At 39.4% G+C, this 72,089-nt stretch overlaps 2 protein-coding genes across 2 annotated transcripts; both read left to right on the top strand.

The window, feature by feature from the left end:
- The first annotated feature begins 30,310 nt into the window (after window positions 1-30,310).
- On the top strand, window positions 30,311-45,694 carry LOC107813275 (uncharacterized). Its single transcript, XM_075254216.1, has 15 exons — window positions 30,311-30,688; window positions 33,511-33,638; window positions 33,870-34,002; window positions 37,660-37,816; window positions 37,901-37,979; window positions 38,238-38,278; window positions 38,417-38,533; window positions 38,670-38,750; window positions 41,974-42,036; window positions 42,165-42,216; window positions 43,369-43,443; window positions 44,610-44,657; window positions 44,856-44,891; window positions 44,967-45,041; window positions 45,361-45,694. Exons 1-15 carry the CDS (start codon window positions 30,529-30,531, stop codon window positions 45,433-45,435), a joined length of 1,320 nt encoding a protein of 439 aa, XP_075110317.1. The 5' UTR covers window positions 30,311-30,528; the 3' UTR covers window positions 45,436-45,694.
- Window positions 45,695-47,177: 1,483 nt separating this feature from the next.
- LOC107813274 (F-box protein At3g07870-like) lies at window positions 47,178-48,386 on the top strand. Its single transcript, XM_016638521.2, has one exon. The coding sequence runs from the start codon at window positions 47,178-47,180 to the stop codon at window positions 48,384-48,386; it is 1,209 nt and encodes a 402-aa protein (XP_016494007.2).
- Window positions 48,387-72,089: the final 23,703 nt, after the last annotated feature.

Here is a 72,089-nt window from a genome sequence, read left to right as displayed (position 1 = left end):
TATAGGAGTCGGAATGGAATTTCAAGAGTTTAACTAGTTCCGTGGTGTCATTTGGGACGTGTGTGCAAAATTTCAGGTCATTCGGACGTGGTTTGGTTGGGTTTTTAGATCAAAAGCGGAATATAGAAGTTTTTGGAAAATTAGGCTTGAATCCGATGTGTTTTGGTCGATTTGATGTTGTTTAAGGTGCTTTGAAGATTGGTACAAGTTTGAATAGGGTTTTGGGATATGTTGGTGCCCTTGGTTGAGGTCCTGGGGGCCTCGGGGTGGTTACGGATGGTTGACGGGGAGTTGAGATGTTGTTGAAGCTGCACAAATTTTCTGCTTCTGGTATTTCCACACCTGCGGATTGGGGACCGCAGGTGCGATCTCGCAGATGCAGGGAAAGAAACTGTAGAAGCGGAATTAAGCCGGGAGCCAAGAAACCGTAGAAGCAGTTAATGGACCGCACCTGCGATGGCGCAGGTGCGGCTTATGCATCGTAGATGCGGATTGGGGCTGAGTTAATGAAAAACCGCAAATGCGGTACCGCAAAAGCGGTGGACTGGTCGCAGATGCGAAAATCCCTGGACCAGAGGGTATATATTGTCTTCTTCGCGAAATTTTGCTAAGTTTATCATTTTGGAATACGGGAAAGAGGCTAAGGCATAGGATTTCGAGAGGAATCAAAGGGTATCAGTTGGGTAAGTTCCCTAAGCTTAATTACTTGGGTTTAAGATCACTTTTTCATTGTTTAATCATGGTTTTAGTGGAGATTAAGGAAGAAAAATTGGGGGTTAGGGCTTGAGATTAGAGACCTTTAAATGGGGATTTGAGGGGTCATTTGGACCCCGATTTCAGTGTTCTTGATATGTATAGACTCGTGGGAGGATAAGAATTCCGTTGATGTGATTTTTATCGAGTTTCGAGACGTGGGCCCAGGGATCGGATTTGCTTGTTTTTGCTTGGGCTTCGTTCCCTTAGCATATTTTGACGCCGTGACTCTAATTTTGGATAGATTCGATGCGAGTGGAGGCCAATTCGAGGGGCAAAGGCGTCACAGAGTAGTATATTTACCTGTTTGAGGTAAGTAACCATTATAAATTTGGAACTGAGGGTACAAAACCCCGGTATTTGACTTGTTTTGATAAATGCGGTGACGCACATGCTAGGTGACGAGTGTGTGGGCGTGCGCCGATAGGGATTGTGACTTGGTACATCCCGTAGCGACTATTGAGCCGCGTACTTGATTTGAAACCTTATGATATTTCGTACTTTAGTCATCTATATTGTATTATGGGTTGTATGCCATGTTTGGGGCCTTGTACCGACCTGTTGATACCCTTAGGGGTATTTTTACTGTTTTTCCTCACTTTATTTGTTGAAAGCATATCCTCAGTCATGTTTTACCTGTTTAAAAGTTTAAAACTGGTTTTATCACTCCACTTCTAATTGTGAGGACTGTTTGGGCTGAGTTCCCTAAGTTCTATTGTTGTGCCCGAGAGGCTGTGAAGTTAATGACTAAGAGAGGTTGAGAACTTAATAGTGAGGATATTATATGTATATATTATGGATCGGACTGCACGCTGCAGCAATACTTATATGAATCGGGCTGCACGCCGCAGCGACATATATATTTGATCGGGCTGCATGCCACAATGATATATATATTGGATCGAGCTGCACGCCGTAATGATATGACGCTTGGGCTGTAGGAGCCCCTCCGGAGTTTGTACACCCCCAGTGAGCGTAGTCGACTATAAATTATGGATCGGGTTGCACGCCGCAGCGGTTACTATGATTTTTATTACTATGAGATATTAATGAGCCTGAGTGCTAAGAGCAAGTATTGGGTGACGAGAGTTGAGTCACGAGTGACTGAGAGGCCATATTCTGAGTGATACCTTGCCCGAGGGGCCCAGTTATGATATTTTACTGATTTCACTCTTCTTTTAAAATAAGCCTCTGTTGGAAAAATTACTAAGTATATGATTTCAAGTGTTTAAACTGAAATTTGATGATTTTACGATGAAACTAGTTTCAAACTGTGAAGTTGACCTGTTATCATGTTGTTTTCTTCAGTTATATGATTTGTAACTGCTCGTCACTACTTTTAGAACTTATTTACTTTAGTTACTTACTGAGTTGGCGTACTCACGTTACTCCCTGCACCTTGTGTGCAGATCCAGGTGCCCGAGCGGCAGAGTGAGGGTCCTCAGCATTGCCAAAGTTTGCCGAATACTGCAAGGTAGTTGCATGGCGTCCGCAACCCTGCTTTCTTCCTCTTATCCTTATTTTTTCTGCATTTTAGACTTGTTATGTATTAAACAGTGAGACTTGTATAATTAGAGGCTCTAGACTCGTGACCCCAGATTATGGGGCTGTGTAGTTTCCTGTTATTTGACTTCCGCATATTTTCTATTGCTTTAAACATTTATAATGGAATTTGGTATTTAAAATCTGTGTTAGGAAATGGCTTATTGTTAAAGGAAAAAGGGTTGTGATTCATTGATTGGTTGGCTTGCCTAGTAATGTGATAGGCGCCATCACGACTAGTATTTGGGATCGTGACATAATTGTACTCAAGAAGATAAGCTTCTACAGTAGGTGGAGTAAGTAAATTATTAACCGCAAACCAAGGAACGTATATGGATCAACTGAATGAGGATCAAGTCAGCTAATTAAATAGAATTCTAGAATAAGGAAGGACAGTCAATAAAGCTGCCAACGACTATCCTATGATCTGGAACATACAAAATTTTGGAGGGATGCAAAGGGGTACGGGTAAAGCACACCCAATAGCTAGTCATATCTCTATGAATATGCCAAAATTGTACATAATATCATCATCCAAATTGAACATATCAAGTTCCTCTTTATACCAATTCAATATAATTTTAAAAGCCTTTTCTTTTATTTATGAGTTCCTCTAGTATTCCTCTTACATATTTTGTTATTTATTGCACTTTTTAGCTATTCATCAAATCACCAAGTACTAGTCTTTCGTACCTTTCGCCAATTATGACCTCTTGTACAGGATAAAAGGAGAGACCAACGACATTCTTTTCAGCAGATCACAAAACAAGCAGAATTCAACATTAACAACACATCCCCAAACTGGAAAAATTATCATGATTAAACTGAAAGCTTTTTGACTACTCACTGTTCTTTTGAGATAGTAACTTTTGATCAAATACATCTATAGCAACAGATTATAAATTTGATTTTTGCATGTTTTGTACATCCTCGCTACAGCATGTGTTAGGCAAATTATCAGATTCAGCTCCACAACAAACAAACTTCAGTGCGTCAAGCTTATATGTAGTTATACAGCTTAAATCCAGCTCAGCCGCCAATTTCTGAATTCCAAGCACCTCAATTGGATTCGCTTTTAATATCAAATGAAAGCACTGGGTAGGCTTTCCTATTAAGGCGGCAAGGTTTCGCAATAGGAGTTCATCTACGAAAAGTATCACCGAAGAATAGTATAGGGAATATACTTCATGATATGAATGTCGAAGAATATGATTGCCGGACTATGAAACAAGGGAATGTACAACTTTATGCTGGCACCTTGCAACTTTAATGCTTAGTCATTAAATGTAAATGGGTGATTGCCACATTGGGGATGGGTTAAATCTTATCCCCTAACTTAGTAATTAACTAGGTAATGACTTGTTACCCGATAACTAATCAATTACCCACGTAATTAAAAAAATTATTTCAAATTACTTAAAGTACTACTCACTTTTTAATACACTTTATATATCATTCTACAATATACTTTACTATCATGGTCATGTGGTACCATATAAAGTAAATACATACACTATTATTTCATTAAAAAATCCATGTAAAAATACATATATTTTCTCAACATTCTAATTTTCCTAATCTCATATAAAGAATACAAAATTTTCGTATGCTTAATTTTTTTAAAATGATAAAAAGAAAACCTTCTTTTCTTGTGAGAAAATAATTGCTATCTTTACAACAAAGAAAATCTCATAAACTTTTCTTATATTATAAGTTTAATTTACCATATCCGAAAATAGTAATAATGGTAACTATTCAAAATTATACTTATAAAACTTTTTCTAAAATACTTTACTTAAAAGAAAATACCACACTAACATAATATCTAATGGTATTAAGTTTTTTAAACTTTCGGGGTCTTAATCCTTCAACCTCATATAGATTACTAGTACTTATCCTAGTATTAAAGTACGAGGTGTAACATATACGCATCACCACCTGATTAGCTGGTTTACGTTGATGATTTCGCACACAAAGGCCTAGATGATATGATGGAATGCCCTCAGAGGCTTGATGATGTTATCTACGCATATACCTATGCATGATAATATTTCATGATTCACAAAGCTATTTTGTAACAACTCGACTGGTCATTTTGAGCTCTAGCATGTCATTCAGTAGTTAGAGGCCATGAGCAGCTTCACTTAAGGTATTATGACTTGTACGCGTGGTTGGAACTGAATTTCGAGAAGTTCGGAGTTGATTTGGAAAGAGAATTCCCATTTCGAAAGCTTTAAGTTGGAAGAATTGACTAAGATTAAATTTTTGAGTAAACGACCTCGGAATCGGGATTTGAAGATTCCAACAGGTTCGTATAATGATTTTGGACTTGGGCGTATATCCGGATCGGGTTTTGGAAGATCAGGGAACGTCTCGACACCTATTGTGTGGAAGTTGGCATTTTTGAAAGAATCTCATAAGTTTTGGTTGAAGTACATTTCAGTGTTATCGATGTCCGTTTGGGATTCCGAGTTTAGGAATAGCTCCGTATGGTGACTCTGGTGTTGGGAGCGCGATCGGAAGTGAATTCGGAGGTACGTGAGTCATTTTGGAGTCATTTGGCTAAAGATAAAAATTTGAAGGTTTTTGAGGAGTTTGACTGAAAGTGAACTTTTTGATATCGGGGTCGGATTCTGATTCTGGAAGTTGGAGTAGTCCGTAATGTCGAATATGACTTGTGTGCAAAATTTAAGGTCAATCGGACGTGATCTGATAGGTTCCGGCATTGAATATAGAAGTTTAAAATTCTAAAGTTCATTAAGCTTGGATTGGAGTACGATTCATGATTTTAGCATTGTTTAATGTCATTTGAGGCCTCGATCAGGTCCGTATTATGTTATGGGACTTATTGGTATGTTTGGACGGGGGCCTCGGGTGTGTTTCAGATCATTTTGGGCTATTTTGCAATAGATGATGCTGGTGTCTAGTGTTTTTCTTCGCGTTCGCGAGGATCCTCTCGCATTCGCGAAGAAGTATTTGGCTTCAGGGACTTTGTTCTTCGTGTTCGGGAATTCGCGAAGAAGGAAATCTCTATTGCACAAGTTCGAATTCGGAGGCTCATATCTCGCAATCTATAAGGAAATTGGAGATGATCCAAAAATGAAAGTTGTAGACCTTCGTGTCTAGCTTTAAGAAATGTAAACTATTTAGCATTTGGAATTTTGTACAAAACATTATGGCTATTATACTAGAGGCTGTCTGAGAAGAGTTTGGAAAATGGTTTTTGGGAATTTTCTTCTTTGCGAACGCGATGGGGGTCTCGCGAACGCGAAGAAGAGTCATCTGGGAAGTGTATAAGTGTAAAGAAATGGGTTTGGCTCATTTCATCTCATTTCCTCCATGGGAGCCGACCTAGGAGCGATTTTAGAGCTCATCTTCATCATCTATGTCAAGGTAAGTGATTTCCACCTATTGCAAGTTAATTACGTGGATTATATCAAGATTTTAACATGGAAAATCATGTAAATTAGTAGAAATTTTGGGATTTTGAAGAAAACCTAGGAAATTTGTATTCTTGGATTTTAATCATGATTTTGGACATGAAATTGAGAGCAAATTATATATTTGAGTTCGTGAGGTTGTGGGTAAACTTTATCTTCGAAAAATTTAAGAATCCGGGCACGTGGGCCCGAGGACGATTTTGTCAACTTTTCAATCGGGGCTAGAAATTGTTATAAATTGGTTTATTATGAGTAATTGAACATATGTTAATAGGTTTACATAATTGTTAGCTAGTTTTGGAGCATTGTGCATCGATTTAAGTCTTCAAAGGGTGTGGAATGCCAGTTTTGGAACTTCGGAGCGAAGTAATTCTCCTTTCTAACCTTGTAAGAGGGAATTAACCCCATAGGTGAACTAAATTATTATGTGCTTCTAATTGTGGGGGCTACGTACACACGAGGTGACGAGAGTACGTACATAGCTACTAATTATGCCTATGTCCAGGTAGTTTTAGGCGCACATCATGCCTTGTTGATATTATTATCGATTTATGTTCATTTATTTGCCTTGACAAGAAGCAAGATTGAGAATGCTTATTAAGTACTTTTGAAAGGAGTCAAAATTGTTCTAAAGATGGGGATCTTGAAAGTCTTTGTTGAAATCTCATATTTTAAAAAGAATGGAAGAATGCTTTAATAACTTGAGAAAATCTATATTTTTACCACGTCGCATGTATGATTCGCGAGCGGGGGTAATTCTTTCAACTATATTTTTCCGCATCGCATGGATGATTCGCGAGAGGGGTAATACTTTTTTTTTGACCGCGTCGCATGAATGATTCACGAGCGGGGTAATTGATGTATCTATGGTTCGTGTCGTTCGACCCTCGGCAGTGCACATTTTACATTTATGTTGGATCAGGCCGAACGTCCTTGGTGGTATATATGTATTATAATAGTACTGGAAGTCCTTTTATTTAACTGGTGTAAATTTACTATTTAGTGAATATTAGTTTAAAAGAAGGAAGTGGTTTAAGCTCTTAAATATGGTGAAGACTCGCTCAATTATTTCTTGTTCTGAATGTTATTATTGTATATCATGCTTAGTTAGAATTTTTATATTACCATATTGTTGGCAATTAGTAAGTGTCGAGGTCGACCCCTCGTTACTATTTCTTTGAGGTTAGATGGGATACTTACTAGGTACACGTTATTTTCGTACTCATACTACACTTGCTGTGCATTTTTGTTGCACATGCACATGTATGTCTAGTGGCCTAGTTGGGTGCGGCGGCATGGTTTATACGGAGACTTAGGTGAGCTGCACCTCTCGAAACGACCCGTAGCCAGCAGAGTCTCCTTCAGAGTATTGTACTGTAATTTTCTTTTCTATCCAATTTGTATTCTGGACAGTTGTTGTATAACATTATTTCCTAGAAATTTCTCATGCACTTGTGAAACAGTGTTTTGGGATGATTATGGTGTATTCTATATTAACTTCTAAAAATTCTTTATATTTTGTAAAGATTATCTTTTACTAGCCAAATTGAAGTTAAATTGTAGTTTTCACAATTATTTAAACGAGAATTTAATTAAGTATTTATGGTTGCATGACAGCGGTGTCCGGCGCCATCATGACCCTTAGTAAATTTTGGGTCGTGACAATATGGTATCAGAGCACTAGGTTACCTTAGGCCTCACGAGTCATGAGCGAGTCTATCAGAGTCTTGCGGATCAGTACAGAGACGTATGTACTTATCTTCGAAAGGCTACAGGGTTGTTAGGAATACTTCCTTTCTTGATTTCTTATCGTGCGATTTGATTCCTTTGAGGCTTATGCCCTTATTTCTTTCCTACTCAATCTTACGCGACGTGAATCACTTGTTATTAATTGGGAATTGAAGAATTGTCATGATACTACAGATATGGTGCAGGATGATACTCCCTACATAGTTTATTGGGCTTGTCGTCGCCTTGCGGAAGGACATTCTGTCATTTCAGCTTGGTAGCTGCACTTCTAAGAGCTTTGAGGCTACGCGCGGATTATTATGATTGGTTATCGCACGGTGTAGATGTGATGGTAGGATACTTGCCCATGTGTCGGGGCATTGAATAATTTGAATGGAGGTCTACCTAGTGCACGATTCAGAGATTAGATATTTCATTTCCAGCGAAGGAAAAACAATTGGCCTGTGAATGTCCAAATTTGGATTAACGGGGAAATGAGACTTAGTATTTTTAAGTGTGGTGGAATTTTCATCTGCGACGTGGTATCGTCGTCCTCGATTGAATATGTTAAGTTCGCCGGTGTTATGGTTTTCTTTAATTTGCCTTTGGGGCAGGCTATTGTGAAATGATAATGGAGAGGCGACTGTCAGATCGCGGTGTGCGATGATTCAGGATTGAATCGGTGTTTCTAATGTTGACGGCTCAAGAAAGATGATCTTCGGGGAGGTTCAAAGTTAGTAGCGACCTGTTGGTTCAAGTGCTACAGAGATAGATATTGATTTAAGGCAACAACTGGGCATCAAAGGACGAGGAAGGACATGTGGGAAGTGTCAAGCGATGGTTAAATTTCTAGAAGTTTCCAGGTGTAAGGAGCGAAAGTCGAGTAGTTTCTTTTAAGGAGTATGTTTGGCCAAAGTGGGAGAGTGACAGAGTGGCATATGGGTTCAGTGGCAAGATAACTACACCCCCTTGAGGAAAGTTTGGAGTGATTTGAGAATTTTAGTGGACGGTGAATGAGTCTACGAGCTTAATTCAAAATATTGGCTAGCATAAGACGGGAGATTGGATATGACGGAAAGGAGTTGCTTGACATGAAGAAGGATACAACATGACTTTGGATAGGGAGATATTGTCGCACATTTAGTTGATGTCCACGAGGAGTGAACGGACTAGTACAGTTGTTGAATGAGCACAAACTTAAGACGGGTTATTGATACCGTAGTGATTGTACCTCATGCAGCGACGTTGGAAGATGTCGGCGTGTAATTTCCACAAGTGGGTTACCTCTTGTGAGCAGGTCAGCGGTCGCGTGGTTGGCGAAGCTTCTACGAAGGATTTTGGGAAATTTGGCAGGTTGGTTGTGTAAGGTCATGTCAACAATGAAGAAAGAATCTTGGTGGGTTCCAGAGTTGTGTAATAGTAGCTTCAAGCTAAGTGGGAGAGTCCCACTGCCTTCGATTGGGTTGCATGGTTATCTACTTGTGAGGTTTCTGGCTATCAGCATAATGGCGAGTTATTTCAGCTAAGGGAAAAGAATATAAGCAGTATTTTGAGCAGATGATTTGAGAGATGTGTGCCATAAATGGCCTTATCAATTATGTTCAGGCTTGGGGAAGGTCCAGGATTTATGCTTCGTGTAGATGCGGGTTACAAGGAAAGTGACTCAGCCGGGTGCTTCGTCGAGAGGGTGTTCATGTGCTAGAAGATTCTTAGAGTTGACTGTATTCGGGACCAAGCCAAAGTGGGTGACTCTTAGACAATGGTCCTAGTAGATTCACGAGTCAAAGTGTGGTGTCTAAGGATTTCGAGTCCATAAGTATGGTTAAGAATCAGGCTTTTGCAGCGGATTATGAGGAGAGGCTTGGAATGTTCTATGATATCTTTGTCTTGTAGTGTAACATTTGGGGGAATGAGAAAAAATGACTTCAGATTCATAGGAGAGTATCACAATGGGCGTACCAGTTGAGGATGCGAATATGCGCACAAGGAAGGTATGAAATGGTTCGTGGAATTTGAGGCAGCATGGTCTAGTGATACAAGGCCGCTCAAGATGAGTGCGGATTTAGGTTGGTGATGTGAGGAATGGAGCTATTATTCTCTCTAAGGCAAATTAAGGATGAATTAGAAGAAGTTACATTGGTTAGCCATGGTTGAATCGGCATAATGATGGCAATGATCAATTCCTTTAGCGTCATTAAGTTATGTGTGTTATTTGTGACGGTGCGTGCCAGGCTTGACGGACGTCGTAATCAATTTTATTGGGAGTATTCAAGTATTATGGCTTTTTATGTGTAGGCAGATCCCAGAAGGGTTATGGTGGTCTAGACCACTACTTGGAAGATTTGCATGTTCTACGGTTATGAGAATCCACTCGCGTGTTGATATGGTTCTCTTGGAATGAGTTAAGCAATAAGCTTCTATGTGATAAAGTGTTCGCCCTATTAGTGGTTCAGGAGTTATGATGAAATTCATGTACTATCACATATTGGCATGTTAAGTGCAGTGAGTAGTATGAAATTTTAAAGTGAGGATCAAGGTTGCGGGTCGGTGTTACCAAGGATGTCTCGAGCTCGGATGAGCAGGAAAGGGATTTGAATATTTAGGGTAAGTTGGTATAGTCTTCAGCATCACCTGAGATCGGTGTTTGTGTTAGAGACTTTGCATCCTGGTTATGGAATCTTGAATTGCTTTACAACATTAGTATGACCGGTAGTATGGATGTGTAGACTTGTTATCTAGTGCAGAAGGTCGTGGGAGCGTACCTCACATGAATATTATATAAGTGTGACATGTAGTCACTTGATTGATTGAAGAATTAAACCAAGTATGAAGATTGTGGTGATATCATTAATTTGACAATTTATGCCTGGAGGTCACTCGATTTATTGGGTTGTGGACTGTGGAGGTTTACTCCGATTATGATGGTTGTTCTTGTGGGTTATGAAAAAAAAAGGGTTATTATGGACCCATGAAAGGTTGTTAGCCTAGTGCGGTGCGATCAAAATCAGCTTGAAATCTATGGATGGATTAAAATATAAATGCGGGCTCTACATCAGGCCAGATGTGTTCATTTCAGCATAGCATCTCTTATGGAGGAGTATTCGAACATAGGATGTTGTTTCTTCTTCGGCTATTTCATGTAATATTACATTGTGCCGTATGAGTTGTGAAACGGCTTAATAAATTTCTTATGCATTGAGGTTTCGCGAAGCAATGGTTTCATATGAGCAGGATGGCTCTTGAGATTCAGATCATATATCGCACCTCAGTTGTGCTTGAGTTTAGTAGCTTATGCACTATATGTCTCTCCAACGTTGGTATTATGCACTTAGCGTGTTTGTGACTGATATTTGGAATTTTGTTGTAATGAGCAATTTAGCTCGATGTGTATCTCCTTATATGAATTTATTGTGTAGATCGGGTGGCATGCTGCCACGGGTATGTTATTTGGATTGGGTTGCATGCCGCAACAGTGTGATGTTGAATACAACTTTCTATATTCTATTTTTGTGTGTCTTGTTTCCATTTTCTGAGAAAAGTTCATATAAGTTCGTGAGTTGAGTAGTCCCTTCTGTAACGACCCGACTGGTCTTTTTGCTTTCTAGAACCCTGTCCCCCTAAATAAAACTTCTAGCGCTTGCTTTAACTAATTTACGCCCTGTGGGGATGGTTGGTTCGAGATTTGGAAGAGTATGGGTTGAAAAAGGCTCATTTGATTCCTTAAGATTTTCCTAAAAGGCTAAGTTTGACTTTGGTCAATATTTCTAGAAAACTGACCCGGATTTGTGATATGACGGTCCCGGAGGGTCTGTAGGAAAAAATGGGACCTGGGCGTATACCCGGAACCGAATTCTGAGGTCCCTAGCCCGAGTAATGAATTTTTATTAGAAATTGTTAAACTGAAATTCTAAGGATTTAAAGAAACTAAATAATGATTGATCACATTAGTATCGGGCTCGTATGTTGGTTTCGGAGCCCGGTACAGGTCCAATATAACATTTAAGACTTGCCTACAAAATTTGGTGTTAATCCGAGTAGTATAAGTACGTTTCGGCACGTTAGAAGTGAATTGAAGAACTTGAAGTTCATAAGTTTGATTCAATTGGTTTTAGGGGATGATTCTTATATTTAGCGTTGTTTCGGGCATTCCGAAGGTTCGAGCGGGTCCGTTTCATGATTTTAGACTTGTCGGTATGTTCGGGCGAGGCCCGGGGGCCCCGAGCATTAATTGACCGAGGCTCGAGTGAAGTTGGAAATTTTGAGAAGGAGCTGAAGCTCCAGCTATCTGTCATAACCGCACCTGCGGTTGGTCAGTCGTAGGTGCGAGACCGCAAAAACGGTCAACCACTCGCAGATGCGGCCAAGTTAGGCAAGGCCCAAAGCCGTAGAAGCTGAGACACAAATGCAGCTTGCCTCTCGCAGATGCGGTCCAACGGCCCAGTTGAGATTCCACAGAAGTGGGATCCTTTCCCCAGATGCGGTGGGTGCAGGTGCAGCCTAGGACCGCAGATGTGGAAATCACTGAAGCAGTGAGCTTTATTTAATACAGGCTCCAGCCATTTTTGCCCATTTTGCCCTCGTGTATTGGGCGATTGTGGAGCTCTTGAGAGAAAATTTCCACATAGCATCATGAGGTAAGTTCATCCCCCTTATCTCTAAGTTTAATACTCGAGTTTTGGGTAGATTAATACCTAAAGATTAGGAAAATTATAGGGGTTAGAGCAAAACCTAGGGTTTTGATAAAACTTAAATTTTACAGAATTGGTTATAAAATGAAGTAGAAATCATATATTATTGATCCTTAGGTTATAAAGAAAATTCTCTTCGAAAAATTCGGAATCCGGGCACGTGGGCCCGAGTTCGGATTTTAGGAAACTTGTGTTTAAGGTTGGGAAATTACTTTAATAGTTAAAATGCGATCTTGTGAGCTTGTATTGACTAGTTCCTACCCTATTTAACTAGTTATGGATTGTTTGGCTCCAAATTGAGAGTCCGGGCTCGTTCTTGGTATTGGAAGTGCACTTTGGAGCGAGGTAAGTCTCCTTTCTAACCTTGTAAAAGGGAATTGTCCCCATAGGTGTAATAATTGAATAAATTGCCACTAAATGCGGGGGCTACGTATGCACTACGTGACGAGAGTCCATGCGTATCTACTATTATGTTAATTGTCCGAATAGTTTAGGACCCGTATCATGCTATATTTGCGAATGTTTATATATTTTCTTTCTAATGTGATCACTTAGGATATGCTAGAGAATGGGATATGAACGTAAGTGAACGTATGTACTTGTTGAACACTTGTATGAATTTATTTGAATATAAATGTGCTTTCATGTGTCTTCCTGATGATAATTAATATTTGTGGATCGGGCCGATCGCCTCGGTAGAAATAGATGCATCTATGGTTCGCACCATTTTACCCTCTGGCAGTGCACAATTTCTTTTCTGTTGGATCGGGCCGTCGACCTCGGCATAATGTGCGCATGATATCTATGTAAAATCTTATTCATGACTTGCTTGGTTCGGTGTTTGAAATGTAAATGGCTAACTGTGATATTGTTAAGAACATGACTTATTACTCATTGCTACAAACTATTAAATTATTTGTGACTTCCATGCTTAGTATAATACTTTATTATGTTATCCCTAGTAAGTATCAAGTCGATCTCTCGTTTCTACTTCTTCGAGATTAGACGGGATACTTACTGGGTACATATTGTTTATGTACTCATACTACGCTTCTGTACTTAATTGTACAGGATCTGAGGCAGGTACATCTGGTTATCAGTCTAGTGCGCATCCCTGATCAGAGTCCAAGACTTCCACGGTAAGCTGCTCCCTTCCTATTCCGTTCAACAGCTTGATGGAGTCTCTCTTTATTTTTGTTGTCTATTCTATTTCAGACAGTATGATAGATTCATTCTTTTGTATATTCTACTAGTTTCCCACAACTTGTGACACCAGATCTTGGCACACACATTAGTAAACTATTCTTTTGGGAATTGTATAATTATTTTGGGGTACATTACTGATTATCATTGGTTTTAACTTCTTTATTAAAAATTGTAGTACTTGTTTTGGTAAAGTAAGGTGAACATTTAATTATACTTCCGCGTTGGCTTGCCTGACAATGGTGTTGGGCGCCATCATGACCTGCAATGGAAATGGGGCGTGGCAATATGGTATTAGAGCACTAGGTTCACGTAGGTCTCACCAGTCATAGGCAAACCTAATAGAGTCTTGTGGATCGGTACGGAGACGTCTGTATTTATCTTTGAGAGGCGATAGGGTGTTAGGAAAACTACTCTTTATTCATTTCCTTTCGTGCAGTGGTTGGTATACTAAATTTCCCTTTTCTATTCTCTCACATATGGTGAGGACACGTATGGCTGATGTTCTAGACCTGGGATGAGCTGCTCTTCCCGTTGCTAGAGGTCGAGGCAGAGGCCGGGGGAGGACACTGTCCCGAGGCAGGGGACGAGGGCATCCCAAAGCCGTTCTAGTAGCACCACCAACAGATCCTGTGGTAGATTCTATCATTGAGGAGCAGGACGAGGTACCCGTAGCTGAGCCTACCTCGGCGGACTTTATGATAGCACCGGGTTTCCAAGAGGTCATGGGTCGTATGCTGCAGTTCATGGACACTATGACTTAGGCTAGTTTATTTATATCAGATCCAGCTACATCACAGGCAGAAGGGGGAGCACAGACCCCTACTGCTCAGGCTCCTGGTCATGCAATTGCAGTGTATCAGACTCCAGGTGCACTACCCGTAGATGGGGCTCAGCCGGTTGCTGCAGTGGTGCCCAAGCCCAGACTAGCTGCGGATGGTGACCAACAGAAGTTATTGGATAGATGGACTAGACTTCACCCTCTTGTATTTGAGGGTGAGCGTCATGATGATGCCTAGGATTTCATTGATAGGTGCAGGGACAGACTGCACAACATGAGGATATTGGAGTCGCATTGGGTTGACTTCACTACTTTTCAGTTGGAGGGCATGGCCCGTAGATGGTGGCAGTCCTATGTTCTTGGAAGGTCAGTAGGTTGTCCTCCCATCACTTAGGGTCAGTTCACATAGTTATTCTTGGACAGGTATATCCCACCCTCTAAGAGGGAAGAGTTGCGGTATCAGTTTGAGCAGCTTGAGCAGGGTCAGATGTCCGTGATCGACTATGAGGTAAGGTTTTCTGAGTTATCCCGCCATGCATTAGTGATACTTCCTACTGACACAGAGAGGGTGCGGAGGTCTGTTTCAGGTTGCATTCTGGCATCAAGGCCAACATGGCCCAAGAGGTGGAGCTAGTAGTGGAGATAGCTCGGAGGATTGAGGGCTACCAGCTGAGGGGTAGAGAGCAGATACAGCAGGATAAAAGGGATAAAATTCTCTGGAGAGTTCTGAGGTGCCCCGGCTAGGGGTAGAGGTCAATTTGGGAGGGGTCAGCCCAGCCGACCCCCATATTCAGCACCACCACCTGCTTGGGGTGCTCTAGCGTGCCCCTATTTCAGCGTCATGCCAGAGAGTTTTTATCGCCTACCAGCTATTCTGGGTTCCTCCAGTGGGTATTCAGGGTTCCTCCAGTGGGTATTCAGGTTCCTATTTCAGTGCTATGCCAGAGAGTTCATACCGTCCACCGGCTACCCAAGCTTCTTCCAATGGCTCTACAGGCCATCAGGGTAGCAGGTCACCGCGCTGTGGGGTTGTTTTGAGTGCGGAGACCTTGGTCATATGAGGAGATACTACCCCAGGCTTCGGGGCAAGGCAGTACAGCAGGGTCAGCAGCCTATGATTTCAGCACCGGTTGCCCATCTATATAGAGGTAGGGGCAGACTAGTAGAGGCCATCCTAGAGGTGGAGTCTAGATAGGGAGAGGTCAGCCAGCTACTGCTCAGTCAGGTGGAGGCCAGCCAGCCGGCGCTCCAGCCAGATTCTATGCCCTTCCGGCCAGGCTTGATGTATTGGCCTCAGATACCGTCATCACAGGTATTATTTCCATTGGCGGTAGAGATGCTTCGGTATTATTTGATCCAGGGTCTACTTATTCATATGTATCATCTCTGTTTGCTCGTTTCCTGGTTATTTCTCCTGAGCCTTTGGGCACTCCTATTCATGTGTCCACTCCTGTGGGCAATTCTGTGGTTGTGGATCGGATCTACCGGTTCTGTATGGTCACATTCTGTGGTTTTGAGACTAGAGCGGATCTTCTGTTGCTTGATATGATCGACTTTGAGATCATCCTGGGCATGGATTGGTTATCTTCATATCATTCCGTCCTAGATTGCCATTCCAAGACTATTACATTAGCGATGCTAGGGTTGCCAAGGTTGGAGTGAAAGGGTTCCACAGTTGATACATCTCATCGGGTTATCTCTTTCCTAAAGCTTGGCATATGGTCGAGAAGGGGTGTTTGGCTTATCTAGCTTATGTTCGGGACACCACCACAGAGTCTCTGATGATTAATTCAGTTCTAGTAGTCCGGGAGTTCGCCGATGTGTTTCCTTCTAATCTTCTTGGATCCCACCGGATCGTGATATTTATTTCTGTATTGATTTGGCTCCAGGCACCTAGCCTATATCTATCCCACCATACAGTATGGCTCCGAAAGAGTTAAAAGAGTTGAAGGAGCAGCTTGAGGAGTTGTTAGCAAAGGGGTTTGTTAGACCTAGTATATCACCTTGGGGTGTGCCAGTGTTATTTGTGAAGAAGAAGGATGGGACTATGCGGATGTGCATTGATTACCGCCAGTTGAACAAAGTCACCATCAAGAACAAGTATCCGTTGCCTCGTATCGATGATTTGTTTGGCCAGTTGTAGGGTGCTAGGGTGTTCTCTAAGGTCGACTTGAGGTTAGGGTATCATCAGCTAAAGATTCGGGACTCGGATGTTTCGAAGACTGCATTCTGGACTAGATATGGCCATTATGAGTTTTGGGTGATGTCCTTTGGCTTGACTAATGCCCCAACAACATTTATGGACTTGATGAACAGGGTGTTCAGACCTTATATTGATTCCTTTGTCATCGTCTTCATCGACGACATCTTGATATACTCACATAGCCTGGGGGAGCACGAGCAGCATTTGAGAGTAGTGCCTCAGACCTTGCGAGAGCAAAAGCTATATGCTAAGTTCTCCAAGTGTGAGTTTTGGCTAGAGTCAGTAGGCATGTTGTGTCAGGAGAGGGTATTAAGGTGGATCCCAAGAAGATTGAGGCAGTCCAGAGTTGGCCACGTCCTACTTCAATGACCGAGATTAGGAGTTTCCTGGGGTTAGCAGGCTATTACAGATGATTCGTGCATAGCTTTTCATCTATTGCATCACCTCTGACTAGATTGACCCAGAAGGGTGCTCCTTTCTGTTGGTCCGATGATTATGAGGCGAGCTTTCAGAAGCTCAAGACCGTTTTGACTATAGCACTAGTTCTTGTGTTGCCTTCCAGCTTAGAGATGTATATGGTATATTGCGATGCTTTGCGTGTTGGAATGGGATGTGTATTAATGTACGAGGGGCGAGTTATTGCATATGCTTCGTGTCAGCTGAAGATTCATGAGAAGAATTATCCTGTGCACGATTTGGAGTTGGCCGCGATTGTTCATGCTCTTAAGATATGGAGGCATTATCTGTATGGGGTGTCATGTGAGGTTTATACTGATCATCGCAGCTTACAACATTTGTTCAAACAGAGGGATCTCAATTTGAGGCAGCGTAGATGGCTTGAGTTACTGAAGGATTATGACATCACCATTCTTTATCACCCGGTAAGGCAAATGTGGTCGCGAATGCCTTAAGCAGGAAAGCAGAGAGTATGGGTAGCTTGGCATTCATTCCAGCATAGGAGAAGCCATTAGCTTCAGACATTCATTCATTGGCTAACAGACTTGTCAGGTTGGATATTTCAGAGCCTAGCCGAGTTCTTGCGTGTGTGGTTGCTCAGTCTTCATTATTGGGACAGATCAAGGCCCGACAGTTCGATGATCCACATTTGGCGGTTCTTAGAGAGACGGTGCTACAGGGAGGTGCCAAGGAGGTTTCTATTGGTGAGGATGGTGTTTTGTGACTCCAGGATCGCCTATGTGTTCCTAATGTTGATGGTCCGAGGGAGAGGATATTAGAGGAGACAATATGCGGTATTCTATTCACCCAGGTGCGACAAAGATGTATCGTGACTTGAGGCAACACTATTGGTGGCGGAGGATGAAGAAGGACATAGTGGAGTATGTGGCTAGGTGTTTGAATTGCCAGCAGGTTAAGTATGACACCAGAGGTCGGGTGGCCTACTTCAGTAGATGCCTATACCAGAGTGGAAGTGGGAGCGCATTACTATGGACTTCGTAGTTGGGTTGCCCCGGACTTTGTGGAAGTTTGATGCAGTATGGGTCATAGTTGACAGGTTGACCAAGTCAACACACTTTATTCCGGTTGTGACTACTTACACTTCAGAGAGATTGACTTAGATTTACATTCAGGAGATAGTACGGTTGCACGGTGTGCCTTTGTCCATCATATCAGATAGAGGCCCTCAGTTCACTTCCCATTTTTGGAGAGCCGTTCAGAATGAGTTGGGGACTCGGGTAGATCTTAGCACAACATTCCATCCTCAGACCGACGGGCAGTTAGAGTGGACAGTTCAGATGCTTAGAGCATGTATAATTGACTTTGGAAGACAGTAGGATCAGTTCTTGCCTTTGACAGAGTTTGTATACAACAATAGCTACTAGTCCAGCATTGAGATGGCTCCATTTGAGGCTTTATATGGGCGGCGATGTCTTTCTCCTACCGGGTGGTTTGAGCCTGGCGAGGCTAAGTTGTACAACATAGACTTGGTGAAAGATGCCTTGGATAAGGTGAAGTTGATTCAGGAAAGGCTTCGCACAACTCAGTCTAGAAAGAAGAGTTACGTGGATCAGAAGGAGCGTGACGTTGCATTCATAGTTGGCGAGAAGTTCCTCTTGAAAGTCTCGCCAATGAAAGGTATTATGAGGTTCGGGAAGAAGGGCAAGTTAAGCCCAAGGTTCATTGGCCTATTTGAGGTATTGAGGCGAGTTGGAGAGGTTGCTTACGAGCTTGATTTACCCTACAGCTTATTGGGAGTTCATCCAGTATTCTACGTGTCCATGCTTCGTAGGTATCATGCCGACCTGTCCCATGTGTTAGACTTCAGTACTATCCAGCTGGATGAGAGTTTGGGTTATATGAGGAGGAGCCAGTTGCCATTGTTGATATACAATATCGCCAGTTAAGATCCAAAAGGATTTCAATGGTGAAGGTCCAGTGGAGGGGCCAACCACTCGAGGAGGCGACCTGGGAGTCCGAGGAAGACATGCGGAGCAGATATCCACACTTATTCGGCACCTCAGGTACTTTTCTATGTTTGCTCGAGGACGAACGTTTGTTTAAGAGGTGGAGAATGTAACATCCCGACTGGTCGTTTTGCTTTCTAGAACCCCGTCCCCCTAAATAAAACTTCTCGTGCTTGCTTTAACTAATTTACGACCTGCAGGGATGGTTGGTTCGGGATTTGGAAGAGTTTGGGTTGAAAAAGGCTCATTTGATTCCTTAAGATTTTCCTAAAAGGGTAAGTTTGACTTTGGTCAAAATTTCTGGCAAACAAACCCGGATTTGTGATATGATGGTCCCGGAGGGTCCGTAGGAAAATATGGGACCTGGACATATGCCCGGAATCGAATTCCGAGGTCCCTAGTCCGAGTAATGACTTTTTATTAGAAATCATTAAACTGAAATTCTAAGGATTTAAAGAAACTAAATAATGATTGATCACATTATTATCGGGCTCGTATATTGGTTCCAGATCTCGGTACAGGTCCAATATAACATTTAAGACTTGCTTGTAAAATTTGGTGTTAATCCAAGTAGTATAAGTACGTTTCGGCACGTTAGAAGTGAATTGAAGAACTTGAAGTTCATAAGTTTGATTCAATTGGTTTTAGGGGATGATTCTTATATTTAGCATTGTTTTGGGCATTTCGAAGGTTCGAGCGGGTCCGTTTCATGATTTCAGACTTGTCGGTATGTTCGGGCCGGGCCTGGGGGCCCCGAGCGTCAATCGAGCGAGGCTCAAGTGAAGTTGGAAATTTTGAGAAGGAGCTGAAGCTCCAACTATCTGTCATAACCGTACCTGCGGCTGGTCAGTTGTAGGTGCGAGACCGCAGAAGTGGTCAACCACTCGCAGATGCGGCCAAGCCAAGTCAGGACCAAAGCCGCAGAAGCGGCTGTTTTTCCACAGAAGCGGAGACACAAATGCATCTTGCCTCTCGCAGATGCGGTCCAGCGGCCCAATTGAGATTCCGCAGAAGCGGGCTCTTTTCCCCAGATGCGGTGGGCGTAGGTATGGCCCAGGACCGCAGATACGGAAATCACTGAAGCAGTGAGCTTCATTTAATACGGGCTCTAGCCATTTTTGCCCATTTTGCACTCGTGTATTGGGCGATTTTGGAGCTCCTGAGAGAAAATTTCCACATATCATTGTGAGGTAAGTTCATCCCCCTTATCTCTAAGTTTAATACTCGAGTTTTGGGTAGATTAACACCTAAAGATTAGGAAAAATCAAGGGGATAGAGCAAAACCTAGGGTTTTGATAAAACTTAGACTTTACAACAAAATTGGTTATGAAATGAAGTAGAAATCATATATTATTGATCCTTAGGTTATAAAGAACAACTTTTTTCAAAAAATTCGGAATCCGGGCACGTGGGCACGGGGTCGGATTTTAGGAAACTTGTGTTTAAAGTTGGGAAATTGCTTTAATAGTTAGAATGCGATCTTGTGAGCTTGTATTGACTAGTTCCTACACCCATTTAACTAGTTTTGGATCGTTCGGCTCCAAATTGAGAGTTTGGGCTCGTTCTTGGTATTGGAAGTGCACTTTGGAGCGAGGTAAGTCTCCTTTCTAACCTTGTAAGAGGGAATTGTCCCCATAGGTGTAATAATTGAATAAATTGCCACTAAATGCGGGGGCTACGTACGCACTACGTGACGAGAGTCTATGCGTAGCTAATATTATGTTAATTGTTCGGGTAGTTTAAGACCCGTATCATGCTATATTTGCGAATGTTTATATATTTTCTTGCTAATGTGATCACTTAGGATATGCTAGAGAATGGGATATGAACATAAGTGAACGTATGTACTTGTTGAACACTTGTATAAATTTATTTGAATATAAATGCGCCTTCATGTGTCTTCCTGATGATAATTGATATCACACTCCGGGTGCACTACCCGCAGATAGGGCTCAGCAAGTTGCTGTAGTGGTGCTCGAGCCCAAATCACTGGTTTTAACTTCTTTATTAGAAATTGTAGTACTTGTTTTGGTAAAGCAAGGTGAACACTTAATTATACTTCTACGTTGGCTTGCCTGACAATGGTGTTGGGCGCCATCATGACCTGCAATGGAAATGGGTTGTGACACCTTCCAGAGTTTGTTTCCCTTATATATCACGTTCGATTTCATAGCCTATTGTCACATTGTGGCATCATATGAGACTTTTGATCATGTCCGAGGTGACTTATTGCATGAGCAGTTCGTATTAGGTGAGACGAGATCATTGGATTTAGGATCAGTGCAATCTGATTATATAAAGTATATTAAGGAGCAAAGACCATTATTTGGTTCATAATGAGGTGATGGTTCTTATCAGTAGTATAGACCCAATGATTTGTTGATTCGGCAGTTGGTTATAAATTTCTACACGTCTCTTCCGTTGTGGCAGTATTGTAAGAGTTAGAGCAAGACCTATGTATGTCATGGAGTGCGTTGGGAGCATCAGATTCGTAGAATTTCGACTATTGTGATCAGAGAATGTTATTGTGGTCCTGTGAATAAAGTGGTGCAACGTGTGAATTCAGCAAAGCTATGCAGTCACGTTCTTGTACATCGTGTGGTGATTAATACGGTGATTGTATGTTGGAAACAAGCCCGACAGAGAATTTTGGATGTTGGAACTGGGCTCTAAGGCTTATTTTCCTAAATGAAAGAGAATATCTTAAGATTTTGCTTGAGCTAATGTGCTCAATTGAGTCGTGGTAGCACGAGTAGGTGCTCGAGGACGAACATATGTTTAAGTGGGAGAGAATATAGTCATCTGACCGCTCGATTTGAGCTCTAGCATGTCATTCAGCAGTTTGAGGCCATGAGCAACTTCACTTCAGGTATTTTGACTTGTACGCATGGTTGGAATTGAATTCCGGGAAGTTCTGAGTTGATTTGGAAAGAAAATTCCCATTTCGAAAGCTTTAAGTTGGAAGAATTGACTAAAATTGGATTTTTGAGTAAACGACCTCGGAATCGGGATTTAAAGGTTCCAACAGGTTCATATGATGATTTTGGACTTGGGCGTATGTCCAGATCGAGTTTTGGAAGAACCGGGAACGTCTCGGCACCTATTGTGGAAGTTGGCATTTTTGAAAGAATTTCATAAGTTTGGGTTGAAGTGCATTTAAGTGTTATCGATGTCCGTTTGGGATTCCGAGTCTGGGAATAGCTCTGTATGGTGATTCTAGTGTTGGGAGCGCGATCGAAAGTGAATTCGGAGGTCTGTGAGTCATTTGGCTAAAAATAGAAATTTAAAGGTTTTTGAGGAGTTTGATTGGAAGTGGACTTTTTGATAACGGGGGCAGATTCCAATTACGGAAGTTGGAGTAGGTCCGTAATGTCGAATATGACTTGTGTGCAAAATTTAAGGTCAATCGGACGTGATTTATAGGTTTCGGCATCGAATATAGAAGTTTGAAATTCTAAAGTTCATTAAGCTTGGATTGGAGCACGATTCATGGTTTTAGCGTTGTTTGATATGATTTGAGGCCTCGAGCAGGTCCGTGTTATGTTATGTTATGGGACCTGTTGGTATGTTTGGACGGGGCTCGGGGGGCCTCGGGTATGTTTCGGATCATTTCGGGCTATTTTGCAATAGCTGATGCTAGTGTCTGGTGTTGTTCTTCATGTTCTCGAGGATCCTTTCGCATTCACGAAGAAGGATTTGGCTTCAGGGACTTTGTTCTTCGCGTTCCGAAGAGATCCTCGCGTTCGTGAAGAAGGAATTTTCTATTGCACAGGTTTGACTTCGGAGGCTCATATCTCGCAATATATAAGGAATTTAGAGATAATCTAAAAATAAAAGTTGTAGCCCTTTGTGTTTGGTTTTCAGAAAGGTAAACTATTTAGAATTTGGAGTTTTGTACAAAATGTTATGGCGATTACACTAGAGGCTATCTGAGAAGAGTTTGAAAAATAGTTTTTGGGAATTTTCTTCTTCGCGAACGCGATGTGGGTCTCGCGAACGCGAAGAAGAGTCGTCTGGGCAGTGTATAAGTGTAAAGAAATGGGTTTGGCTCATTTCATCTAATTTACTCCATGTGATCCGACCTAGGAGCGATTTTGGAGCTCCATCTTCATCATTTATGTCAAGGTAAGTGATTCCCACCTATTGCAAGTTAATTACTTGGATTATATCTTGATTTTAACATGGAAAATCATGTAAATTAGTGGAAATTTTGGGATTTTGAAGAAAACCTAGGAAATTTGTATTCTTGGATTTTGACCATGATTTTGGACATGAAATTGAGAGCAATTTATATATTTGAGTTCGTGATGTTGTGGGTAAACTTTATCTTCGAAAACTTTTGGAATCCAGGCACGTGGGCCCGAGGGCGATTTTGTCAACTTTTCGATCGGGGTTAGAAATTGTTATAAATTGGGTTATTATGAGTAATTGAACATATGTTAATAGGTTTACATAATTGTTGGCTAGTTTTGGAGCATCGTGCATCGATTTGAGTCTTCGGAAGGGTGTGGAATGCCGGTTTTGGATCTTCGGAGCAAGGTAAGTCTCCTTTCTAACCTTGTAAGAGGGAATTAACCCCATAGGTGAACTAAATTATTATGTGGTTCTAATTGTGTGGGCTACGTACGCACAAGGTGACAAGAGTCTGTACGTAGCTACTAATTATGCCTATGTCCGGGTAGTTTTAGGCACACATCATGCCTTGTTGATATTATTGTGGATTTATGTTCATTGTTTGCCTTGACAAGGAGCGAGATTGAGAATGCTTATTAAATACTTTTGAAAGGAGTCGAAATTATTCTAAAGATGGGGATCTTGAAAGTCTTCGTTGAAATCTCATATTTTGAAAAGAATGGAAGAATGCTTTAATAACTGGAGAAAATCTATATTTTTACCATGTCGCATTTATGGTTCGCGAGCGGAGGTAATTCTTTAAACTATATTTTTCCGCCTCGCATGGATGATTCGCGAGCGGAGTAATACTTTATATTTATGTTTGATCACGTCGCATGGATGATTTGCGAGCGGGGTAATAGATGCATCTATGGTTTGCACCGTTCGACCCTCGGCAGTGCACATTTTACATTTATGTTGGATCGGGCCAAACGTCCTCGGTGGTATATATGTTTTATAATAGTACTGGAAATCCTTTTATTTAACTGGTATAAATTTACTGTTTGGTGAATATTGGTTTAAAAGAAGGAAGTGGTTTAAGCTCTTAAATATGGTGAAGACTCGCTCAATTATTTCTTGTTCTAAATGTTATTGTTATATATCATACTTAGTTAGAATTTTTAAATTACCATATTGTTGGCCCTTAGTAAGTGTCGAAGTCGACCCCTCGTCACTACTTCTTCGAGGTTAGACGGGATACTTACTGGGTACACGTTGTTTTCGTACTCATACTACACTTGCTGTGCATTTTTGTTGCACATGCACATGTATGTCTAGTGGCCTAGTTGGGTGCGGCGGCATGGTTGATATGGATACTTAGGTAAGCTACACCTCTCGAGACGACCCGCAGCCAGCAGAGTCTCCTTCAGAGTATTGTGCTATATTTTCTTTTCTGTCCAATTTGTATTCCGGATAGTTGTTGTATTATATTATTTCCTAGAAATTGCTGATGCACTTGTGACACCGGGTTCTGGGATGATTATGGGGTATTCTGTATTAACTTCTAAACATTATTTTATTTATTTTGTAAAGATTATCTTTTACTAGCCAAATTGAAGGAAAATCATAGTTTTCACAATTATTTAAACAAGAATTTAATTAAGTATTTGTGGTTGGTTTGCCTGACAGCGGTGTCCGGCGCCATCACGACCCTTAATGGATTTTGGGTCGTGACATATTCAGACGTACAGGTTGATTCCTTTACTCCATGTTTCTTTCATGTGTTTTATATACTGCTTTCATGCCTTACATACTCGGTACTTTATTTGTACTGATGTCCCTTTTGCTAGGGATGCTGAATTTCATACCTGCAAGTCCTGATAGACAACTGGATAGACCTTCCCAGTAGACAGAGTTAAACATTTGCTTGGTTGGTAAGCTCCACTTTCTCGGGGTTACTAGGTCTAGACCTTGGAGTCCTTTTATATATATACAGGTTTGATGGGTAGGTCGAGGCCCTGTACCGACCATAATACAGTTTAGTTATTTCTAGAGGATTGTAGACGAGTCTTGTATATTTTGTATATCAGTATTTTGGCCTTGCCAACCCTGTGTACATGTTAGTTTGGTATTGCTAATTGTAGACATTTATGGTGGCCTCGTCGGTCTTGATTTGTAAGGTAGGCCTCGCTGACCTAAGTTGAGATACCCCTCCAGAGTTCACAGTTATAGAGTGGTACGCTCGGGCAAAATATGGCACCAAGTGCTGGCCACACCTCCCCAGGTTTAGGGCGTGACACCTTTCATGTTGGAAGCCCCATCTATGAACAAGGTCCAGACTCTTGATGTCGTTTTCGACACCATTACCGCTTCTTTGGTGGACAAAGACAATAGTTTGGGAGTGAAATTGGCCACGAAGTCGACCAAAACTTGTGATTTGATCCCATTCCTGGGTTTATACTCGATCTTAAATTCACTCATTTTGACTGCCCACTTGTCCAGTCGACTTGAAAATTCAGGTTTGTGAAGGATATTCTGCAGAGGAAAAGTTATCACCACAGCTATCGGGTGGCATTGAAAATAGGGCCCAAGCTTTCGTTCGGCGACTACGATAGCTAAGGCTAATATTTCGAGGTGCGGGTAGCGAGTTTCATCTTTTATTAAAACTTTGCTAACATATAGATAGGAGATTGCACACCTTCATCTTCTCGGAATAGAACGACACTTACCGCTACTTCCGAGACCGCTAAGTAAATTAGCAATTGTTCACCTTCCTCTGGTTTTTATAGTAATGGAGGGCTTGATAAGTACCTTTTCAGGTCTTTTAGGCATTGTTGGCATTCTGAAGTCCATTCGAAGTTCTTCTTCTTCTTCTTCAGAAGTGAGAAGAAATGATGGCATTTTTCTGAAGATCGGGGAATGAACCTGCTTAGAGCAGCCAGTCTTCCAGTTAACCTTTGGACTTCCTTCACATTTGTCAGTTGGTTAGGAATGTCCTCGATGGCTTTAATTTTATCGGGATTGACTTCTATCCCCCTTCGTGATACCAGAAAACCCAAAAACTTACCGAAGCTAACTCCGAATGCACATTTTTTGGGGTTAAGCTTCATGTTATATTTCGTTAGGATGTCAAAGGTTTCTTGGAGGCGTTTTAGATGGTCACATGTGTTCAAAAACTTAACCAACATATCATCTATGTAAACTTCCATTGTTTTCCATATTTCCTTTTTGAACATTTTGTGCACGAGCCTCTAATAAGTGGCTCCGACGTTTTAAGCCCGAAAGGCATCACATTATAGCAATATGTGGCAAAGTTCATTATGAACGAAGTATTTTCCTAATCCTCCGAGTTCATTTTGATTTGGTTTAACTCGGAATAAGCATAGAGGTAACTCATCAACTCGTGCTCGACTGTTGCATCGATTATTTGATCAATGTTTGGCAATGAGAACGAGTCTTTTGGGCACGCCTTATTTAGATCTTTATAATCTACGCATATGTGAAACTTATTATTCTGTTTTGGAACTCCCACTACATTAGCTAGCCAGTCGGGATACTTTACCTCCCGGATTTGAAACGATATCAGGCAATCGAGTTACCTCTTCTTTGACAAACCTATTGTTAACATCAGCAATCGGGTGCTTCTTTTGCCTCACCGAAGAGATGTTGGGGTCCATGCTTAACTTGTGCACGTCCACCTCTGGCGAAATATCTATCATATCCATATGCGACCATGCAAAACAATCAACTTTAACTTTAAGAAATTCTATAAATCCAAACCTGAGTTTGGGGTTTAATCATGTCCCCAAGTGGGACTTCCTCTCTAAGAACTTCTCGAACAATGCGACTTGTTCAAGTTTTTCCACTGTGGATTTGGTTGAGTCCGTTTCTTCCGGTACCTGAAAATACCTTAGTACCTGATAATATTTTGACGACTTTTTCTCTCTATCGACTTTGTTTGGTTCGGGAACGGGCGTCGATTCCTGTAATTGCTATGCCGCATGTTCCTTCCCTTTACTACTGGAAACCGAGATCGCATTCATCTTTCTTGCCGCTGTTTGATCTCCTCTTATTTATTTAATTCCCTCTAGAGTCAATAATTTCAGAAGTTGATGGTATGTTAATAGCACAACCTTCATCTCGTATAGCCATGGTCTGATAAGAAAAATATTGTAGCCTATGTCGCCATCTACTTCTTCAAACAAGGTAGTCTTCATGACCCTTTCGATGTTTGTGGGCAGCAAGATCTCCCATCGGTAAGTTGAACCCGACGAGGAGCTTTGTAGTCAGAATGATGCTTCCTATTAGCCTGGCTTGCTCCATTATTCTCCATTGAATGATATTGGCTGAACTTCCTTGGTCCACCAAAATACGTTTAATTTTAAAATCTAAAACATTAAGAGAAATTACTACGACATCATTGTGCGGTAGTAGGAGTCCATCAATGTCCTCCTCTGTGAAGTTGATATCGTCCTCGGCGACTTTCCGAAGTCTTTCGCTATGAGTCACCGATACCTTTGTCTTTTTTGCTACTGAAAAAGTTACACCATTAATCTCGTTCCCCCCGAAAATCATGTTGATCATTAGTCGAAGATGATTTTCTCCTATCTTAGAGGGTTTTGCGTTATCTCGGTTGTAGCCATAGTTATTTTTATCCTGATCACTTAAGAACTCTTGAGATGGCCATTTTTCAGCAACGTCGCCACCTCCTTACACAGATGTCGACAGTCCTCAGCTCGGTGGTCGTTAGTCCCATGATACTTACACCATTGATAAGGATCCCTCTAATTGGGATCGAGTCTCATTGGCCTTGAGAATCGTGCTTCCTTAATGTTCCTCATTGTCAATACCAGCTCCACCACGCTGACATTGAAATTATACCCGGACAGTCTAGGGTATGTCAAATTTGGGGAGCCTGATATTTCCTTATCGCGTAATGATTGGTTATTGTAGCCACGATCAGTTCTCTTGTCGGTAGCAAACTTGTTCGCCAATTAAAAACCTCTGCCACATCCTTTGGCCCTTTCGTAGGGCAAAGACCGACCCTTAAAAGATCGTCGATTTGTGTCGAAATCATCCTTCGACTTTTCCTTGTTCTTTTCTCGATCCCGACCCTTGGTTGATGCCGGGAAACCGAGTTGACCGTCTTATATTCTTATCTCTGATTCATATCGATTGGGGACATCTGCCCATATAGTTGCCTGGAACTCGAGCATGCTTTCTTTCAATTTTCAGTTTTAAGGTTCAACCCCTTAGTAAATACCTCAGCTGCCCATTCATATGGCACGACCGGTAACAACATCATTTCCTTATGAAACCTGGTCATGAACTCTTGCAGTAATTCAGACTCTCCTTACACAATTCTGAATATGTCGGCCTTTCAGGCCTGTAACTTCCTGGCCCCGACATGGGCCTTGATGAAAGAATCTATGAGTATCTCAAAGGAATCTATTGAACGTTCAGGTAAAAGTGAATACTATGTCAGGGCTCCCTTCATGATGGTTTCCCCGATATTCTTTAGTAGGACTGACTCAATCTCGTGCGGAGCTAAGTCGTTCCCTTCACCGCCATTGTGTGGATGGTGATGTGCTCCTGAGGATCCAAAGTCCCATCATATTTTGGTACGTCTGGCATTTTGAACTGCTTTAGGATTAACTCTAGTGTCGTGCTCATTTTGAACGTCAGCTGGGTGTATTTATTTGAGTCCCATCCTTTCAACACTTGTTGTGTACCCGAAATTTAGTCCATTCGGGCGTTTATTTCCCTTATAAACAGCATGAGCTTGGTTTTAAAGGGATCATTCCCGTTATTGTTACTAGATCCACCGCCATTCCCCCGGCCCCGTCAAAGTCGACCTTACCCCTCAGGGTGTTGTTATCAACCCTTTGCACTGTTTGATTTGCAGGAGCACCGGGAGGAACTGAACCTCTTCCATTCGCATTGTTGGAAGCACCCGTCAACGCTTGCCTCAATTCTGTTATGGCCTAGTCTTGCCGTAAGAGATGGCCTATAATGTCCTTTTGTTGTTCTCTCAAGATCCTTACTGTTTCGCAACGTGCTCGTCTTCGGCGTCATTAGAAGTCGTCTCACATACATGTCGTGGATATTGCCCGCCATGGACCCGCGTGGCTATATCCTCCTCATTGCGGGTGTCACTGATCGAATCTTCGTATTGAGGAGGATTTCTTTGTGCCTCAACGTTTTGTGCGATGTTGACATCGTTATCTGCCATCTTTTACGAATTTCTTGTTAAGAAACAAAGAATAAAACATATTAGTAATAGGTGCAAGGATCAACTCAATTACGCATCTGTCTAAGCTCCACGATGAATGTCAAACTATTTATCGTAAAACGGTACAGTTAAATTTATAACGTGGTTTTATAGACAAGGGAATCTATTTGATCTCAAAATAATAAATAAATTAAATAAAATGCAAGACTTAACATTGAAATCGAGATAACACAACAAACAACTTGGTGCCGGGAGCAAGGCTTCCGAAGACAACCATAAGAATATCAATAAACTGAAATAAAGTATTATTGAGCTTAGAATAATGTGTAACATAAGTTTGTCAGAATTTTCGTGTCTTACGATGGCTGTTGAAGTCAGTATTTATAGCTACACTTAGGGAATAAGGTCCTAGGATCAAACCCCTCTTAAATAACAATTATGCGACCATTGATGAATACATAACGACAAGCTATGAATGCCAAAATTCTCTGTAACGGATTATTATGTATTTAACACTGAGGAATATTCTTCATTGAATATTATTGGGTGATAAATATTCGTTTGTCCTCGTTAGCAATGTTCAATACGGGGTCTGCCCGGTGCCAACCGAAGCCGCTGTTCTCGGCCTTGGTTCACACTTGCTTCGTCTTCCATCTATCTTTTGTTCCACGTGTCGGTCTATTATTTAAGTATTTAATATGAACCAATTTTACCCTACACGCATACGTAATACTATGAGTTTTGACTAGGTAAATGTGTATAAATATTTATGTTAGAGTTGTTTTGCAAAATTTTTTGAGCCGAGGGTCTCCTGGAAACAGCCTCTCTACCCTTCGGGGTAGGGGTAAGGTCTGCGTACATATTACCCTCCCCAGACCCCACTTGTGGGATTATACTGGGTCGTTGTTGTTGTTGTTGTTGTTGTTTTGCAAAATAGCATAATATACATGTAATTGATTATGACGAAAATTAATTTTTATTAGAAATAATTTCTATCAAAATGATTTATAGTGTTTCATTATGAGTAAAAAAAAAAATTATATACAAAATAACCAAATACCAAAAAAAAACAGTTTACCTCCTCGTACCAAACCAATGAGGTCAATACGTGTAAATGTTGTCCTGCTCGGTAATGTGTCGGTTTATAGCCCCCCCCCCCCTCCACGGAAAAAAAAAAACATACTCCGTCGCTTTTGGTTTCACTTACGGTAGAACTCCTTTTCAATTGGGAAACAAAAGCATTAATTCCAACAGAATTATTCCTTCTTATAAAATTCCTTTACGCCGATTGCCCCACTCCCTCTTCTTCCTTATAGTTCCCTGAGTTGCGATCGGCTCTCAGATTCTACTGACCGAAACTTCAGTTGTCAATTGTTTGATCCCTTTCTCTGAACTGTTTATTTAGTCATATAACTATACAACATGGCGTCAACGGAGGGGCTGATGCCTATAACAAGAGCATTTTTGGCTTCTTATTATGATAAGTACCCATTTACCCCTCTCTCTGAAGATGTTTCTCGTCTTTCTGATCAAATTCATTCCATGGCTAATGATCTGCACGAGGATTCTCCTTTGACCGAAGGTAATCTTTTTCGTCAAATTTACACTCTTATGAAGTTAATAGTAGTGCAATAGAATCATCATATATTGGATTAAATTCAAATGGAAACTGGGCGTCTATTCACAACTATTGATATCGAACTCATGAACAAATTGGACTGAAAGTGTTAATACATTAGGAAAAAAGGTCTTTGATACATATTGCATAGAGAGAGTTATGCCCAAGGATATAGTGGACCTTTAGAATGAGAATGTGTAATGGAACCCACTTGCTCCTTGGTTTGAGGTGGCTGGAAGCCTCGAACACATGCAACAAGGAGTACATTGCTCTGAAGAATGTTGTATTTTACTGAATAATTTGGTTTTTAATTCAACCATAGGTGGAGCTAGGCGGTTGGCCCGAATCCCTTTCGCTGGAAAATTAGGTTGTGTATATAAGGCCATTTTTTTTATGTGTATATATCATATGATGATAACCCTTGGCTTATATTTGATGTGTATATATTGCATTGTGTATTTTTTTTTGTTCTTTGAATAAATCCCGCCTCCGCCACTTAATTCAACGCTTCTTATTCCACATGTGAGGTATGTTGAGAGCCTTCTTTCGGAGCGTGGGTTGAGAGGCTGGTCTGGAATGTGAGACCAGGTTATTGGTTATCTTCGGAAGTATTTTGTTTGTGTTGAACACATGCGGTGACTTGATTAGTGCAGCCACTTAAACTTTGCCTTTGTTTCATGTTAACCACTGATGTAGAACCTTTAAGCTGGTTCTCAAATAGGCAAGCAAACTTAGTGGATGCCATGCCCTCTTGAGGCTTATCTCCGTGGGAGACCACTTGAATGGTCTTTGTGGTTTGTTTATTAGAAGTTAAAGTATTTCCATCCACATCTGTTGTTCTCAGATTTCACGACATAGTGATACAGCTAAAACATTACCAATAGCATGGAATTCCTTGAAGTGTCTCAAGTGCTTTTAGCTAATACTAAGCATGTTTGAAGATGTGCTAAATTCAGGATTACTGCATAGCCTGGCTAACCTTGTCTGAGACACGATTAGCAACAATATTCTGATAGAGGATTGCGAGGATAGTGATATTTACAAGAGCTATTCACTTACTGACTTAAAAAAAGTGCTATTCACTTAACATTGATTAATATTAATATATGGCAGTTAACATTGAAAAATATAATCCCTTATGTGAGAATGCACAGGAGAAAAATCTATTATTAACAATGATACAATGAGCCGTATATATAATACATCTTCGACTCCTATGAGATTAGGACATATTCTTCTCCTACTATATATGAGACTAGGACATATTCTACTCCTACTGCATATGGGATTAGGACTATTTACACATAACTATCTAACACTCCCCTTTAATCCGGTGCATACAAATCATACATACCGAGCTTGTTACATAATGTAACTAATAGGAGGACCAGCGAGGGACTTGGTAAAAATATTTGCAAGCTGGTCATTCGACATACAAGGCAATAGACTCCCCTTGAGCAACAAAATCAGGTTGTTGCTGATAAATAAAAGTTGACCGAAAAGTCGCCGGAAAAATTTGAAAATAGTGAGACTAAGCCGAATTTCATACTATAAAATAGGTTCTAAAACACCACCAGAAATAAAGAAACTTTCTAGAAATTACTATTCACGATGGGAAATCATGGTTTACGCCGGAAAAAAAATAAAAATTGTCAGAATTTGATGTAATTTATATGGGTAGGCTCGGAATCACTGGACGAGTAAGTTTCCCTGAAGAAGCTTTGTCAAAAAGTGGCCGGAATGGCTCATATGCGCCGGAAAAAATTGTTGTAGCTCGCCGGAACCCTAGTTCTGGCGGCGTGTGGAGGCGCGTGAGGGACTTTTTGCCTGAGCAATTGTCTGTTTACGAATAAGATGGTAGTGTTGGTTTTCGCATAATACTTATCAACGAGGAGAGTAAGTAGGAGATAACGCAAATCAATCTTGAGTCGTCAATCGGAAAGACGCACGGTGACCGACTTTTCTGTTCCGATGGGACTGGAATTTTTGGGGTTTGGTCGCACAAAGGTTTCGGATCCGATGGTGATACTGGTATATGCACAATACCACTGTAGCAATGATGAACCCTGGGAACAATACGAAGTTGCTAGAAAATTGCAGGGCGACGAGATCTTTCTTCCCGGATGTCGCTGGAATGACACACAACGATAATTTTCTCACTAAAGCTCTGATACCATGTGAGAATGCACGGGAGAAAAATCTATTATTAACAATGATACAATGAGCCCTATATATAATACATCTTCTACTCCTACTGCATATGGGATTAGGACATATTATTCTCCTACTACATGTGAGACTAGGACATATTCTACTCCTACTACATATAGGATTAGGACATAACTATCTAATACCTTAAAAGATAAAGAGAACTGTGCATGTTGCATTTACTAATCATAAAATTGACGCGTGGCAAACTTCATTCAGGCGGAACAGCTACGAATATGTGATTCTGACCTCATTGTTGGAAGTAGTGGATGGTCAATTAAGAATCTGATTTAATGCTGCAATCTCTAAGTTGGCCCCTAGTATGACATATTATATTTCATCTCGTTTTATTTTCAGTACTCTCTTATTAATTCTCTCAGTAATTTTCTTAGTATTTTCCGTGATTTATGTTATGGAGGATTAGCTGAAAAGCGTTTTCCCTGATTGATGTTGTCTACTTACTAACTTGCAGATACTGAAATGAGAATGAGATTATGTTAATAAAAGCAGCCCTGAATTTCTTTATCTGTTTGTGAACTCCACTTGTGAGGCAACTCTCATTCGATTTGATTTGACAGGAGAAAGTTCATTAGTCCGTGAAGCAGAGAGCCCCCCTCCTCACAAAGTTGATGAGAATTTGTGGAAGAATCGAGAACAGATTGAAGAAATACTTTTCCTATCGGAAAGCTCCAACTGGCCACCAGTGGTGAGATATACAGTTGTTAGAACTTGAGTTTTAGCTTTTCTGAGAAGGCCTCAGTTGACTGCTAGTGATGTCATTTGTTTTTGGCTTAGTTAGTTCTAACCCCTCTGTCTCAAGGCGTGCTTCATTCCCGAAAAATATGATTTTTTCTTTACTTACTTGAATTCCTCACACAGGGTTGAGCAAAGATAAAAAATTTCTGTATATATTTCATCCTTCTCTGGTGTTCTTCAGCTCAAATCGCAGTCAACCGCTGAAGATGCTGAACTTGCTTCTCTTCTTGGACGGCTTGGGGAAAAATTTCGAAATACATTGAAGGTTGTGGAGACTTTCCAATCAAGGAATTCCGAGTTTGTATTCAACACTGGTTGGTCTTTCTGTGCTTCTTAATTGTTGAGCTACTGCCAATTTATGAATAATATTCAGATCTATCTAGATTGTTTTCTTTTAGTCTGATTGTTAGTTTATGAGACATCATTACTCTCTATTCCTGATAATTAAGTAAAAGAATGTCGTCACCTGAGTGCTCGTTCTTGAGCCAGTATGGGCGAATGCTCCTTGTTTGTTCTAAAGTCGAACTCCGCTATGTAAAGGGGAATCAAATGTTGGATGAGTTGTGCTAACTACTAGGTTCCAGTAAAATGATATGATGAAAAGGTAAGAAACATTAGGTATAAGGGCATTGGTGATGGATTATACCTTAGGAAGCTTTAAGCATAGGGAGTAGGGAAACATGGGAAGCAGGATCTATTTTCAAGGCTAAATAGGTGATTTGAATGCAGTGGAGATAGGAGGAGAAAAAAGAAAAACATATAGGAACCGCTTTGAGATCCCTTATGCATCACACCACAAAATTAGAATTGCATTACATAATCGAAAGAAATTAAGTTGCTTACGCTTAACAACAACAACAACAACAACAATTACACCTCTCAGTCCCAAACAAGTTGGAGTCGGTTATATGAATCTTCACTGACCACGTTACTCCATTTAAATTACCGCATGTCAATATTGTGCAAATAAAAAGTATTAGAAGTTATGTATATTTTCTAAAAATATAAAACTTTGAAAGGCTAAACCACTCATAGAAAGCATAAGACTTATAGTAAAGTGCTAATGTTTAAAACATGTTCTTTACTAATATGTACCGCCTATATAGATCTTTTCTTCCATTGTGCCCTTTCTTTTGCTAAGTTGCATGGATCCCCATGATCAAACCATATCAACTGACCTTCCTTCATTTTATCCTCGATATGTGCTACTTGAACTTTCTCGCGGATGTGATTATTTCTAATCTTGTATGATCACACATCTATCTTAGAATATGCATCTCTACGATTTTCATCTTGCGGATGTGTTGAACTTTAGTGGCCCAACATTCACTCTCATATAGCATTGTTGGTTTTATAGTTGTTCTGTAGGACTTACCTCACTTTGTTAGGCTTCCTTCTATCGCATAGCACTCCTATAATGCTTCTCCATTTCGACCATCCGATTTGATTCCATGTGTAACATATTCATTTTGTATTTCCATTCTCCTGGAATAATGAGCCTATATATCTTAATTTTTTGCATTTAGGCACCATAATCCTATCTAATATCACCTCAATTTCACTTTTTGCATGTTGACCAAACTTGCAGTGCATATATTCAGTCTTACTTCTACTCTTCCTAAGACCCTTACTCTCTAGAGTGGTTTTCCATAATTCAAGCTTTTCGTTGATACCCTCGCTGTTGTCAATTAGCACAATATCGACCTCAAATATCATACACCAAGGGACTTCATCTTGTATTGTGTTGGTCACGTCATCCATATCATACACCAACAGACTTCTGCTTCCAAAATGCTCATTGGAAGTCTCAACATGTAGTCTGCACCTACACTCTTTTTTGTGGCCCTCACTCTCAACAAATAATCTATCCTCTCATTCTCTATCATTAGTCCCCCACCAAAATGCACCGTCATCAACATGGTTTGCTCTGCCACCCTCCTCCTTTCTTCTCCTTATCACCACTGTCAACCTACTCCCTTTTTCCCTGCAAACCACATGTTAGTCGCTTCTCACTTCTCTTCCTCTCCATGACTCTTTTCCCACCTCCATGATTTCAACTTCCTTAGTCACCCCACCACCATAATCAAAAGAGTGTTCATGTGTGAACCCACCATTTGGAGTTGGTTAAGAATACTGAGACAGTTGAATCTAAAGCTTTTGTTTGGAAGATTCTAGCCCTTGGCATAATTTCTTTGCCTATATCCGAATGATCATGATGATCTTAAACTCAATTCCAATTATCATAGTGTGAAGTTCTTGATTACCACTAGACAGGAACTTGTTCAGCTTCATAACAAGAACATTGTTTTCGGAACAGTTCTTGAATGTGAGTACTCAGATTTAGAACTTTTATCTTTTTAGTTGGCATATATGCATGTTTAGTGAAAAGGATGCTTTGATATAGTGTATGTTGTGACAAACTCAAATGTTGCTTAAGAAAAGAGATACGGTGTTGCAAATCTCCAGGATATTATTAGCAGAACTTGAATTGTCAGGATAATGACTGAAAAATCAAGGCTTAAAGAATCGTGTCAGTCGCGTAAATGTGCAGCATTGGTCACTGGAGAGTTAGTGACACCAGAAAGATCACTGGAGCTGAACTGTGTTTGAACGATCATAGAGCGAGGAGCGACGCTTGAACAATTCCAGAAAGGAGTAATGCATGAATGGTTGCTGGAGGGAGGAGTGATCCTGAATGATTGTCCGAGAGTAGTGGCACCAGTTGTTGGAGACAGGGGCGAATCTAAAGGTGTGAGTATGGGTTCCCGGGAACCCAGTAGCTTTTGGCTAGATCCCGTATTTGTATTAAGAAAATCATTCAATGTATAAGAATATTTAGTTGGGAACCCAGTTCTTTAGTCTGGTTATTATAATATATTAATTTAAAATCGATGTAGGAACCCATAAACTAAAAATCCTGGATCCGCCTCTGGTTGGAGAGAGGAGTGGCGTCGAACACTAAAAGAAACAAGAAAAGACGTAAACATCGGGCTGGCTTTGCACAGTAGCTTGAAGCACAAAACAATTGAATTTTCTTCTTAAAACTCATAATTGCAGTTATCTCTGCCATCCCATCTTGTCGTAGTCCTTCATATTCAGTTTCTCATCCAATTCACCATTAGAGATATATTCCTTTATTTGAAATGAAACTACTTTCGTTCCATCAAATAGTCAGCGCTTCATATTGGAGCACACTTAGACCTTTGAAGGTTATTTCTTGGTGTTGGATCTATGTTTTCAGGCTTCAAACATTGTCATAGTATACTATCCAATATAGAAGGAAAGAAATAGAGGGGGTGTTTGGAATTGAAAGAATGTTTGCCTGAGTAATTGGAACTTCTATTGTGGTACATTTTTGGAATAAATGTAGTATCTCAGTCATATATGATGGCTGGTTGCTCCTTTTTTTTCAAAAATAAAATGACTGGTTGCTCTTTGTACAAATATGTTTTTGTATGTGATTTCTACTTTCTATGTTTCTTGTGTATGGAGTATTTTCCCTTCATATTAAGAATTTTTTACATTTACTGAAAAAGAAAAGTATTACCCAAAGTTAAGTGCCCCTGCGCTTATTATCAACTATTACAGTATGTGGTTACCAGATTCTACTACAAAGGCAAGCACCAAGTTGAAGAGATGTGCAGTACATCTCAGCAACTTGCTATTGTCTTACACGTTCCAAAATAGCAACAACAACCAGTATAATCCCACTTAGTGGGGTCTGGGGAGGGTAGTGTGTACGCATACCTTACCCCTACCCTGGGGTAGAGAGGCTGTTTCAAAATAGACCCCCGGCATCCTTCCCTCCAAGAACTTCCCACCTTGCTCTTGGGGTGACTCGAACTCACAACCTCTTGGTTGGAAGTGGAGGTTGCTTACCATCAGAGCAACCCCTCTTGTCTACACGTTCCAAAATACAATATAATTATTTGACTTCGCTTATCATCTGGATGCTCTTATTACTTCTGTAGTGATGACGTACATGCCACAAGACTTCCGCGGTACTCTTATTAGGCAGCAGAGGGAGCGTTCTGAGAGGAATAAGCAGGCTGAAGTTGATGCTCTAATCAACTCCGGTGGAAGTATTCGTGATCGATATTCTCTACTATGGAATCAACAAATGGAACGGTAAATAATATTTTATCATATCTTCGTGATGGTGCAACCAGTATATGATTTGATTTTGACTTATGCTGAGATGCTACCAAACAGGAGGCGGCAACTGGCTCAACTGGGTTCTGCTACAGGTGTCTATAAGACACTGGTGAAGTATTTAGTTGGAGTGCCACAAGTATGTTGCAATTCATTTAGTAGAACATAATGGATTTATAACCTTTCCCTACCATGTTCTTGTCAATGTTTCTCTAATCAAGCCCTGTTGTTTTCATGCATTAACCAAGTAATACTTAACCTCATGGATGCCAAGTGGCCATTTGGAAGCCCTAATGTTAAATTTAAATAGTTTCAATTCAAAATATATTCATGCCAGTGATAGTATGTTGATTCTCTGGTCTTCAGTAAAATTATTCACCTGCACGTTATCTTGCAGGTTCTGTTGGATTTTGTTCGGAAAATAAATGATGATGATGGGTATCTATTTTCTCTGCATTTAGCTTATTTATTCTTTTTTTTTTAAAATTATGTTCTTTATAACTTTGCTCATTCTTCAAGAGTTGAATGGACTATATTAATGCTGGCTACTGCTTTTTGATAATTGTCTACCTCTAGGCCAATGGAAGAGCAGCGACAACGTTATGGTCCACCTTTGTACAGTCTCACGAAAATGGTGCTCAACATTCGACTTTTTCTTTCTCTACTATGGCGACGTTTTGAAGCTAGAAAACTGTAAGACTTGTCTATATGTTGTACTTTCAAATGATTGAATCAAGATGCATTTGATTATTTCTTTCAGAAAGTTTGCATCCTTGCTTCACAGATCAGCATTTTTCACCTGAACCTTGTAGTGTTTCCTTTTGGGCAGATCAAAGGATCAAATGACGGTCTTGGAAGAAGCAGTAGATGTATACACATCTGAGTTCCAAAGATTCATCAAATTCATTGGGTATTTAATGCTTCCAGAACCATACTTTTTATCTTTAGCTTGTACCTAATCATGTTATCACTTTCAGTATAGATTAGCCTAATATCCTTTCCGTTTAAGTATTGCTCTATAATGTCTTTATCTCATGATTACTTAGAGAAAACATTCAAGTAGCTTCTTAGATGACATTCACATCATTGTAAGCAACTTATACAATGTGTGGAAGCTAAGGACAGAAGAGAAACTAAGGGAATGCTTACAGTTTGTCCTATTTCTTTGGTTTGCTTAAAAGTGGAGGAAAAAAATTTAAGGGGGAAAGCTATTTTACCTTTGTGTTTGACAATTTTAGTTTGGAGAGAAACATTTCCCTTTCGCTCTTGACTTTTCGAACCAAACAAAGGAAAGACTCATTTTCTCCCTCTTTCTCCTTCATGCCTTCTTTTCATTGTTTCTTCTAGCTATTGGCCTCGAGGCAAAGATGAGCTATCTAGACTCCTATCAAATTCGAAGGTTAAAATTTTGAATTCCTTTCAACTTTTTTGTAATGAGAACTAGGGGATGATAAAGGGTAGATGGCATCTAAAGGAATGTCTCTGTGTATATATTCCTACATGTATAATTTAGAGCTAGTATAACCATACTTTCTCTTGCTAAGCAACATATTTCAGCACTGTGAAACCTCCCTTGGCTTACCATTCCCAAGATGACGGAGCATAGGAAAGCTAAGAGACATTAGCTAGATCATCATAAAAAGGAGATTCCTTTTTTCCTGAATGCTACTATCAAAACAACAAGGAGTTTTCAGCAAAAAATTGCATGCGAGGAAGTTGAATGCTATATGGGCAGTGAGTGCTACCAAATGATTAGTGTGATAAAAATGCAGATGTTAAGATGGATGTGCGGTCGTCATACAAATTAGACAATATAAGAAATAACCACTGTTTTCACAAAGTATAAGTAGCACGCGTAGGATAAAGTCGGAGAGAGTCGCCTATGATTGTTAGGCATGTCCTACGCAGACCTCCAAATGCACTGCCTCCATATGTTAAAAGGAGATGAGGTACCTAAAATCACATGGAGAAGTTGTCTCAGAAGGGTTGTAGTCGTTTGGAATCAATGCAAACTTGGTAAAGAACAAAAATCAATTAAAAAAAAAAGATCTTCACAAACGATACAATTTGTTGGATCAAATCCTATTCGTGTTGGTACACTTACATTAAGGGTCGTTTGGTTTAGATACAAGTTATGCATGGATTAGTAATGTAGGGATTGTAATGCAGAGATATTTCTTGTTAGATGTTTGGTTTGAGGTATTACAAGTTAGTGTACAATGTATACTTTTATGAGGGTTAGTGTTGTCATTTTAATGTTTTAATCTTTGAATTACTAATACCCCCATTCGTTTTCCAGTTCTCTCACATAAAATAATAAGTAGTCCGCATAACTTATGCTTGTATTATTGGTAAAGACAATAAAAAAGATACCAAACAAGGTGTTATAATGCTGAATTTAGTCAGGTATTATACTACCTTACAAATGGCCCTTAAGTCTATGCCGGGGTCTTTAAGTTAGTAGAAATTTATATGTAAGTGTAAGATAAGTATGATTACAGAACCCCTAATTGCTTTAAAAGATGTACTCTTGAGTAATGGAATGGATCATCTCCAGACTCCAAATATAGTGAATTAATGAAATTTACATCTATGTTGCTCGGACTCTCAGGAAATGTCGATGGATACGTGTCGGATCCTCCAAAAGTAGTGCATTGTTGGAGGATCCGAGCCATCCGACACGGGTGCTACAACTGTTTTGGAGAATCCGTGCAACATAGATTTACATTACCTTATCAAAAAAAAATAGTGGAATAGATATAGAAGATTTATATAGTTGATCCCAACTGGTTTGAGACTGAAGGTATAATTGTTGTTACTGCTTTAAAACATGGTTGTGAAGTAGCTCTACTACCCACAAACTATTGAGGGCCTTTGCTGGGGGCTGGGGCAAACACTGGCCCACAGGGTGCCCCAACAGGGACCGAATGAAAGACCCAAGCTTGCATGAATGACATGAACCATCAACGTCCTACAAATGAAGACTGCATCTATTTGATGCATCATCACATGGCCGTCATATAACTCCTCGAGAATCATGTCATTCGCTTGTCACATGTTGCCACTAGAGTCATAAATACTCGAAGTAAGCTCCCGGCTCGCCCCCATCTCTAAAGTGGCTTACGAATGAGCGGAGTGCTTGTGGCTGTGGTAGCTGCGAGCCTCCCGGGTCTTGCTTTCTCGTTAAGCGGAGAAAAATCGGGGAGGGAGAAAGAAATTTTTGGAGAAAGGTCACTCCTATTATGCTGTTGCTTTAAATAGGCTTGGGTGAAGTTACTGCTTTAAATAGGCTTGGGTGAAGTTACTACGGCTGCTCTCTTCTCTCTGTGATTTGCTTCAATTCACGCTAACCTTCCATAATGATTTTAAGTTTTCTGCTTGATACTTCAATATTCTTCGGGTCTGTTCATTTATATATGCAAAATGTAAGGGAAATTACTGTAAGCACGAAGAGATTGTTGAACAAATGAGTTGGATGCTTCACAGACCCTGCGTAAACGCGGTATGCTTTGTGTAAACGCGGTATGCTTTGTGCACCGGGCTGCCTTTTATATATTCTAAAAACCATTTTACATTTCTTATTTAGATGGACAGATAATATTTGAAGTATTTATTTTAGATTTTAATGATAAGCTTTCTTGAAGTCAATTTTTAATTTTCTATTTTTGGTTACTAACATATTTATTCATAATATTATTTTAACAATTAATTTTTCTAATTAAGTAATAATTTCATTGATTCCTTAACTATTCTCAGGGGTGACCCCACCTGTAGTGGTGTACAACATCTTAATATATCATTGTTTCAATTATATTTGTTGTTTATTAATGCCCTCTTGAATGCAAACTCCTAGGTGATGTCATTGTATGCATTAGAGCGCCGCATAGGCAAGCACAAAGTGCCCATCCTGGGCTTCACGTAGCATCAGGCTTAAGTGTGCCTCAATCTAACCCTTAACGATACTGACTGTTATAGATTTTCTGTGTTTCCTAGCCAAATCTTAATCTTTTATGCCAAAACATGTAGATACTGACTCACATCATAAGAGGTACACTTTGTCATTGAATCGGAGGGTGTAGTGAGTATGTGTATAATTTGGTACTTGTTTCACTGGCTTTACTTACCTTTTACAGTGATGTATTTGCGAATTCCCCTTTCTTTATTACTGCGGAAGAAGCTGGTGCATTAGATGCCAGGTATGTCCAAAATTCCTTTCTATGGTGGTTCCATGTACATTTTGCCATTGGTGGACTAAAATATAAGACAATACTTGATATGAGTTTCAGAACTTGATCTAGAGCTTTCTTTTTGTTCCCAAATGCAGAAAAAGTGACGAATACAAAGAAGTGAGTGTTCCAGCGGGAAAAACTCACGAGGTTTGTTTTTACTTGGGAGGATTACTTTCTCCAAGTCATATTTCCTTTTAGATAGGTGCTGCTCATTTTTTAGCTCCTAAGATGGTCATGTCTGTTTGTAGTTTTTTTCTCTCTTTGTGTCTATGTATGTGAATGTGTGTGTCTTTATAAATAGTTGTTGGTCACATGTGTAGCACGTGTATTCTATGTCTATTTTCACAGAATTTGTATTAAAAATAATAAATTTTTTAACTGCTTGCATACTCCTAAAAATATTTTTTCTTAGTTATATAACGAGATTAAATAAGCCTGTGAGATAGTATTTGTAATTACATTACTTTTATTTCATGAGCTATAAAAATGTTAGGTAGTCGTATCTCACCCAATAGTTCTTTATGGATGATATTTGTGATCTGTTCCCTTTTTGGTTGAATGTTCACGATGAAAACTCCAAATCTTTTGTGTAAAAGTCTCAGAATGATATTGACTTAATTTTAAAATTTTAGATTATTATCAATCACTAAATCTTTCAATGATAGTTACAAAAGAATAGATTTTCTTCTTCCTTGGTGAATATGTTGGATTCTTTTGTGATGGGACTGCTGAATTTTTCAAGTCTGGCACTTTGTAATTTTCTAATGAAAAGTGGCACTTCTATTTGCATTTTGTGTCCCACCCGCATCGATACGTTTGCATTGCATTCTTGTTAATATAATTCATTCTCCACTCTTTCTAGCCGCCTTCGCTCCTAGATTTTGGGTTGAATTGATTCACACTGTATTCATATTTTAAATAATCGTATTTCTTCTGAACTTCAATTCAGAACTCCTTATCGAAATTCTTTTTTGGCAAGTCAGCTACCTATGACCATCCAAGAGTCTTGTAACCTTAATCTTAGTTTTTACTCTTCTAATAAATCAAGTACAAGATCTAGGCATTATATATTGCGTGGTTATCCACCAATTGCGAGGGATTTGGTGTTTTGATCCAACAATGGACAAAGTTTATTTTCAAATCATGTTCATTTTAGATTTTGCTTAGATAGTCATAGATTTTATCTATTTGTCTTTGAATGACCTAGAAGCTGAAAGTTTGTATTGTAGAGCTTCATTTGAGTGTTGATAAAACTATGTACAGTTGATTTATGTATCTGTTATGTCAATCTTATCTTAGGTTTCATTGACGGTGGACGCCATAAATTCATACATTGCTTGGGATTTTGCTTTGGTTCAAGGCAGAGTGGATATGGTAATATCCTTTTTTCTTCCTATAGATGTGCCTATTTCGGTATTCTTGGTATCAAACTTCTTTTATAACAGCTTCCTTTTCTGTGTTGGTTGATTTTTATGCTATATACTGTCTTCTTTAGATTCGTGGTCATTTGTTGGAAATTGATGCCCGGCTTAGTTATCTCCTGCTTCTTTTGGCTACGTCTCTACGGTCTATGGAGTCTTCCTAAAGGATTTTCTATGGTTTCCTTCTTACCCAACTCTGTATGTGAGTCTTAGATATTTCAGTGGTTTCCTTTGCTAAAGGAGGAGAAATTCCAGCTAACATGGTTGTTAAAATGTGTGGCCATCTCATCTAAAAGTTTAAGCTGGTAGAGGGAGCATACTTTTATTTACTTAATTATGTTTTCAACATGTTCCTTCACATGTCTGATTCTTTTTCATGGGGCCAAGCCTGGATTTTTTTTAATAATGGGTGATTGTGAGACTCAAATCCAAGACGTCTGCCTGCTTCGATACCATGTTGAAGTGTTGACCAGCTCATCTAAAAGCTTAAGCTGTTAGAGAAGCGTATTTTATTTACTATTGTATCTTCGACATCATATGCTTTCTTTGATTCTTTCTTCCCATAAGGCTCACATAACACCTGCTTCACCTTGTCTTCATCTACTGAATGAGTAATTTGCTCCTCTTTATAAAACCATTTGGATTAAGAAATCAACTTGCATATAACTTTTTCAACCTCTCTGACAGCTGTTTGGTAATGATACACTGACTACCAAAGTTATAGGCCTAAAATCTTTCACTTCCACTGCATTAAAAGAAGCATAAAACTTCTTTCAAATATGAAGAAGACAGTTTCTCTCTTTTGGCTTACAGATTTTACGGAGGAGAAATTTTACTGAAGCAAATTTCTCTCTCTTGAAGCATGAAGAAACTATTTCCTTATCCTCTTCATTACCTTTATGTCTTGTTATCAGACTTCTGTTTTCCTTGTTCCAAAGCTACTTAAGCTGCACATAAGCGACACCAGTTGAGAGAATATGCTGATTTTTCAATCATGTATATTTGGAGAATGTGTGATAGATCTCTTGCATAGTTACATATGTTTGTCAGTTAACTCAGACATGACACTAGCAGATTTATTTAACCAAGTTATCTGGGCTTCATCTTTTCTTGTAACAGGACATTGGCTTTAGCATGGAGTTTACGGATCTTTCCGGACAGAAGACGGTATGAAAGTGTATTTCCTTCACTTTATTTTCCCCTTTTGTCATAAAATGCATCTGTTGGAATTTCTTGGTTACTGGCTAGCATCACATGCCTTAATTAATCTTCTTTCTTTTACAAGATAACTTCTCCTTTTCCTCTTCTCTGACTCAAGTTCTGGTTTTGAACTTTTTGAAATGTCAATAAATGCTCGACTCGCAGCAAATCTTACCTTATCGACGATATGATGCTGACCAAGTGAGTATATTTTGCTGTTTTACTATCCTAATTAGTAGATTTGCTACCGGACCTCCTTAATGTCATTTTTTCCAGGGAAACTTTTGTACGGTTCTGGCTGGACACTACAAACTCATATGGGATAATGCTTATTCTACATTTTTCAAGAAGGTGAGTAATACATTAATTATTGAAACCCAATTCATTGAGGTTATGCTGATCCCTTTGGAATTATTCAGTCCTATCCTGTTGGTGTATCAAACAACAGCTCCTTTCCGTTGCCTATGGGCTTTTCCTGTTCCGGTAGAACTCGCTCTAGTAAAATAAGTAGTTTATGTAACGCTTCTGTTGGTCTCAGCACTGTGGTCGCCTTTAAGTGCATGTTAATCTGCACTGGCATCAATCAATTGATTGCTTTGATACTTTGCCTAGTTTTATGTAAAAGAAACATAACCGTCTTGGGTGATTATTTTGCTTTGATTTGCAACAGGTCCTGCGGTATAAGGTGGATTGTATACCTCCTGTTGTAGAGCCAGCGCTTTCATCTGATCAAGTAGATGAGTGAAAGTATTCGTTCAGAGTTTTTATTGCTGCCCAATTGCTCATGAAGATATTATGTCTCATTTGTTTGTATACAAAGGCATTTCCTTGTTTGTACTGCTTGAATTATACCAGATTAATCCACCCTGTGCTGCTTAGTCCCGATCTCAAGCTGTAACCACCTGTTGTATTGATTGATGCCCAGATCAAGATAAAGTCTCAGCATTCACGACTTTCATTATACTTCTAATGTTGACATAGTTGGATATTTAGATTGAGGTCCATGAATTGGCAATCTTTCTGATTAGGCAAGATTTATTAACTGTTTGATAACAACAACAACAACAACAACGTAGTGTAATCCCATAAGTGGAGCATGGGAAGGGTAGTGTACGTAGACTTTACCCCTACCTTATAGAGGTAGAAATGCTATTTTCATAGACCCTCGGCTCAAGGAACCTCGGCGCTGGATAATAATGGTGTTACTTCGAAGGATTTGCAGTTAAGAGGTGCTTTATCAAAGACTGCAGCTAGAGGACAGCAAGTAGAGAAACATTCTCTAATCTTTCAGTGAGTAAGAAAAGCAATTCTTCTGGAATTTAACCTATTTTTTTTAGAGCAATTCTTGATTCATCAACATTGTCGAATACACAATACACAAGATACTTATTCATTAACTTCATATTATGTTGGGAAAAAAGAACTATAATTAAGAATAACGTCTTGTTACAATCTTTGTAAAAGGGACACCATCGGCCTTCAATGTCATTGAGTTGGTGATAATTAAATTTAAGGCATTCTTTTCTACGATAAACTAAATTAAGAAATTAAACTATGTGAAAGAAATAAAAAGAAAGGTAGCCCATGCATGTTCGTTTTAAAGTGCTTCTTTTCTTTTCCATGAATAAACCAGAACGACGTGAGGATGGAAAGTTTGAACTCGATCCATGCACCAAATTATGTTATTTGTAAAGGTTGAGTGATAAATGAGGTAAAAATAATTATTAACCCACCTTAGATAGAAGTTATGCGTAAAAATAGTACAAGCTAGCCAATTTTTACACTGGTAATCGAAAATAGTCCGCGTTTGTGAAGTCATTATTTTGTTGAAACACGGAAAGTTCCGGCATAATATGCTGAATTATGGAGCTCCTGCGTATAAACTTACAGTATATTATGTTGGAACTCCAGCACACGGAAAGTGGCAACGTAATATGCTGGATTATGGAGCTCCTGCATATAAACTTTTCGCATATTATATTGGAACTTCAGCGCATTATGAAATTCCAGCATATTATGCTGGAAGCTCATATGTAAAAAATTCGAACTCCAGCATATTTATGCTAAAATGTTTCTGGATTTTTAAGGGCGTTTTTATTCAGATTTTATCTTTACCTGAAAAGTGACTAAATTTCGATTACTTTTGAAACTGTAGCTATTTTTCAATTACCAGTTATAAATCTGTCTATTTTTTATTTTTTCCCTTAGTTTGGTGGACGAATTGGGTCCAAATAAGTATTTTTCTTGTGAGGATTACATCTATAGAACCACAGGTTGGACTAGTCCATATTATATTAGGAGTGGGATAGTTTGGTTTAAATCCGAATCCATATTGAAATAGGTTTTGTTATTTTGACTCGAGTAGGTTTTGAATTATTATAAATACTGATGCTACTATATTTTTATTTTTTTTTTTTTTTTTGTATCGAGATTTATTAGATTATGAGTGAATTATTTTGTGGATACTCAAATCCTTCACAAAAAACCATGACGAATTTACCATCTTCAATCTTGGAAGATATTTTCTTAAGATTATCACCAAAAACAATCTTTATTTGCCAAAGTGTTTGCAAATCTTGGCTAAACCTAATTTCACACCCTGAGTTTATCAAACTTCATCTCTCAAAATCCCATACCAACCTCATCATCTATAATATTAATCATTCTCGTTCAAGTCTCTTCAACTTTGTAAATTTGGAAAATAAACCTAATTATCATCGGCTCACTTTTGAACCAAATTTTCACCTTGACATCAAAACCAACTTCCCAAATATTAATTTCAATCCAGTTGGCTCAATACATGGTTTGGTTTGTTTATATTATAAGCCTCTTGATAATAATGTTCTTGATATTGTTTATATCTTCAATCCAACTACTCGACAATACATCGAACTTCCTGAGCCTAAAGGGCTAAGAAATTGCCCAAATTTAGTCACTTATGGCTTTGGGTTTGATCCTATGAGAATGGAATACAAGGTGATAAGGATTTATCAAGTGGAAACTCATAATATAAATAAAGAAAAATATTACACGTCTGAAGTTCAAGTGTACACTCTTGGGACAAGGTTTTGGCGTAGTGTAGGGTATATCAAGCTACGTTTTGAACGTAGATATTCTGGGGTATATTTCAATGGAAAGCTTCATTGGTTGGTTAAAGATGTTGAAGAAAATGAGTCAATTTGTTTCATTGATATGCACGACGAGTTGGACGAGTGGACTTTGGATACTGATGAAGAGTTAAATCGGGAAAAAGATATGACCTTTTCCACGGCTCCTGGATTTAACAAAAGGAAACGTCAAAACTTACCCACACCACGTGATAGAAACTACCCAGATTATAGGAGTTTGGGAGTGTTGGGAAATTATCTTTGCTTATGTGACAATAACACGAAAAGTTATCTCGACATATGGGTAATGAAGGAATATGGAGTGAAAAGTTCTTGGACCAAAGAAATTGTTATCGACATAACCCCAGAGTGCAATTGGTTTTGCCACACAATGGTACACGTATTGAAAGTTTTTCGAGATGGAGAGATCTTGTTTCAGTTGGGGGAAGATGTCTTGTTTACATATAATCCTGAGAAGAAAACTTTGACAAAAAATGAGTATTTTAGTGATCGTTTTTGGGCTTCTACTCATGTCTCAAGCTTACTCTCACTCAAGAACTTTGGGACAGGAGTTGTCAACAATTTCTAATTTCTACTAGCTTTGGTATAGAGAATTACTTTCACTTGGGTAAAGTTGTCCATGTGTGACATATAGGTCACGAGTTCGAACTGTAAAAATAGTCACTAATACTTGCATTAGGGTAGGTTGTCTACGTTATAATCCTTGAATGTGGCCCTTTACAGGACTCTGCGTGAACGTGATATACCTTGTCCAGAGTTTTTTTTTTTTTGGTAAAGAGGGATAGTGATGATGGTATAATAAAATTCTGCACGTGTTTTGCTTAATGTACTAGTTTTGGTATAATGATCTCAAATGAAATATTGAATTCTGTTTCATTGATCAAATATGCTGCTGTAAAGGTGCTCCATAATTTGTTTTAACTTGAGCAATATTTTCCTTTTCAATACTTTTACGTAGTTTTTAGATATGTAAATGATATTTTAAAAAATCTAAAGAAAAATACACCCAAATTCATATCGACTATTAAGCCCTCGTTTGGCAAATAAATTTTGGCAAGTTTTTTTTTTTCCAATTTTTTGGCAAAATCTTTGTTTATATCTTTATTCATATTTTGGCAGATTTTGAAAACAAAATTTTCAATCCCAAAACTAGCTCTAGACCTGTTTTTGGCTCATAATATTATCGTTCGGTTTTTTAACCATTTTAAAAATTACTTATAACTTTTGTATTTTATAAAAAAAGTCCACCATCTATTATGACCCAACTAATCTACCAACTAGTTATTATCATTTTTTTGGACTGATGAATCTCGTTTTTTGACAAATTGTAATAGCGAGTAATTGTGTTACTAGCAGTTGATATTAATATATCAAGGTATGGTTTTAGAATAATGTATTATGTAGTTCATTATAAAAATGATAACTTTGTGCCAAACTTATGTGTGTTTAGGACTATGGTTTGTGATAATTGTTTGATAAAAAATATGGCTCTTGGTTAAAGTATTTAAATTTATGTAATTATGGGAACTTAGTTAACAATAATATCTCTAGATGTAGCTTTCAAGGGTGCAATAAACATTAGGTGGGTTCGGTCAAATAATGATAACAACATGCAATAACTGTTCTAAAAGCATGAACAATAATGTAGCATTTAATAGCAATGAATAACAATAAATGATATATAAGTAAATAGGAGGAATGATTCACCTAATAAAGGACGAAATAGATGGATGTTCCTTCTGGCAATGATGAGTGACAGACAAATCCTTGAATATTCGAGTTATTCTCGAATCAGAAGGAAAAGTATGGCATAGTATAGACTAGAATCTTAGTGAAAATGTGATGTTTGTATCTTAGCAAGACAGAGAGAATCTTTTTGTCAAAGTGTGTTCTTACAAATGAATATTACAAGGCCCCTATCATTATCTCTTTTTTCTATATATATGGGACATGTTCCTAAGAAACCCTAATAGTACAAGTGCAGAGAATATCCACTAGAATATTCTCTTTTAATATCATATCCTGACAAACTAGCCATTACAACTCTTATCAACGATATTTAACCTCGACCTCGACCCTTGTTGGCATCTCGACTACGACTCTTGTCGATATCTCGACTATGGCTCTTATCTACACTTCGGCCAGGGATTTTGCTTCTTCTTAGGTCATTTCGACTAAGGCGACTCGAGAACTCTTCCCTTAATATTATCTTGACTTAAATATTCTAGAGACAGATTTTAACCCATACAGTTAGTTCCTCCGCTTATTGAGACCGGCTCCAGCTAGGGTCGATGAGAGGATTTTCTCTTTATGGAGAAATAATTAAGCGAGCAGTTTAGGCCGTGGTAGTCATGGTGAATCGGCAACGTGGCCCTATGTGGACCACTTATTTCAAAACGTCTCGATTTTCCCGATTGGTTTGTTGGAGTTGGTTGTCCACAAATTAAGATGACGTCATGACCTCATGCATCATTATGATGCATTTTTCTGATGCGTTGCTTCGTTTCTCGTGCGTCCTTTGATCGAATCTGCCGCTTCGGTTACGACACCAATAATGATGAACCATTTTCGGTTCTAGTGCCTAGGTCCTTATAAATAGATATGTTACGGTGTAATTTTGAAGTTTCAAACTTTCTACTTCGAAACCCCATATCTCCTTCTTTCTTCTATGTGACCTAACACTTTCCCTCTCTGTTCTAGGGGCTTTCATTATTTTCGATCCTTTATTGTGTGATACTCCCTTTCTTCCGATAAAACATGACTAACGTACCTTCCGAGTTTAGTGAGGGAAGTGAGCAGGTCCCTTTAGCGATGGTGCTCCCTCCTCATGAGGGGAATACTTCTGTCGTCGTCGAGGATGGAGCCTTCCCTTTGGCGGAGGAGACAATTCCTTGCAATCCTGACACCAGGTCTGATTTCTCAAAATCCCCTAATGCCGACCTTGAGACTTTCGGTTAGTGATGACGGAGAAGGAATTGGGAGAACTTAGGGGTAAGTACGATATCCTCGATCACTTCAAATTAGTACCGGCTGGGTGGGATACGGTGCAGGTCCATCGCCATGGATGCTGCTCCTACTACGCCTACCCCTTCCAAGTCGGCTACACTCTCCCTCTCCTTCTACTGGTGGAGGAATTTTGTCGCTATTTGTTACACCCCATATTTTTGTACATGAAAATGCTCTATAAATAAATTAATGGAAACTCGAAAATGAGATGTTACATCCCGTATTTTCGTACGATAAAGTTTCATCGTAAGTTAATCGACGTAAGTTCGGGAATGAGCTTATTTTGAGATTTTAAGCATTATGCTATTTTAAACAAGTTATAAGTAAATTCGTGAAGGTGAGAGGGGAAACAAGTCAAAGAAAACGAATTTTCGTCCAAGTTTGGCATGTTGGGATAAAATACGGCCCGATCTAAAATACTCGGTATTTATGGACTAGTACTATACGAGGTACCATATGACCATGATAGTAAGGTGTATAAGGTATGTGAAAAGTGAGTAATATTTTAAGTAAGTGGAAATAATTCTCAGTTATATGGGTAATTGGTTAATTATTGGGTAATTAGACATTACCTAATTAATTAATAACTAGTGGTGAATTAATAAAATTTTTGGATAAGGACAAAGCCTCCCACGTGGAAGCAAATGGAAAGGGATTTAATGACTCTTGTTTTGGGCAATTGAATAAGAAGGACACATGGACTATGTATTATCCCTCAAAAATGTGGAAAGATGTTACAATTGTTTCAATTGATATACAATACAAAGGTGCCTAATTAAATGTAAGCTAGCAACATTCTCTTTCCAACAAGATTTCTTGCAATATTTTGGTATCAACCAGATGCAACATACCATTTTAAACCAATTTTCATATTTCACCATTCTCTTTCCAATCCAACTTATAAGAAATTCTTATAAGTTTTGAAAAGAATGTTAGCAATTGCCAATTTCCTACAAAAGAAAAATATGAATTCTTGCAACCAAAAGAAATCCAACGAGAATTATTGGAACTTTAGCAACATAAATTTTTGCGATTCTAACGGAGTACGGTGCAATCTTTTCCAAGAACATCATACGGATTTTCCCTACTCCAGGTATGTTAAGGTTATCCCTTCTTTCTTTTTGGCATGATCCAAATAATACAAATAAAACGAGCAAAATACGCAACTTTCATAAATGACTCTATTCATAGAAATACTAGGAGTATTTATATTCTTGATTCCCCATGTGGATTATTATTATATCTTCTATTCATAGGTCTTAGAAAAATACGTATTTGATAAGTTTATCCGAAAATGCATATGGATTTTTATGGCATTCCGAGAAAATCTTATTAACGTATTTCTTATGCATTTCATACATTTATACATGTACATTGAACCATGACCAGATGTCGTTGTATACGCGTATATATGTATATTATATTTATATGGGATATGGGAAAAGGTTACGGCGTTATATATGCACCACCACCTGATCAGCTGGTATACGTTGATGATTTTTCCCACAGTGGCTGAGATGATATGATGGGATGCTCTCAGAGGCCTGATGATGTTATGAAATATGTACCTATGCATGACATGACACTATAATTATTTCATGATTTACAAAGTTATCCAGACTTATAGGTCGAGTCATTACTCTATATTTCTTCCATGTCCGTTATGTACTTATTTATGTATCTTACATACTCAGTACATTATTCGTACTGATGTCCCTTTTGCCAGGGGACATTGCATTTTATGCCCGCAGGTTCCGATAGACAGGTCGAGAGTCCTCTAAGTAGGCCATCAGATCAGCGGAAGATGATGACGCACTCCATTTGCTCCAGAATTGCTTCTTGGGTCAGTACGATTAGTACATGTATTGATTGAAATAGCGGGACCCGATCCTGACTTTTATAATATTATGTATTCTTAAAGGCTTGTAGACAAATGTTATGTACGTGAGAGTTTGTATGGCCTTGTCGGCCTATGTTTAGTATACGAGTGATCATTTTGGTCTTATAGGGCCATATGTGTTATGTATAAATTTGTATTACATGTTTTATTCTAGTTATCCTATGGCAACCTTTCCGTCTCATTTACCTATAATAGCATGATATGAAAGATATGTTATGTTGGTACTCGGTTGAGTAAGATACCAGGTGCCCGTCATGGCCTATCGGTTTGGGTCGTGACAAAGGTGGTATCAGAGCAGTTCAGTCTTAGGGAATCTACAAGCTGTGTCTAGTAGAATCTTGTTTAAGGGTGTGTCATGCACCACACTTATAAGCAGGAGGCTACATGGCATTTCAGACTGTCACTCTCTCTTTTTACTCTAGATCGTGCCATAGAGCTCAATTGTAAGAACTCAATTTCCTAACTCTGTCTTATTCATAATGTGACGATACCTACATCCAGAAAGACGGTTGATAAGAGATATAGCTGTGGAAGAGTTGAGTCAGAGGAACTCGATTTTTGCATCATGTTTATGATGGATAAATTTGAGGTATTCAGTAGATCTTGTGTGTACTAAGACGTGTAAGTTTCTTAATAAGGATCCCTAAGGCAAGAATGTCTATACACTCTTATGGTAAAAAGGAATAAGAGAATCAGAAGGTAAACACAAGTTTCAGTAAGTAAAAGAAGTAATGTAAAGAAGGGTACGAGGTACCCAGTTAATGAAGATTAACAGTATTTACAATTCAAGGAGAGAAATATAAGCATTTTGAGATACCTTCAATTGTAATAGAGTTATGTAAAATTAGTCACACCCATCTCAATTATTCTCCATGAGAGCTAACAGAAATAGTAAGAGAAGCACGAATATCAGGAACTGGATGGGATTAGAGTAACCCAAAATGATGGTTGGATTGCTTGCATTAGTTGACATTTCCAAAAGATATTGTAAATGTGCTAGCAAAATCTCCTTGTGAGACACCTAGGTGGTACACTCTAAAATAGTACAACTAGATATGAGTACTATAAAGATAGACACTGAAAACCTTGAAAGGATAAATGTTACCTTAGTATGGCTCCCGTCCCTAGTAAAGAAAGAATGTTAGGCAACCCGAAGAGCCAGTAGATGGAGCAAAGGGAGCTAAAAACAAAAGAATGTCCTGCTGAAATTTTCAGAATGAAGTGTTAAACAGAAAGGTTAGCAGGAAATGAGAAGAGGTTTAATGAAGTGTTATGAGTAAGATGTGATGCAAGACAACGATAGAAAAAAATGACGGTTATTATAGGATATATAGTCAAGTTAAGTAAAAGATGAGAGGAGCCAGGCCTTGAGACAACAAAATAGCATAGGCCATAAAGTTATATCCTCATTTCGAGAAATAAGTTCGTGACTCCAACGCGACTACCAGAAGGGAGAGTTAATCCCCAGAATAATAAATATCAGTATGGGCTGGAGGACAAGATAAACTAAACATGAATAGGGGCTAAGTGATTTGATAATAGTCAGCATCATGAGAATTTTATATTGCGTTCTGGCGATAATAGCATAGACCACAGAAGAAGATTCATGAGGATTTCAAAGAATGGTCATTCAAGAAGACGCTTCCCTTAAAAAATGGTTACCGCAAGACAAGTAAGGGTCATCGATGATAAGAAAGAATGCCAAAGATGAAGAGGTACAACATCTATAGGTAGATTGTCGTAGCTCTAAATCTTAGCATTCCCCTAAAGGGGGAATATGAAGTTATGTGGTATTATGTTAGAATTAAGGGGTTCTAGTAATTATGGAATGGTAAAGGAATAATGCAATAAAAAATAAAAAAAGGGATGAGACTGCACTTATTCAAAGCCTACAAGATATGCTATGATTCCAGAACATTATGCAAACATGACGTCAAGAAAAGGAAGTAAGGGTCGCTGCCCAAGATGTTATTGATAGATAAGGAGTCAATGTAAGACATAAATTAAGACAAAGGAAATAACCCAAGAAAGATTACGCGGAATATTGATATGAGAATGGGCCAACGAGTAGTCTGTAATTGATTCAGGAAGAGCCTTATTATGGCTAAATAGGAGGTTACAAACGAGTTAGCAGATCATGCAAGATAAATATAATAAAACCCAATATGGTGAATTTAGTCTTGTAGATATGACATCGTGATCCTTGAGAAATATTAAGATAGGAGTTGGGGTAGTTAAAAGTACCATATGAGTATTACTGAAATAAAAGAGAAAGCTACTGGGAAGACAATCAAAATATTAGTTCAGAAGCAACCCGACAAGCACAAGGGCATGGAGGTAAGAAACTACGGATAATTATAGGCAAGGAAGGACGTCAGAAGGTCCGTAATAAGCTCACAGCTTTACAAGAGTCAAGGGTTCTCCTTAAGTACTACAACGAAAGGCTAACTGGGGAAATAAGAAAGAAGGCTGCAACCTAAGCACAATAAACTAAAGAGGAAATGGTCGTATAACAACAGTCTCCCAACAACATTGTACGCACTCCAAAGGAAAGTGGCACCATCGTGGCTAATGAACAGGAAGTAAAATTAAAAGTAATATTCGAGATCATATGAGTTACACGAAAACTCTGGCATGTGTGGGCACTAAGATAAGCTAAGTATGGATGTAATAAGGGGGTAGAAAGGCCAGGAAAAGTAATAGCTTACATTGAAAGAAAGCTAAGATGGAACGAAAGAAATTATTCGATCAATGATCCAGAGTTGGTTACATTATGAAAGCACTTAAGGGTTCAAAATTTTATACATGCAACATATACAAACATAGAAAATTCTGGTATACGTTAAAAGAATGAATTGAGCCCAGGTCATAGATGAAGGATTAAATTATTAAAGCATTGTATCATGCATATTCCTCAGCACCCATGAAGGGTTAAACAGAATAACTAATACCATGAACCACAGATCGGGAGATGACTTAAGCCTACATAAGGGCCGATCAGAAGAAAGAGGAAACGAAAGAGTTACATCAGCAAAGTAAATCAGGAATCTAATTATTGCACCTAGAAAATTATGGACATCGTGATTGAGAGCATTGCAAAATCACTCTTAATATCAGAGGTGCACGAAAGATAGTACAATAGCCATATTTTTTAATGAATTTTCAATAAATCCAGTTAGAAATATACCAACCTCATAAGAATTCAGTATGGAGCTCCCACCGGATTGTATAGGCACTAAAGGTGCAAATATTATAATAGAAATTCAAGTTATGGACGTGAATTATACCTATGTGGAAGGAAGGTCATGAAAGAGATAGAGGATACGATGCAAGATTTTAAGATGGTAAGGTAAAAGTGAACTACGTACGAGATACTCAAATATAGAAGATTGTGAATAGTCCATACTTCGGATAAAAGGATAGAAGTGCGGGGATTCAGTATCCAAGAAGGATAGCGGTTTCATTAGTGGCATATCTTCCAGCCTATGGTTTCTAGGTATCCGGAGAGTTCTAGTAAAAAGAGTAAAGAAGAGTTTAAGACGATGTGATGTATCGCTTAACGTTCCAGAATAACATAAGGGTGCAAGCAAGTTGAAGGAAGGTTACGAGAAGTATAAATGGATATGTATGGGTCGCAAGCTAAAGTATGGTAGAGCGACAAGATTGTAAGAAGACGGGAGTAAGGATAAGAAAGGGCGAGTGAGAAGGTGACGAGAATGGATAAGTCCTCGGGATTAAGCCCACGAAAATGAGAGAGAGCTGATGGGTTCTCTAAATTATATAAGGCTCAGTATAGCCAGAATGAACTCAAAGGAGTCTAAGACTAGTAGCATTTAGAAAAAAATAGAATGCTGCCCTGGTAGTGGAATGATGGTGTGATTGTGATAGATAAAGGATGACGTTGGGCCTTTGACTAAGTAATGATTTGAAGAGGATTTCATGGATTGTACGGAATTAAAAATGTACACTGAATCCCATTGGGATGCTATAAATACAATTATTAAAGTACAGTATCGCCCTTAAGTGGATCAGGAAAATCACTTCAAATATTCCTCGATACAGCATAAGCCCTAGTGGCAATGTATTATGTAAGAAGTCTCCAGTTATCAATGGAAGATTGTAGATCAACATTGAGATAGATCGACAATGGATGGCTAAAAGATACAAAGTACGAGATGAGATTAGACCATCATTCTTAAGATGAACAGTAATGAAGAAGCATTAAAAGACTTGGCCTTATACATATAGGTTAAGCAACAAGAATAACCTGGAGTTTGGTCGCAAACCTCAGTAACAATAAATCGAAGTAATAATTATGGTATAGTATGGCCTGCTTAGATGTAGTAAAGCTAATGACACCCAGAGGGACAAATTGACATAATTTTGAATATGTTCACAAAGTGAGGCCTAGAGATTGGCTAAGATCTGGAGGAAAGGGGAGAGAAGCATCACATAGGCGCACATACAAAGTTAGAGTCATACAAGCTATATGATAGAAGGTAGCAACAATTACGAGATTAGAAGGATTCCGAATACAAGACGTGATGTGAGAAATAGGCTTAAAGGGGGGAATGCCCTGGCCTTTGGATTTATTCAAAGAACAGTTGTCTGAATGGAAAGTAGAATATTAGAGTATTCACAAGAGCTATGGGTTATGAGAATAATAAGTGCATCAGTAAACATTCGAGGATGAATTTTCCAGAGGGGGGAATGATGTTACACCCCATGTTTTTATACGTGAAAGTGCTCCATAAAGAAATTAATGGAAGCTCGGAAATGAGATGTTACATCCCGCATTTTCGTACGATATAGTTTCTTCGTAAGTTAATCGACGTAAGTTGGGGAATGAGATTATTTTGAGATTTTAAGCATTATGCTATTTTAAACAAGTGATAAGCAAATTTGTGAAGGTGAGAGAGGAAGAAAGTCAAAGAAAACGAATTTTCATCCAAGTTTGGCATGTTGGGATAAAATACGGCCCGAGCTAAAATACTCGTTATTTATGGACTAGTGTCATACGAGGTACCAGATGACCATGATAGTAAGGTGTATAAGATATGTGAAAAGTGAGTAGTATTTTAAGTAAGCAAAAATAATTTTTAATTATGTGGGTAATTGGTTAATTATTGGGTAATCAGACATTACCTAATTAATTAATAACTAGTGGTGGATTAATTAAAATTTTTGGATAAGGACAAAGCCTCCCACGTGGAAGCAAATGGAAAGGGATCTAATGACTCTTGTTTTGGGCAATTGAATAAGAAGGACACATGGACTATGTATTATCCCTAAAAAACGTGGAAAGATCTACAAAAGAAAAATGTGAATTCTTGCAACCAAAAGAAATCCAACGAGAATTATTGGAACTTTAGAAACATAATTTTTTGCGATTCTAACGGAGTACGGTGCAATCTTTTCCAAGAACATCATACGGATTTTTTCCTACTCCAGGTATGTTAAGGCTATTCCTTCTTTCTTTTTGGCATGATCCAAATAATACAAATGAAACGAGTAAAATACGCAACTTTCATAAATGACTCTATTCATAGAAATACTAGGGGCATCTATATTCTTGATTCCACATGTGGATTATCATTATATCTTCTGTTCATGGGTCTCAGAAAAATACGTATTTGATAAAGTTTATCCGAAAAGGCATATGGAATTTTATGGAATTTTGAGAAAATATTAATAACGTATTTCTTATGCATTTCATGCATTTATACATGTATATTGACCCATGACCAGATGGCGTTATATACACGTATATATGTATATTATATTTATATGGGATATGGAAAAAAAGTTACGGCGTTATATACGTACCACTACCTGATCTGCTGGTATACGTTGTGATTTTTCTCACAGTGGCCGAGATGATATGATGGGATGCCCTCAGAGGCCTGATGATGTTATAAAACATGTACCTATGCACGATATGCCATTTATACGTATATGCATCACACTATAATTATTTCATGATTTACAAAGTTATCCATACTTACAAGTTGAGTCATTTACTCTATATTTCTTCCATGTTTGTTATGTACTTATTTATGTGTCTTACATACTCGGTACATTGTTCTTATTGACGTCTCTTTTGCCTGGGGATGTTGTGTTTCATGCCCGTTAGTTTCGATAAACAGGCCGAGAGTCCTCTAAGTAAGCCATCAGATCATAGGAAGATGTTAGTGCGCTCCATTTGCTCCGGAGTTGCTTCTTGGATCAGTACAATTAGTACATATATTGATTGAAATGGCGGGACCCGGTCCCGACTTTTATGATATTATGTATTCTTAGAGGCTTGTAGACAGATGTCATGTACGTGAGAGTTTTTATGTCCATGTCAGCCTATGTTTAGTATACGAGTGATCATTTTGGTCTTATAGGCCCATATGTGTTATGTATAAGTTTGTATTACATGTTTTATTCTAGTTATCCTACGACAGCCTTTTCGTCTCATTTACCTATGATAACATGATGTGAAAGATACGTTATATCGGTACTCGGTTGAGTAAGGTACCAGGTGCCTGTCATAGCCTATCAGTTTGAGTCATGACACTATTATGGAGTCTGCCCAGCCCAGCCCAGCTCGCCCCATATGTTTACAAGCTTATAAGGATGCTCACTAAATTTGCCGAGCTGGCCGAGGTCAAACTCTCACTTCGGCATTTGATACACCTGTTCGCCCCTAGATTTTACAGGGGGACGATGATAAACCTTCATCACCGAGGAGGCAAGTGCCTAGTGGTGAATATGGACGACAAGGCTAATCACCAATTTTGGTTAAACTACTTCTTCGTCAGAACCGAATACGTGGTAGCTAACGTTGACGGTTTCCCTATGGTTTGGAATTGCACTCGTAAGTACTTAGTTTCCTTGTTCGTATGTGTCTGATTTGTTTTGCTTGGTTGTGGGTTCTGATTTCTGGTCCTTTCTTTTTTTGCGCAACCAAGACCTTGCCTCTTCATCTGGTTGAAAACATTTTAGACTAGCTAGTCGGCTCCTCCCTTACATCATGGGAATCCGTGAGTGGCCGGGCTTATTCAAGAGGTTTGGGCATGCTCACATTTTGACTGTTAAGTCCCTTGTTTTGTTGGAGTCTTTGTTTCTTTCCATTTACTTTGCGACAACCCTTTTTTCCTGTATTTTTTCCAACTTTAGGGGGGTTCGAGGAGGTCGAGAGCTCCTGCCCTTTCGTTGCAAAAAAGAAGGCTGCTATGCCCTCAGCTTCCACTCCATCTACGACGACATCCATTTCTGCTCGTGACCCTTTCCCTCATGTTGTGGCGTTTGGTCCTGCTCCTTTCGTGGTCGTGGGGACTTTGACCATATGGATCTCAATAGATGAAGACGATGAACTTGTGCCAGGCAAGGGGGATAATCACGTCCAAATGCACACCTCAATAGAGAAATGAAACAGTCGTATACAATAATAGAAACCCAACTAAGACTGGGAGTTATGATGGGAGCAGGGGTATATATTCGAAGTAAGTAGATGGGCTATCTAGATTACACTTCCACAACAAGATTTTTGTTTCTATTTCTAATGTTAATCTAAGGATTGCAAAATAAAGATAGAAGACAAGAGATAATTGTTTTTAAGGTTTTTCCAAATGGATAAAAAGCCTAGGGTTGTGACCATGACATAGGTGTTTGTCTAATGGGATAAATATTTTAATGCTTGTTTTGTTGATTGTGGTGCATTATAACTCACAACTCTACATTACCCACTCAATACCTCTCAGTCAGAGAGTGGTTTGCCCAATTTGGCTTTCTCAAGATCAAATGGGTACTAATCAAAACTGTTGATAAGAGCTCAGGTCAGGTTATTACTATCTCTAGGTTGAATCCTTTAATTGGATTAATCAATCTCTCAATTGACCTAATTCCTTGTTAGCTAAGTTATCCTAGACTAGGTCCCTCTTTCTCAAGTAAAGACTAAGTCAAATAGGCATGAATTAATGTTTGCAACCATCATTTCTACAATTAAAGCACAAACTAAGCTAAATAATAAACACACAATCATAAACAAACATAAAATTAATCGCCCATAAGGTTTACATACTAAATTTGGGTCACAATCCTAGTAAAATTCTAGCTATCATGTTGGATATTGAAGAAAACAAAGAAGAAAAGCAAATAAAACTCATAATGGAAGATTAAAATAATGGAATCTAATGATAAAATGTTAAAATAAGATAAAACTTCCTAAATTAACAAAGAGAAACGGCTACAGCAACTTCATATGTTCAAGCATGACCTAATCTTGTGAAACTCGTCTATTTATACAAGGCTGAAAATTTCGAACAACAATGCCCCTCGGGAGATTCTACGGCCGCGCAATTCCATGTGCGATCCACAGATTTCTTCATCTTGGCAGGAAGTGTAGCTCTACAACCGCATATTTCTAAACTGTGGTCGCGAGGAAATCTTCTATGGTCCACACAATTAGGTTTGTGGCCGCAAGGCAATTCTTATGAGACCGCATAATTCTTGTGCAGTCCGTAATTCACAGAGGCTCCTAGACTTGGTCTTTTTGCACACTCTCTGATCTTCAACTCAGCTTTGCAACCACACAATTCATGCACAGTCTGCACTTTGCGCAAATGTCTGCTAAATTCTTCCTCTTGGTTTATGGTCGTAGATGGAATTCTGCGGTCCGCAATTTCTTCTACGGCTGTAAAATTCCTTCTGCGGACTGCACATTTGCGCTTCTACGCCCTTTATTGCCTTGTGCCTCAGACTACTACTTTTTGAGTCGGATTTCTTCTTGGGAGATCAACTTCTATCATTCCTACAATTTTGCACAATTTTATTAGTTTCCGGAATATAATTCAATGCTTTTAGACTAAAACAAAAGCTAAAGGGCGCGAATAAGAAATCAAAATCCTTACTTATCAACTCCCCCAAACTTAAGTCTTTGCTTGTCCTCAAGCAAATAAATTAGTTCCCACCTCCAAAAGTTAAGGGTCATTTCAGCAAGTCAAAAGTTAGCCATCTGTATCAGTTAGGACCAACAATTACCCACACTACTCATGTATTATAAACAAGGCGACAAGTTAAACATTCATGCACATATAGTTCTAATGCGACATTTGAGCTTCAATATTGGATTTTACTCATCAAGGACTCTCGCTTTATCTTGTAGGTCATGGTGGACTCCAAACTCTTCCTCCTCTAATTTCCGTTTGTCAAGCTCACTTAAGAAATTAGCATTCAATTCAAAGATTTATGAAAGGCTCACTCATCTATCTCAAGAGAATGTCACAAGTACGGGTTCAAGTACCATAGGCTTTCCCCTCATGTAGATCACCACTAATGTAAGCTCACTCGGCTCAAAATCAAGCAGGACTTCTTTCGGGGTGCAAAGAAGGCTTTTGGACTAGGGTTTGATACAATATGGGTAAGTGGTTACACCTTCCTTAAGCACTCCATCTTTCATTTCTCGGCTCATACTTTGCCAATTCCTTGAGGCACTTTATTTTCCTTGGGGTACTAGAGAGACTTAACGTTACTCCTTCTTGATCATTACATTCATTTTCTACCTTTTTTGATTTCTCCGTGTTTGAGATCATTATCTCTCTTTGAATCCCTTCAAGTCTTCCACTCTCATTCACTTTTTTGCATTTTTCTTTTTGTTTTTTTCTTTTCTTGCCTTTCCTTCTTTTCTCTTTTTGTGCCTTGATACCCTTTTCAATTTCCTCATCTCTCCCCGAAACCTATGTTTTTAGCCATTTGTTTTACATGATTGTTAAGGAAAGCTCGAGTGACAAGAGAGGGTTACGATAGAATGGGTAAAGGCTTGTAACATGGTTTTCAAATGAGAAAGGCTAAAGGCTCAAAGGGGTTGACTAGGGATGACAAAATTGGTAGGCAATAGAAAACTCAAAGGGGCCAAGGAATACTACAATCACTTTTCAAGCCAAGAAAAACTTAAGATTTTGCCTTAAATCACATTCGGGGCAAGTTCTAGACCCTTCGCATGGGTATTTGGACTAGCAACAAAGCATATCACCCCTTACGCAACTAGATTGTTAAAGAGGATAGAGTCAAGGTCCCACAATGACCACATTCAAGATTGAAGATCACTATGGTCCAATTAGACTACCCTATGGTACTAAAGTCAACACAAGATTCACAAAGTCACTAACTAGAGCTATTACCTTTTAAAACCTTGTCTATAACCATAAGCACGTAGTTAAATGTGTTGGTGCCAAATAAAGCATGTTTGACTCTTTGATCTTGACTTAATTAGATCTTTTTATTCATTACTATTACTATTATTGCCTAAACACAAAACGAACTCACTCCTTAAGAAGGTTGTCACGCCATCCATCATTGGGATGAGTCACCTGGTTCACACAATAACTACCTTTGGAAAACACCGTGGCATTAATAAAACCAAAGGCTTATTATCTACTAGAACATAAAAAGAAACTACTAAATCAAACACTAACTAATAAGAAACTAACATAAAGAAGCTACAAAGCAAAAACTATTGAAAGCATAAAGAATATACATAATGAGAGAGAGAGAGAGAGAGAGAGAGAGAGAGAGAGAAATATATACATAAAGAGAGAAAAGAGAGAATATAGAGAGAAGAGAGAGAATATATACATAATGAGAAAGAAAAAGAAAATAATATCAAGTAATTACATGCCAAGTATATCAGAATATACCAAATAAGATCAATAAAATGAACTCCACCTCCCAAATAAAGATAAGCATTGTCCCGAATGCTTAACAAAATAAGAGTAAAGGAAGGGAAAGAGTGAAGAAAACTCCTTATGGCTCCTTGGACATATATGTATCCCCAGCAATGTCACCACCCTCAGGCTCGTCCAACTGAATCTCATCATCCTCAACTCTAGGAGTGGCTGGGTTGGTGAACATCTCGCGCACTGCCTCAGCAGTGTCGGCAGCCAGGTCTGGCTCCTCAAACTGGCTAGCTGGTGCCACTAGTGCTGTGTGTTGTAGGATCTGGGCCTAGATGGTATGGGTCAATCAGCATGTCAAAGGGGAGATCTCCGGCTGCAACAAGCTTGGCCATATATCTCCGGAGCTTGTCCACTGACTTCTTTCTAGCCTGGGACTTTCTCATTTACTTTACTTCTTTTCTCAACTCTTCGATCACTGACCCGTGCTGTACCAATGTAGCCATAATAGTGGTCTGGTTCTCTAGGATCTTCTTCAATGTCTCTTCATCAGTCGGGGGAACCTGAGGTGCCTGAATAGAAGGCTGTGCTGTAATAATACTGGATAAGTCAAACAACTTTGCAGTGGCTGTTTGCATCCAGTTGTTGAGGCTCGCCAATGTTTAGGAAACTCGCAACGCAAAAAGTGGAGCAGTAGGTATGGGCACCAACTTCAAAGCCGAGGTGGAACCTATGGCAGAAACTGTAGTAGGAACTAAAGATGATGGCGGTGGCATAGCTGTGGCACTAGAGGAAGGCTCGGACGAAGTAGATGGAACATCAACTGCCTCCGAAACTACCACATATGGCTCATCAGACTGGCCTGTGGTGGTAGATGGCTGACCTTTTCTCTTAGGGGCGTTCACATCCATTAGTGAGTACCAAGAGAAAGGTTTCTTCGGTCGCACCTTTGTATTATAATCCTTCGGCTCTACCCTCGCATCCGTGAAATATTCTATAATAGTGTTGAGTGGTAGGATGAGTCATCTTGCCGAGCAATCACTGAGATGTTGGCCAAAATCACTACACCCATATTGATAGGGTACCCGACCATGAAAGAAGCAACTAGAACTTCCTGAGGAATCGGAAGATATGTCTCATTTTGGCTCGGGTCCAGTCTGCTACAGACAAAGGTTTCCCACCCCTTTGTCTCAAAACTTAGAGTGCTCCTTTGAATAGAAACCCCAGCGGTAATCCATGGTGGTGGTGGCTCGGGTGTTGCTAGAATCTCCGCTAACCATGGCAAGGCTGCATCTCCCATTGCATACTTCTATAAATACTCCTTTGGCTTGACATCTTCAAAACCCAAGTACATGTTGAGTGTATGTTGATCAAATCTCACTTTAAGGTTACGCACTTTGGTTACCTTTGTCCCCTTTTTGATATGTGCCACATTGGTGTAGAATTCACAGACTAGGTATTCTTGGGCATCTACCACACAATGGGTGAACCATATCCACCCCTTACGTTCCTTAAACTGTCTTAACACTGCTGGGTTATACTTCTCCAGGTCTTTCAACTGAAACTATTGCTCAAGAGTAAGCGACCTTACTGGCCACCAAGTGCGAAAGCTGGTGAAGGAAGCCAAACTAACAAAACGGTCCTCTCCGACCTCTTTTTTCTTAGATATTTCAAGGCCGGAAGCTGTAGCATCTCCCTCTCTACCATCATCGGGGATGTCCTAAACTGATGTATTCGGTGCCTTCGGGACAGGTATAATGGATGGCTCATAAGCCTGACTAGCACTTTCTAAACCCTCGGAAGTTCTATGAGATGAGGATAACTCGTCCCTAAGTTGATATCTCCCTGGCGGCCTTGACTGGACAACCGACTTCTCTTAAATAGAGTCTGAGTTGCCCTCTGATACTTCCCTAGGCAGGACACAAGATCTCGTCTCGGAGAGGTCTGCACCTCTACCTCTGCCGCCTGTAGCTTTCTTTGTAATTGTTCTTTGTTGGCTAAGGGGTAAGGCACTCTTACCTTGACCCCTAGAAGGTTTACCTCTCCCTTTGGAAGTATCACCTCTGCCTCTAGATCGAACCATTATCTGTATCAAGCAAAGGCAATTGTTAGATGCAATTCTATATTCAATTAGACACAGGAGATATGTAAGAAAACACTAGAAAACACAGTGAGGGTCACAGACAAAGTATGCCTGAAGGGTAAGGATCTGCGGTCCGCACAATTTCCTGGCGATGAAGTCTTGCGGACCACACAACTTAGCTTTGCGGGCGTAAAAGTAAATTGCGGTCCGCACAATTTCACTTGTGGCCGCAGCTTAGAAACTCAAAATATGTCAACTCTCTGATGACAGAGAAATTGCTGATGTGCGGCCGCAACATATTTTCTACGGTCCGCACAATTTGTCCTGCAGCCACACATTTGAGTCATACTTTTGTAGACTCTCTGATGACAGTACAAGGGTTGTTCTGTGGCCACAATAGAAATTCTGCGATCTGCACAATTTTCTAGCAGCCACAGATTCCTTCCCACTAATATTGCCCTAGATTAACTTTTGCAGACTGCACAATTTCAGTTGTGGCCGCATAAATTCAAAAACTCTACAAACCCTTCAGTATTTGTATTTAGGTCTTGCAATTTTGTGCAAATTTGACACGGTAACAACATATATGCATGAAAATACATTGACCCAGTCCCCATATAGCATGTACTAGTTGACCCACTACAAATTTACCCTCACATGAATGAACAATTGCGTTCTACTGACAAAAGGCCCAAAAATAATTAAAAAGCTAGAAACTAAGCTAAAAATACAAAAATCTAACAAGAAATTTAAGCATACCAGATGTGAATGAGGTCAAGGAATGAGTGATCAACAATTGTTGGGCATGTGGGCAGATGATTCACCAAGAAATTTTAATATAGTGTTGTGTTTGTGTTAAGAGAGGAAAAAGTGTATCAGTTGCCCTAGACTTTTATTTATACTATCGATTTTCTAAGGGATGGAGGAGCGAGTGCGGCCGTACAATTTCAGCTGCGGTCCGCACTCTATTACCTGATGAGCTTAAGTCAGCATTTTTTTTGCAGTTTGCAAAATTTTATGTGCGGCCGCAGATTCCTTGTTGCGGCTGCAAATTCCTTGCTACAGCTGCAAATTTCCTGTTACGGCTACAGATTGACCATTTTTCTAATAGACCAACTTTAAAGAGTTGGTATTTTCCACCTTCCATTTGTGCGGTCCGCAATATAATTGTGCGGCCACAGAGCACTTTTGTTGCAAAACCTATAAATGTACGGTCCGCACAATTCAATTGCAGTCCTCAATTGTTGCAACACTTAGGCTGATTTCTGTCTACAATTCCTATAAGGCACACTCATCCTTGTAGAACACTTCAAATCAAGTTAGCACAAAAATAACACCTGACTACAAAAGGAAAAAAAGAGAAAAGAAACATGGATTGCCTCCCAAGAAGCACCTGATTTAACATCGCGGCACGAGCAGAATACCATCAATTATGACTGACCGCCACAATGTGGCCATCTCTAAATTTTCCCAAATTGTGCTTCACCTGGTAACCATTGACTCAGAATACCTCATTGTTTTTGTTCTTCAAATCCAACGCACCAAAAGGTGTCACACCTACAATTTCAAAAGGACCACTCCATTTAGACTTTAACTTCCTGGAAAACATCCTCAACCGTGAGTTAAACAACAACACAAGATCACTCGCCTTGAAATCTTTGTTCCAAATGTATTTGTCATGAAGATATTTTGTCTTTTCTTTGTACAAGGACGAACTTGCATAAGCATGGTATCAGAACTCATCCAATTCATTCAAATGTGCAACCCTCAAGTTAGCGGCTACATCCCAATCAAGATTCAACCTCTTTAGAGACCACATGGCTTTGTGCTCAAGTTTCACCGGAAGATGACAAGCTTTTCCGAACACCAACCGGTATGGAGATATTTTGATAAGTGTTTTGTAAGCCATTCGATAAGCCCATAATTCATCATTAAGATTCTTGGACGAATCCATCCGGTTAACATTCACTATTTTGGACAAAATACTCTTTATCTCCCAGTTGAAGACGTCCACTTGACCGCTAGCTTGTGGATGATAGGGAGTCGTGACATTATGAGTAACACCATACTTGCTAAGTAAGGTGTCGAAAGCCTTGTTGCAAAAATGTGACCCCCCATCGCTTATAATAGCCTGCGGAGTACCAAACCTTGAGAAAATATTCTTTTTCAAGAACGCCATCACACTTCTTGCCTCATTGTTGGGTAGAGCAATGGCCTCAACCCGTTTTGGCACATAATCAACCGTGACCAAGATGTAGGTGTTTTCACAAGAACTCACAAAAGGACCCATAAAGTTAATAACCCACACATCAAAAATATCAATCTCCAAAATGGTAGTGAGAGGTATTTTTTTTTTTGAGATTCCACCAGCCCGTTGACATTCATCACATCTTTTCGCTAGATCACCAACATCCTTATAGAGAGTGGGCCAATAGAAACCACAACTTATCACTTTGGCTACCGTTCTTGCTCCACCATGATGATCGCCATATGGCGAAGAATGAGAAGCCTCAAGAATTTCACCTTGCTCTTCTTCTGGTACATATCTTCTAATCACCTATCCACACAAATCCGGAAAAAGTACAGTTCATCCCAATAATAATCTTGACAATCCCGTTTGAGCTTCTTCCTTTGGTTTGAAGAGAACTCATCTGGGATGATACCACACACAAACAAATTTGCTAGATCCGTGAACCATGGCACCTCTTTCATTGAAATAGACAATATTTGCTCATCAGGGAAGGGTCATTGATTTCGAGACCATCATGTGGCCTCCCCTTCTCCTACAAATAAGACAAGTGGTCCGCCACTTGATTTTCACTTCCTTTTCTATCTTGGATGTAAATATAAAATTCTTGCAACAAAAACACCCATCTCATCAACCGAGCTTTGGAATCTTTTTTGCTCATAAGATAATAAAGTGTCATATGATCCGTGTGGAGAATGACCTTTGCACCCATCAAGTATGGGTGGAACTTCTCAATTGCAAACGCAATGGCAAGGAGATCTTTCTCCGTAGCAGTGTAGTTGACTTGGGCACTACTCATGGTCTTACTAGCATAGTAGACCAGATGAAAAATCTTGTTGATGCGTTGTCTCAAAATAGCCTCCACCACTATGTCACTTGCATCACACATGAGTTCAAAGGGGACACTCCAATTTGGAGCGGTGATAATGGGAGTAGTTGTCAACTTGAACTTTAACAATTCAAAAGCTCTCATGCAATCATCATTGAAGTTAAACTTAGCATCCTTCTCGACATGTTTGCACAACAGGTTCACCACCTTAGAAAATCTTTGATGAAGTGACGGTAAAAACCTGTGTGGCCTAAGAATCTCCGCCCTTTTTACTAAAGTTGGAGGTGGAAGTTTAGAAATTACCTCAATCTTTGCCTTGTAAAGTTCAATTCCATTCTTTGAGATCTTGTGGCTAAAGACAATGCCTTCCTCGACCATGAAATGACATTTCTCCCAATTGAGCACCAAATTTGTTTCTTCACATCTTGCCAACACTTTATCCAAATTTGCAAGACAATCGTCAAAAGAATCTCCGACCACCGAGAAGTCATCCATGAAAACTTCAAGGTATTCCTCCACCATGTCCATGAAGATATCCATCATACACCTTTGAAAATTCGTCGGCACATTCCCCAAACCAAATGGCATCCATTTGAAGGCGAAAGTACCATAGGGACATGTAAAGGTTGTTTTATCTTGATCCTCCGGAGCAATAAGAATTTGGTTGTAGCCCGAATACCCACCGAGAAAGCAATAGAAAGCATGGCTGGCCAATCTATCAAGCATTTGATCTAAGAAGGGAAGTGAAAAATGATCCTTCCTTGTGACATTGTTGAGATTGCAATAGTCCATACACACTCTCCAATCGGTCACCGTTCTTGTAGGAATGAACTCGTTCTTGTCATTGGTGACTATTATCATGCCCCCTTCTTTGGGACACATTGAACCGGAGAAGTCCATGAACTATCGGAAATGGGGTAGACAACCCTGGCATCCAAACACTTGATAATCTCCTTTTTGACAACCTTTTGCATAACCTCATTGAGTCTCTTTTGATGTTCAATAGAGAGTTTGGAGCCTTCCTCCAAGTTGATCTTATGCACGAAAAATGTGGGGCTTATCCCCCGAATATCCGCCATTTTATACCCAATAGCCTTCTTCCTCTTTTGTAGCACCGGCAATGTAGAATCTACCTGCACGTTAGTCAAACAAGAGGAAAGAATAACCGGTAAAGTAAAACAAGGGCCAAGGAATTCATACCGAAGATGTGGAGGCAATGGCTTCAACTCCAAGGTAGGAGGCTCTTCAATGGAAGGCTTTGTAGGAGGAGTTGTCCTATTTTCAAGATCCAAAGATAATTTTCGGGGTGCATAATTGTACGTCCCCATTCCTTGCAAAGAGTTCACGCATTCCATGAAGTTATCCATCTCGTCATCATCAAAGTTGAGCAAGACGGCCTCCAACATATCACCAACATTAATCATAGCACTTGTTTCATCAACAATAACATCGGTCACCAAGTCCACAAAAGAGCACACCTCATTGCTATTTGGTTGCCGCATGGACTTATACATATGGAAAAACACTTTTTTATTACCAACCCAGAAAGTAAGTTCTCCGGCTTCAACATCACAAAGAGCCTTCCCTATATCAAGGAAAGGTCTTCCAAGAATAATCGATACCTCATAATCAACTTCATAATCGAGATTGAAAAAATGCACCGGAAGAATGAATTTATCAACAAGAGCAAAACATCCTCAATAACTCCCAAAGGTCTCTTCATAGTAAATCGGCCATTTGCAATCTCATAGAGGTGGGCCTTGGTTGCCCAATTCCCAATGTCTTGAAAACTGAATAGGGCATCGAATTGATACTTGCCCCAAGATCACAAAGAGCTTTAGCAAATTCGACACTTCCAATTGTACAAGGAATTATGAAAGCACCGGGATCCTCCAATTTAGGAGCCATTGAATGCACAATTGCACTCACTTGAGTAATTTTGATAGTTTCAAAATTTATTGACCGCTTCTTTGTCACTAGATCCTTCATAAATTTTGCATATTCGGGCATTTATTCTAAAGCTTCAATTAATGGCACATTGATTGAGAGACATTTTATCATTTGAATGAACTTTTTGAATTGATTCTTACCATTTTGTTTGGCAAGTCTTTGAGGGTAAATATGGAGACTTAGGCAATGGTGCCTTAGCCTTTTATACTTCCGGCTCCGGTATGTCAATAATGTGCTCCCTAGACGGGTTCACCTCCTCTTGAGTCTCTTCCACACTATCATCAATATCTATCCAAACTTCATCATTTGATTGCACCACATTGCTCGGGACCTTTTCTTCTTGTACTAGTTGCCCCATCTCATTGTTTGAAGAACTTGGACCATAGGAAGGATAAGGAGGCGGGTTGCTCGGTTGTTGATACATCAGGGGCCTTTAAAAACCCGACCCCTAATTGCCTTGATTATTGTTCCATCCGCTTTGATTATTACCCTCTTCCCCCCCTCCCCATAATTTCCTTGATTATTGCCACTCCAATTTCGTTGATTTTTGTTGTTATGCTAACTCCCTTGATTGTTGCCACCACTCCAATTTCCTTGATTTTTTTGAGGTCGCCATTGTTGTTGGTTTGGGCCTTGGAAGTTGTTTCTTTGCCCATGAAAATTATTAACATATTGCACCTCCTCTTCTTGTTCATTGTAAGAATCATCTTGATCAAAACCACTATCTTCCTGCACATAATTCTCCACTCGATGTTGCACCTGCGGACCATTGGTCCTTTTTTTGTTCACCATTATGTTCACTCGCTTCTTGGCATTGACTTGCTTAGGATTTTGCACTTGTTGAATTTGAGCCTTTGCTAATTGGTTCATGGTGGTAGTCAATTCGGCAATGACTTGCCTATGACCATGCAACTCTTTATGAAGGTGGATCACGTTGGGATCACCTTGTGGAACATTAGCCCATGATTGCCACGCCGATGATGTTTTTGCCATTTCATCTAAAATCGCACACGCATCAGCATAAGGCGTAGTCATAAAATTCCCACCGGCAAGTTGATTCACTACACATTGGTTGGTTGTGTTTATCCCATGATACAAAGTTTGTTGAATCATATTCTCCATCATATCGTTGTTGGGACATTATTAAACCACTGCGCCAAACTAGGCCACTAGACATACATGAGCTTGTGCAACAAAATTGCACAACAAGTGTAGCATGAGTACGAAAACAATGTGTACTGATCACGACCAACTCGACGCTACACTAAGGTAGGTAGAGCGGGTCACAATAGCTTTTACCCGATATGAGGGTCGGGATCGAATTCCTCAGGGAGCTAGTAGTGGAGTTGGATTGTCTGTCTATCCTAGAGATGTGTTTGTACTCCTAATGTCACTTCAAATATTTTGGGTTTTCAAATTATAACTATTTTTGTAAAACTATTGATTAACACTAAATTATGCTACGAGAATATTGCTAAGTTGTATCTAATGGGAAGTAGGGCACTAGGGTCGTGACACTGCCTAGGTGGCTGATTGACAGGTAGATGTTACTAAGGTTCGACTGACATAATTGGGTCTTATGCTATAACCGTTGCAC

Source organism: Nicotiana tabacum, chromosome 5 (assembly GCF_000715075.1).
Source record: "Nicotiana tabacum cultivar K326 chromosome 5, ASM71507v2, whole genome shotgun sequence".
Lineage (NCBI taxonomy): Eukaryota > Viridiplantae > Streptophyta > Magnoliopsida > Solanales > Solanaceae > Nicotiana > Nicotiana tabacum.
This window is presented reverse-complemented; position numbering and strand designations above follow the sequence as displayed.

Bases quoted from the DNA above. Each gene is read 5' to 3' on its own strand.
- LOC107813275 (XM_075254216.1), top strand. From the start codon at position 30,529: ATGGCGTCAACGGAGGGGCTGATGCCTATAACAAGAGCATTTTTGGCT. The intron at 38,751-41,973 runs GTATTTAATGCT...TACCTTTTACAG, and splicing joins AGATTCATCAAATTCATTGG to TGATGTATTTGCGAATTCCC. The intron at 44,892-44,966 runs GTGAGTATATTT...CATTTTTTCCAG, and splicing joins GACGATATGATGCTGACCAA to GGAAACTTTTGTACGGTTCT.
- LOC107813274 (XM_016638521.2), top strand. From the start codon at position 47,178: ATGACGAATTTACCATCTTCAATCTTGGAAGATATTTTCTTAAGATTA.